This window comes from Apium graveolens, chromosome 6, assembly GCF_009905375.1.
Source record: "Apium graveolens cultivar Ventura chromosome 6, ASM990537v1, whole genome shotgun sequence".
NCBI lineage: Eukaryota > Viridiplantae > Streptophyta > Magnoliopsida > Apiales > Apiaceae > Apium > Apium graveolens.
In genome coordinates this window covers 252,685,884-252,757,972 of record NC_133652.1, presented here as the reverse complement: position 1 = coordinate 252,757,972, position 72,089 = coordinate 252,685,884, and the positions used below count along the sequence as shown (strand labels likewise).

The 72,089-nt window shown below is 34.6% G+C and overlaps 2 protein-coding genes across 6 annotated transcripts; both read right to left on the bottom strand.

Annotated features, from left to right (window-relative positions):
- Window positions 1-23,729: 23,729 nt before the first annotated feature.
- LOC141664081 (pectin acetylesterase 7-like) lies at window positions 23,730-55,061 on the bottom strand. Of its 5 annotated transcripts, none has more exons than XR_012551813.1 (12): window positions 54,795-55,061; window positions 54,627-54,709; window positions 54,373-54,505; window positions 54,174-54,247; window positions 53,959-54,045; window positions 53,659-53,783; window positions 53,512-53,572; window positions 53,362-53,418; window positions 53,137-53,214; window positions 24,549-24,654; window positions 24,321-24,459; window positions 23,730-23,970 (listed from the first exon to the last, which is right to left on the bottom strand). XR_012551813.1 is itself a non-coding variant. In XM_074469941.1 (12 exons), exons 1-12 carry the CDS (start codon window positions 54,937-54,939, stop codon window positions 23,863-23,865), a joined length of 1,203 nt encoding a protein of 400 aa, XP_074326042.1. In that variant the 5' UTR covers window positions 54,940-55,060; the 3' UTR covers window positions 23,730-23,862. The 5 variants fall into 5 exon arrangements, 4 of the variants coding, with proteins under 4 accessions (XP_074326042.1, XP_074326044.1, XP_074326043.1 ...); XM_074469941.1 differs by having other exon boundaries at window positions 24,321-24,466; window positions 54,795-55,060; XM_074469943.1 differs by lacking the exons at window positions 23,730-23,970; window positions 24,321-24,459; window positions 24,549-24,654 and adding an exon at window positions 49,647-49,794 and having other exon boundaries at window positions 54,795-55,060.
- A 2,731-nt stretch (window positions 55,062-57,792) lies between these two features.
- Window positions 57,793-58,476, bottom strand: LOC141665899 (protein CHLOROPLAST VESICULATION). Its single transcript, XM_074471883.1, has 2 exons — window positions 58,388-58,476; window positions 57,793-58,135 (listed from the first exon to the last, which is right to left on the bottom strand). The coding sequence occupies exons 1-2, from the start codon at window positions 58,474-58,476 to the stop codon at window positions 57,793-57,795; spliced, it is 432 nt and encodes a 143-aa protein (XP_074327984.1).
- Window positions 58,477-72,089: the final 13,613 nt, after the last annotated feature.

The window sequence follows — 72,089 nt, the reverse complement described above, 5'->3', positions numbered from 1 at the left end:
AGAGAGCCAATGACTGGAGAAGAGATCAATACCGAGAAAGATGATAAGGGAATAATGAGGTATTCCTATAGAAATTGGGTTTCAATGTTCAAGAGCTTAAAGATGAGACCTTAGATGAAATCCATAGTTTGATGAATAAGATTTAGGGCAAACCCTGAATGTGAAAGTTAGGGAGGTCGCCATCAAGAAAGAAGGAACCTATAACATAATAAAGTGGAAATCAAGGATTTTAATGTATAAAATAACCACGATTATGGGAGAAAGATTAAACATTTCATAATGAGAAAATAGAAGTCGAGCAAGATAGGAAGAACCAGGATGGTACTACTATTGGGCAATCCATGGACCTGCCTAAACAAAACTTATACTTTTATCCCCCAACCACCACCTTGAGGAAATAATACAGTGGGAAATTCTTTCAGGACCTTTAAGTCGCTAAGTTCTCAGAGTTCCAAGGCACAAATTGACCCAGTCGAGGCAAGATCCTGGCTAAAGGAAATAGAGGAGTCATTTAAGATTTTAAATGATTGACGAAGTGCAAAAGACTGTTTTTGCCACTTACCTTCCTAAGAGAGAGGCCACCCGCTGGTGGAAGGCTAAGGAAGATAGAGAGATAGTGTAGAAGTTTTAAAACCAGGCCAGAGGCGGACAAGTATGATGAATCATGAATCTAGGTTGTGAAAGTCGTCAAGGTTCGTCTGAAGGACACGAATCCAGAATGACGGGATGTTTGAAACTAATGCTTATGTTGTGTTGGTTCATGAAATGGTTGTAATAAAAAAAAGACTGAAAGGGGAAGGAGTATAAAGGGATATAAAGGACATAGAGTTAAGAAGCGATAAGGGAGTTAGGTATGTGAAACCCTAAGAAACCCTAGCAATAAATATATAGAGAAGTGTGTCATCATCAACGTGATGATGACTGATCATGAGATAAAGTCAAGGTTTAAAGGCGTAAGCGATACATATAATTAATCTCTTAAAGTTGATAGTATTCGATGAAACTTTGAGATAGACCGATGGATTAATAAGGAAACACGGATGGATTGAGAAGACATGATAACAAGAATTTAAGAAAATGGGATGAAGGAAGTAACCTTCAAGAATATGAAGTATATGTAAGATATGTGACTTGATGCCCAAAAGGGAGACACCAAGTATAGAAGATATCTCAATATTGAGATGACTGTTGAGATTAACAACAAAAGTAAATGAGGATTTAGTAAAAAGAAGTTCACGTTGAACATGACCAATATCTTCCAGAACATCCATGTCATCATTACCAAATTAGGCAAAAAAAAGTGTGGATAACCGTTGTTATCTTTTGGAGGCCATATGGATTGACCGCAGTTTGAATAAGGATACTATTGTGAAATTAGGTATAGACTATCGAGGTGGGAATGATTGAATAAGATACTCTTATCAGGGATATATGCCTTGATTTATCCATGGAAGGATTTAAGTACCTTTTTAAAGGTGGAATTAAGGATAGAACCTCGATAAATTGAGATGAACCATTGGGGAAATACATAAAGGTTGGCATTTCACCCTTAATGGGGACATTATGAGTTTGGGTGGTACGGAATGAAGGTCTAAGGCAACAACAACCTTTAAAGATCAGTGGAGAAAGTTTTCAGAACAATATAGACAATGGTTCTAGTATTAGTAAATGGTATCTTGATATGCCATGTACCTAGGGAGTACAGGATGAAGGATTTAAGGATAACCTTAGAGGTTTTACAAGGAGAAAGGTAATATTCAAAGTTCTCAAGAATATAAATTTTGATGAAGGAAATATGACGCAATAATAATAATGCCAAGTGGGGCACATGTTAAACATGAGAAAGTATAGATTGAACCAATGAAGGTCAAGATTGGTAAAAACAAGAAGGACCCAAGATAAGAGACGTCCTAAGTATGATCGAGAGTCAATCGTGACAATGTTCACATCTAAAGACTAAGGCAATGACATATGGAAAAATGGTGATATTTTTTTTTATCACCAGGACTTAAGAAAAGCATTCTCACATAAGCAGTGATTTGAAATGAGGTAGAAAATTTAGTTGAAGGTGGTTAAAATGACATTGATTTTAAGGAAATATTACTATCAGGAAAGGCCAAAGAGGTGGCCGACACTTTAAGTATAAGAGGACAATTATAGGCGCTCGTGCCAGAGGAATACAGTGATGATGGTTAAATCCATGAAGGTTATATTATGGTGTGAAAGATTGGCATTCCTTCTGATGATTGTGCGTTACTCAACCATAATAGTAGTTTGGTAAAGATTTAATTCATGTTATCGCCGTGAGCGGGCTACCTATCTTAGAAGGTCCTATCTTGAGATAAGCCAGAGCCATGTTACAAAAGGACTAAATGAACCTTTAAGCTTCATGTCTCCTAATAAAGACATATGGTTAATAATGGTATTAACCTGTTGTCGTTGCTTTATTGAAACTTTTCTGCAATTTTATTTGCTTCATGTTATATGTATGTCAAGTTCAGGAGTGTTCTCCATGAATCATGAATGGTGATTATGTTTCCTCTCTAGAAGATTTTGATACGGCAGGTATGCACTCTGTATGATTAGCAATTAAGATTCCAAGGAAAATGAATGACTACAGTAGGTCAGTGGTGGACCATAGTAATGCAGCAATGATTCTGCGAGTAATGAGCCGATTACAACCGTGAGATTTGTATTGGAATGGATGTTGAGATTGAGTACAACTAATCGGGTCGTTGTGATGTATAAGTTATTAATGATAGACCAACTAAGCCGAACATTTACCTATCATATATTTATTCCTCTTTATCGATAAAGAGTAGTATTACTATATGAAGAAGGTTGTGGTGCAAGCATAGAATTCTAGTAACGATGATATCTAGAATGAAATCCCAGATTCGATTTTCGATGTCGAGGGGGTTTCAAAGGTGATTCTGTATAAGCTCAAGCAAGAGCATGGGTTCATAGAATGATGGACGGAATAGTAAATATTTAGGCACGTGAATTACGATGTGATAATACTTGATGTTGACATATATACATATATAGGTTTATTCTCCTGTGATAAACCTCTATAGTTCAGAGGTAGACTCCAAGCCAGATGTTTTGTGGCAATATTTTTGTATAATTCTCTTAAATTCTTTCTTCTCTCTTCTTTTCATTTTCGTGTAAACAGAGAAGAACAACCCTTCCAGAAGGGGGTATTGCCGAATGACTATCTATCTGTGTGATAGAAGCCTAGTAGGATACCACATGTTGTTTAATTGCTTATCAAGTACTGAAGGCTGGCCACCTTCTATACTAACTATACAACAGAACAAGTGTTCATGATCATAGTGATCTCTCAATAAATTCCTTTACTTCTATATGATTGATCAAGCTTTCAAAGATAGAAGCATCTAGAAAAGGAGTACTGTAAGTGCGTTGTCTTCGAAATTGAAATGTGTTCCTGGTACTAAGGTCGACGAAATAAATAGAAGGATTTAGAATGCTAGAGAGTAACAGTATAGCCAGAATGGTATTATGAATGAAAGATAGTAACGCTTACGAACAAGAAAAGAAGGAGTATTGAGAAGCAAAAGCTATAGTGCTAGAAGCTATGATGAGAGTCTGTGCAATAGACTTGAAAGAATTTGGAATGATCATTTATCGCGGATTGAGTTTTCTTACGACGATAAATCATATGTCAGTATCGAGATGTCGTCTTATGAGATCCTTGAGGGAAGACAATGTCGATCTCCCTTATGTTAGGATGAAGTTGCAGAGCGCAAGATGCTCGGACCAGCAGTAGTCCAAAGGACCAAGGATATAATAGATCTAATCAGAGGACGGCTAGTAGTAGCCCAAGATGGACATAAGAAGTATGCTTATTTGATAACAAAAGGACAAGAAGTATGAAGTAGGGGACCTAGTATTGTGAAAGGTATCCCCTTGGAAAGCCTTGGAAAGGATTGATGAGGTTCGGAAAGAAAGGAAAGCTAAGTCCACGATTTATTGGACCCTTGGAGATATTAAGACGTATTGGGAAGTTAGCATATGAGCTAGCCCTACCCCCGAACCTGTAGCAAGTTCATAACGTGTTCCACATATCAATGTTAAGGATGTGTGATCCGGATGCCAGACAAATAGGGGCATATGAGTGCATAGACATGAAACTAGACATAACCTATATGGAGCAACCAGGAAGGGTTATAGATCGAAAAGGAACAAGTGCTTAGGAGAAGGGTTATCAAACTAGTCAGAGTTTGGTAGTAGAACCACAATGTGGGAAAATTTACTTGAGAGTTAGAAAGTACAATGCTAAGTGAGTATCCCTATTCATTTTCTATCTGATTCTGGGACGAATCCTTTTAAGGAGGGAAGACTGTAATAACCCCAATTTTTGGAATTTTTGAAACACTGATGAATAGTAACTTTTTGCTGATGATGTTGATTAAGGAAAATTATCAGACCACGCTATATAGGAATACTGTTATGGAAATTCTAAGATCGTATTAGTATTTCATAAAGTTAATGAGTGTATGTAAAGATCGTCAGAATCAAAATTCGAACACTTTGATTTTTCCCGAAAATTCACCAGATACCGAAAGAATTGAGTATAAGGTAACATGATTAAAAGGATTTAAATTCAAGGATTATAAGAGAGGATCATAAAAGAAATATAAAATATTGAGAAAGGTTTAGGGGAACCCAAGTAATAAGATCCCGGATATGATCCCTCAAACGACGAACGAGAACGAAAGTTACGCGAACCGTAAAACAACTATGCAACCAAAAGATAAGCTTGTACAAGAATCCAAGGTATTATGACATCATCAAACCACAAGATAAAGACATGTGGCAAATAGATGACACAAGCAGGATGACATAAGCATGACAAGGGGTTTTGTTTTGTTAGTTGATTTTGGGCCGTGTAAAATTTACCATGGTAAAAAGCTAAAACATTTGCCAAGACAAAAAGGAGAAGCAACCAAGCAAATATCATAAAACACAAAAATTAGAAGTTGACTTTTGCTTCAAAGAACAAAACCTCTCGGCCAAAACAATACCAGCAACTTCAAACTGCCATATCTCCTTCAATACTCACTCAAATGTTGTGTTCTATAGCTCATTGGAAAGCTATTGAGATGGCCTACAACTCTTGTTCACAAATCTCGTCCAAATAAGTATGGTAAGATCCTCATTTTTACAGTTCTTTCAATCGGACTTTTAGAAACTTCAAAACCTAACTTTGTGTTCTTGATTTCTTTGGAAAGATCAAGCTTGTAGGAGGTTAGATTAAGGCTCCCTAAGGCTTCCTAGCAACTTAACACCTACCAAGGAAGGTATAAACTTCAAACCCTAGCCTTTACTTTATTTGTTAGTAAGTTTAATGGTTTGTTTTGTGAAATGAGAAGCATGGATTGTGATTATTAGTAGTTTGGTTTGATTTGGAAGTGTTTTGATAATTGAAGCTTGATTATAGTTCATAGGTCTTGATTGTGGTTGTTTGAGTTGAAAAACTTGGAGGTAATGGACTGATGTGGTATGGTTTAGGTGAAGTTTTGTTGTATTGATGGTTATGAGTTAGTTGGTGGTTAATTGGAGTAGTTTAAACATTGGTAATCGCGTAAACATAGCCGTCGTAATGCCCGTTTTTATTCAACTGCTTATTCTTAGTGTTCAGGACATAAAAATCAAAGACCAATCTGTAACATTTCCATGTTTAGCTAGATCATGTCGTAAGCTTCATTTTGATATGTGGATCACTTGGTTCCGATATACGTTTTAGGAGAAACGACCGTTTTAAGTAACGACGTTTCACGAACGAACCTTTACCCCTCGCTTTACTTTGTGACCTTATTTAAAGCCCTTAAAAGACTAATTGGATTATGAAACAATTATGTAAGGTGGGCTAGGCAGTTGGTAGAGTATTCACGAAAGAATCGTCTTAAAATTTGTAACGGTTAATTTATTAAAATTGGTGGAGCCGAGGGTACGCAAGCGATTAACGCAAATCGTTAAGCGTGTGAGCGACAGTAAGCGACCGTTAGGGTATGAGTGAGTTTTGACTAGTTTCTTAAGCGGCGGTGATCTAATTCCGGATTATGTTGTTGTTCATAGGTTACCGGACCCACTCTAAGGTTAAGTCTATCCCGGAACACTCAGGCAAGTTTTCTACCCGTATAACTGTTGTTGTGATGTGTGTATATATATATGCATTATCTTGTAATAAGTGCATGATTATTATTAGGAAAGTCTTGCGATATATTAGAGCATGTTGATATGATATATATATATATATATGCATGCCTGTTTCGTAATCTTGATATCTTGTTATCGATTCAATTGTTTATAAACTGCATAATACCTATGCTAGAGATAAGCAGTACTTGCGTATATCCTTAGTATATGGGACCCAGAGTTGAACATTTTCCTAAACCGGGAGGCGATGTTCCCGAGTATATTATATATATATATATATATAGTTTTCAAAACTATTAAACGAATAATTTTTATTTGATAGTTTTATATTATAAATGAATATTATTTTGAATATTCATTCGAGGACTTATGACTCCGCTTATTTTATTTAATGAATTTTTTTTAGAATATTCATTCGAGGACTTATGACTTCGCTTATTTATTTAATGAAGATTATTTTGAATATTCATTCGAGGACTTATGACTCCGCTTATTTTATTAAATAATATTCTTTATTTTATTAAAGAATAATATTTCGATATTTGCCAAGTATTCGGAAAATATTTGATACTATCAAATCATTCTTACTTTAAATATTTCCAGAGATTATTTTCAAACTTTATCAAAACTATTTTTGGAAGGTTAGAGCGGATCCCAAAACTCGTTTTCAAATTTAAGATCTTCCTTTCGAAGGGGATTTAAATACTTGCTCAAAATTCTGAGGGATCCGGCTCCGTGATGTATTTTTATATTCGCAACAAGGTTGCTATTTTGATAAAAGAGTTTTTGATTACTTACCCTACACTCGGGAAGTAAAATTCTTGGAATAAATTAATCCATTAACAGGCATCGCCTGGGAAATATCGGTGAGTTTTCCTTTCCAACTAGATACGACTTCTTGGTGGAGCCGTATCAACAAGTTTCTACTTGGGGAAAGGGGGGACGAGCTTTATGTTTTAGAGTCATGGATTTCATCTGAACTAGGAGTGGCGTAAGTGGTCGAGTGGCGCCGGCCCAGCCTTATTATTTTGGCCCAAATAGCCCGGAAGTTTCACTAAGACGGTCCATTCCTTAGGAGTCCAGTGTTCGGTTGACAAGTAAATCCGACTATTCTCCTCTATATGTAGAAAATGGTGGGGTTGCACTACTGCGACTGATCATCGTGAGTGGTCTTCCTGGCGCGGCAAACTACCGTAATGAGTTCATCATCCAGTTGGATATTTCTGCAACACTACCCAGAGCACTTCGATTGAAAGGCTACGGTTGGGCGATTGTTCAGTGTTGGCTGGGTCGAGTTTTCAAAATGATGTTTTCATCAAATGAAGTATCTCGTAACTTCATTTCATTTTGATGATATTTCAGAGATTGACTATTCATCTGTGGGATGAACAATTTATACCTTGAACGGTGGTAGTTCAAGTAGTATTCGAAAAAGATATAAGTATATTGGAGTATCTTGTAACTTCATCTTTTCAACTTATATCTAGTAAATGATTATCTTATGCATGACAAAGATTTTTAGAAAAATGTTGAGACAAGGTTAGATATATGAGATCACCTTGCAACGATATCTTTATACAGTTATAAATTGGAACTCTGTGTTTATTATACATGTCAGAGGATTTCAAAGATTTTGAGAAGTATATATGTATATATATACTGAATATTTTGCGACTTAGTCGCATTAAGATATTAAGCTTGGTTCATTTCTGCTTGACCAAGACTTTCATTAGTACTATGAAGATGCTCATATATTGTTAATTATTATACGTATTATCTCGGTGGGCTTGTTGCTCACCCTTGCTTTCTTCTTTCATCACACAAGAACAGATACACAAGATGAATATGACCAAGCTCCCAATTCGCGAGCGGATAGGAAACGTTTTGCAGTTTTCTGTAGACGTTGATGCCGCTGTAGCCGAGGTAGGAACTACCAATAGGCTAGGCTTTCAGCTGTTGATGTACCAGACTTATGTATATTATGAATTGTAATAATGTAAAAGAATATGTAAATTTATTCAGAAACCCTTTTGAGGTGTAATGACTTATAATTGTGGATTAAAATGACTTGTGTTATTTTTGGTATTCATCTCTAAGACTATGACGTGTGGTGGGTGTGTGTATATTGTGGTGTCACAGTACGCAGTAGTTGGCTGTTTATTAAGATTAAGTGTTATTAAGGGAAATGGAACTCGTGACAACCCGGATCCCCGACCCCGATTTTGGGGGTGTTACACTTTTGCTCCTATGGAAAGGATTGAAGAATATACAGATGGAGACATGGTCATCCAAGCTCATTATGGTCCTAAAGATCCTTTAAAATACATAGAAATTGAGAAAAAAAGTGTATCTCTTGACACTGGGATACAACTAATTCTGATAGAGTCACTTGACAATGTTATGTACAACAATATTGTCAACTATGACACAGCCAAGAAAATCTGGGAGAAGATTGAGATACTGTGTGAAGGTACAGAGGAAGTTAGGTCAAACCAAAGAAGAATACTGGTGTCTTACTATGAGGGTTTTATGGAAAAACCAAAGAAGAGTGTTACTGATGTATTTGAAAGATTCAATAAGCTGATTAATGACTTGCAGCTTCATGACAAGTACTATTAAGCTGAGGAGGTTAACTTGAAATTTTTTCTCACCCTTGCTTACCATCTTCAACAGAAAATATCAACCATAAGAGAAGGAAGAGACTTGACCAGGATAGCACTAGAGGTGTTATATGGGGTTTGAAAACATATGAACTGGAAATGATTCAAAGAAAATCCTTAAGAACTGGTCAAGGGCACATTGTTGATGGAACAAGTGCACTAGTTGTTGATGACAACAATTCATCTGATGATAAATTAGAGATCCAGACCCTAGTTGTCTCAAGCATTGAGCAAAAGAACAAGAAACCAATGAAGCAAGTCATTCTAGAACTTGAAGAAGATGAGTTCTATCCATTAGATGAACTGAATGAGTTAGATCAATCCATGGCTTATCTAGCTAGGAAATTCTCTAATATTTGAGTGAAAAGTCCAAAGTTCTTCAAGAGTAAAGGATAGACATTTAACAAGGACAACGGTTGGAAAGGAAAGAGACAGTACACTTATGGTGGCAAAAGTGGCTACAAGCCTGGATTTATTGACAGATCAAAAATAAGTTGTTTCAATTATGATAAATTGGGTCATTTTGCTACTGAATGCAGGAAGCCTAAAAATGTGAAGAAAGATAAAGCCTATCTTGAGTTGGAGGTAATATATGAAGCTCTCTTGAAGAAGCAACAGGGTAAAGCTTACATTACAGAAGGAAATAGTTAGGATGATTTTGATAATGATGAAGATGAGGAGGTTGGAAATTATGCACCCATGGCCTTGGAGCAAGGAAAATCATCCTCATCAAAAACAGAGGTACCAACTCTTACTGCTATTGATTTAAATACAAGTCAATATAAAGAGACTATTGAAAAGATGAGCATAGAGATGTTCCACATCCACATTAGCATGGTGGCAGCTACTGAGGAGGTTAGTAGGCTGTCAAAAACTAATGAAAAGCTTGAGGTTGAGAAGCAAAATTTAGAACTACAGCTTGTTGATCTTGAGACTATCAAGCAAGAAAATGACTATCTAAAGAACAAGATTAAGTGTGCTAGTGAGATAAAAGCTGTGTTGAGGGAAAAGATAGAGAAGAATGAAGTAGAGTTGAAGTCCTTCAGAAATGCTTCTCAGTTAGTTGGTCAGTACCATGCGAAGAACAAGTCATGTGCTACTATAGATATTGGTCTTAACTATGATGCCTTAAACAACAACAAAAAGAATGAAGGTAACAAGGGCAAAGCAACTTTAAATGAAAATGTCCCAGCTATGCTGAGAAAGGTTGATTCACCTTTGTTCAAGGCATGTGAAATCAATTTTAGTGAAGATGAGTTGGTGATAAAGCAAGAACTTGCTGATGAGGACAATGAGAAGAAATGCACGGAAACAACTCCGACTCCTAAAACTGAGAAGAAGCCTATGGTGGATCAAACCCCCAAAAAGCCAATCAAGAAGGTTAAGACTGAGAATGCATGAAAGAAGAATAAAAATAAAAATGGAAAGATTGGGATAAACAAAAGCAATAACTTTGTATTTATTGTAGATGCTCCTTGTAAACAGTGTCATAAATGTGGCTCTACAAATCATCTAACTCACCTTTATAAAAAGGCTTTTAGTGAGTCAAGATTGGGAGCATGCAAATATAATGAGGCAAAGACTAAAGATCCTTATTCCTTTTGTGATAAGTTTAATTGTATTCCTTGTAACATGAAAGTGATGACAAGTTACTACAAGCTGAGAGTAGACCTCAAAGAAGTCAATATTGGGTCTGCAGCTAAAAGGGAACATGCAAATCAATCAATGAACATCATTCTTTCTGAATCAACTCATTCTAATTCTGTAAATTCTGTTAACAAGAAGAAAGTACCCAACACTGCTTGGGAAGCTAAATACATTTAATCCCCATTGTGTGTAGGGAAAAATGAAGAAAGTTATATTGATCATAGACAGTGGATGCTCAAGACATATGACAGGTGATAAGACCCTTCTATCACAGTTTGAGGAGATGGTTGTCCCATTAGTGACTTTTGGAGACAACAACAATGGTTTCACAATGGGATATGGCAAGTTAATTTCTGGAAATATTGTCATTGAGGATGTATCACTAGTTGCTGGTTTGGAAATGAATCTCCTAAGTTTTAGTCAATTCACAGATAGAGAATTCAATGTTGTATTTGACAAAGAAGAATGCTTAATCATCAGTAAAAAGACTAGTGAAGTTGCTCTGAAAGGAGTAAGAAAGGGAAGCCTGTTTGTTGTAGATCTACACTCAGCAAATAAGGAAGGAATTTGTTGCTTCTACACCAAGGCATCTGTAGAGCAAAGCAATCTATGGCACAAAAAGCTCTCTCACCTTAATTACAAGGCAATAAACACCCTGGTGAAAAAGGAGTTAGTGAGAGACATGCCAAATCTGGAGTTTTCTCAAAATGAAGTTTGCGAGACTTGTCAAAAAGGAAAAATGAAGAAGTCAAGTTACAAGAGTAAAACTGTAAATTCCATAAGTGCACCTTTACAACTTATTCACATGGACTTATTTGGACCAGTTAATGTCTTGTCAATTTCAAGGAAGAAATCTGCACTTGTGATGGTGGATGACTACTCTAGGTACACATGGGTAGAATTTATGCATGCTAAGGATAAGACTCCACACATCATAATTGAACATATCAAGAAGATTGAGAAGCAGGCTGAAGATCAGAATAGTGTGAAGAGATTGAGGAGTGACAATGGCACATAATTCATAAATTCAACCTTAACTGAATTCTGCAAAGACAAGGGCATTGTTCTAGAATTCACAGCTGCTAGAATAACTCAGCAAAATGGGGTAGTTGAGAGAAAGAATAGAAAACTAGTAGAGCCTTCTAGAACAATGCTGCAGGATGCCAAACTGCCAACAAGTTTTTGGGAAGAAGCTATCAACACTAAATGCTATACTCAAAACAGATATCTCATTAATAAGAATCTTGTAAAATCACCTTACTCAATCTTATCTAAAAGAAAGCCAACTGTGAAGCATATTCATATGTTTGGAAGAAAGTGCTATATTTTGAAAAACAACTCTGAATATGTGGGAAAATTTGACTCTAAGGTTTTTGAAGCAATTTTTCATGGATATTCATTGGAGAGAACTGCCTACAAAGTCTATGTGCTTGAACAAAAGAAAATTATGGAAAGTACAGATGTGAATTTTGATGATGACAAGTGTCCAATCTTGGAATGCCTTGATGAAAATGAAGTTGAGACCCTTAAGTTTGAAAATCTCAACAGTGATAGTGATTCTGAAGATGAAGCTGAAGTCAATAGAAGTAACAGAATAGATGAAAAGATAACTGAACAAGTGAATCATGAGAATGTAAGCTCATTTCAAACACCTGAATTTGATAGCACAAACTCAAGGGGAGAAAGAGGAGAAATTTCTGCAAGTCATGCCAATGATGAAGAAAATGCAGAAAATTTAAGTCAACAAACTCACACCAGAAAATGGGAAAGGAGTCACATAAGAGAAGCAATGATTGGTGATCCAAATGTTGGAGTGAGGACTAGAAGTGCAACTGCTAATGAATGTCTACATGCATGCTTTCTTTCACAAATTGAGCCTAAGAAAACTGAGGAAGCTCTACTCGATCTTGATCGGAAATATGCTATGTATGAAGAGCTAAATCAGTTTGAAAGAAATAAAGTTTGGGAGTTGGTTCCTGCACCAAAGAATAGAAGTGTAATTGGAACAAAGTGGGTGTTCAGGAACAAAATGGATGAAAATGGAATTGTCACTAGGAACAAAGTAAGGTTAATTGCAAAAGGCTACTCACAGGAGGAAGAAATTGATGATGATGATGAAACTTCTGCTCCAGTTGCAAGACTTGAATTAATAAGAATCTTTCTTGCATTTGCTACACACTCAAATTTTAAGGTGTATCAGATGGATGTAAAGAGTGCATTCCTTAATGGTGAGTTGGAAGAAGAAGTTTATATGCAATAGCCACCTGGCTTTGAAGATCCAGAATTTCCAAACTTTGTGTACAAACTACTTAAGGCACTAAATGGACTAAAACAAGCACCTAGAGCATGGTACGACACACGTTCCGAATTTTTGCCTAAATATGGATTCAGTAGAGGAACTATTGATGAGACTCTTTTTTACATGTAACATGGTGGTGATATGATCCTAATTCAGATATATGTGGATGATATCATTTTTGGATCTACTAATGAAAAGCTATCTCAAAGATTCTCAAAACTCATGCAGAGTGAATATTAAATGAGTATGATGGGAGAGTTAAGTTACTTTCTTGGACTTCAAGTCAGTCAAAGAAGTGATGGAATTTTCATCTGTCAACCAAGTATGTTAAAGATCTATTGAAAAAGTTTGGTATGGTTGATTGTTCACCTACATCTATACCGATGTCTACAACTACTAAGTTTGATGAAGATAAGAAAGGAAAAAGTGTAGACACTTCAGGTTACAGAGGAGTGATTGGATCTTTGTTATATTTGACTGCTAATAGACCATACATTATATTTGTAACATGTCTGTGTGCAAGATTTCAAGCTAATCCAAAAGAATCACATTTGATGGCTGTGAAGAGAATTTTCAGATACTTAAAGGGGACTCCAAACTTGGGATTATGGTATCCTAAGGGTACTGGATTTGAAGCTGTTGGATACACAGATGCAAATTTTGCTGGATGCGGGGTTGACAGAAAGAGCACTAGTGGAAGCTGTCAATTTCTTGGACAAAGACTTGTATCCTAGTATAGCAAAAAAACAACAATATGTGTCAACTTCCACAAATGAGACTGAATACATAGTTGCTGGAAGTTGTTGTGCTCAAGTACTTTGGATTAGAAATTAGCTAATGGATTATGGCCTAGTGTTACACAAAATTCCAGTTATGTGTGACAATACTAGTGCTATATCTATTATGACTAATCCAGTAAATCATTCTAGAACAAAGCACATTAATGTAAGGTACCATTTTATTAGAGAACATGCAGTAAATGGTACCATTGAGCTCATTTTTATTCCAACATAAAAACAGTTAGCTGGCATTTTTACCAAACCTTTGAATGAAGCAACTTTCACTAGACTTGTAGGTAAAATTGGAATGCTAAATTCTTCATCCTAAAGGCAAGAACTCAACTAATATTTTACAGTAGATCAATTTCTAATAAATCAAAATTAATTTGATTTAATTAAAAATTAACTGGAATATGAGGTATAAATAATTCAAAAATCTCTGTATATTTATTTTTCAAAATTCAAAATTTAGCTTGGCATTTTTCAATTCTTAGAAAATAGTCTAAATGTTAATTTACATTTTTAATATGTGAAATTAGCACAAGATAGAATCAAAAAGAACAAAAGTATATAGATAACTGAGTTCTCGATAAGTCTAATTGACTTCTCAACAAGTCATTTTTAGACTTCTCGAGTGAGTTCTAGATAAGTCATTTTTCTGACTTCTCGAAAGACTTCTCGACAAGATTTATTATGACTTATCGATAAGTCATTGTAGAGATCTCTATTAGTGTTACCTCACAGAGTTATCTACAAGTATAAATCTTAGACTTATCAACAACTTAAAACTGAGATAACTTATTTTAATAAATTATTTTAGTAAAATACTTTTGATAAATTCATTCTGATTTTATTTTGATTTATTCAAATAAAAATTGGAAAAACTCAGTCCATTAAGGACAAACTAGGTATTTATTTGACATCTCCATAAATAATTTTTTAGTTCTTGATAAGAGTCAGAAAAATGATATATCGATATGTATCAATTCTCTCAATATGAATTCTCGATAAGAAAATCCCAAACGTTTATTTTGAGTTCTCGATAAGTCATTTACCTTTTACTATAAATACCCAGACATCCCGACGTACACCTCTTTACGCCTTGGAGATCGCTAAGTGACCTAATTTCTTCAAATCCAAACCATTTTCTCTCATTTCAAACTCTTTCTCTCTAATTTTTCTTACCCACTCAAATTCAAACACTTATAATGGCATCAAAATAGTTATACATTTCATTCCAAAAGAGGGCACCAACTATCTTGCTTTTATAAATGCAAATTAACTCAATTGTGAGAGCTTTCACATGTAGGAAAATAGGGTAAGATAACATTTCAAGTGTGGTCCAGAAGCTGGTATTCTCCATGGCCTACAACAGACACATCAATGTGGGGATGCTAATTCTGCAGAAACTAAACACAAGGCTCACTATGCCTTTTTCTACAAGAGGTAAGGAAACTTTCTTTCCTAGATTTATAATGTCTACTCTAAACCATAAAGTTCAAGACATTCACTTACTCAATGGTATAGATATAACACAAATAGGCAAATGTAAGCAAGTGTCCAAAATTTTATTTGGTTCAGTTACTACAAAGAATCAGGTAACTGTAAGTCTCGGAATCACTCCATTTATGTTGGAGAGATTCAGGACTTACCCTTACCCTATGCCTGAAATGAGGTCTACAATCACAACTAGTTCAGTAATGGCTCCTGTACCTGTGGAAGAACAAACACAGGAACACCAATAGGGGCCTTCCCAAACTGAGACCCTTTCTTCTTTACCAATAGAATCTAGGAAACCAACCACTTTATCCTCTCAAAAGGGTGAAGTGAGTAAAAAGAAGAGAAAGCAGGCACCTTTGACTGTGATAAATGAGAGTGGTGAGGATCAAATAGAACCAGAGTAAATCTTAGTCAAGAAACTAAAGAAGGCAAAGCAAACTGAGTTGACCACTCAAGCTACCTCTGCATCTTTTCAAAAGAATGTTGTTGCAAAAGAGGACATAAAACAGACTCTAGGGGCATCCTCTCAACAGGGTATCTCCATTGAAAAGAGCACTCTCCCTAGTGCACCCTGTAAAGAGTCTTCACAAATACTTGAACACATTCAAGTGTATGAAAGAAGGAATAATGATGGCACACACACAGAGAGCATAACTTTTGAAGCTCCCTCATCTATTCAGGGGGAGCTTCCAACACTCAACTCTGAAATTCAAAATCTAATCTCTAAAATTTCTTCTCCATTCAATCAAACACTTAAATCTGATTCTCAAGTGTTTCCAACATCATGTGACATGGTTCAAGAGACCGTGCTCATCACCCAGGACCCAAACTTAGTTGGTGAAAGGCTACACTCTGGGGTAGACCTTGATGACACCAACATAGCCACAGGGGTTTCATCAGTTTTTACTGAAGACCCCGTGGTGGTTCAAATGTACCTTCATATGCAAATAAATCTTCACATGTTGTAAGGTTTGAGGGTAGTGCTTCTGAGGGGAAGCTATCTAAATCCTCTCCAATTCAATTGGAGGTTCCTCTTAAAGGAACAACTTCCCTCAAAACCCTAACTGAAATTGCACTCACAATTGAAGCTAGGATTTCAATTGCTAATGATCCTGCTATGGGGGAGGAAAGTACATTACATTCAAGTTACAGTACATTGAAAGAAGTACAAGGATTTGAGGCCAAGGTACATGACAGTAACTGGTCAACTCTCCTCCAATTCCAATGGAGGTTCCCACAATAAGTGGAGAATAACAAACTGTCATCATCATAGTTCAACCTGTGAGTCAAACTGTGGCATCTCTCACAGGTGGTTTTATTAATTTTTAACCCTCCACCTCAAATCTAACTCTCCAACCATCCACCTCTAACCCTACTCAACCACAACCTCATTTTCTCTCGCAGTGGCTACAGGAAGCAGAAGCTCAAGCAATAAGAATGAATGATCTATTGGTTGATCAGCTGTCTGGACTTGCCCAAATTTCTCAACAGCTTCTTACATCAGATATGTCTAACCAAGATTATCAAGCTATCATACTTTTCTATCAGATAAATGTTCAAGAATAGCAAACAAAGATTGTAAATAAAGCTGGATAGGATGGTAATTGTGATGCCTGGTTGGATAAAGACTTCAATCTTGAGATGGATGAGATTTTAGCTGGATTTAGAGAAGAGTACATCACCATCCTTGGGAGTAATGCCAAAACACTTAGTACACAAGAAGTTTATGATGCAGTCACAGATGTCTATAAAGCTCAACTTAAAGTCTTTCACCTCATTGATAAAGCTCTAAAATTGACTCTGATTGGTCATCAAGACAAAATAAGCAAACTGGTTAAGGACAAGTTAGATGAGATCATCTTTTCTCAATTGGACATCAAGCAAAAATTCTCTAGATTTATAGATGAAATGGCCAAGTTTTATTTTTCATCTGTGGACAAGAGCATCAAAAATCTGAGGGAATCATTTATAGCCTTACATAAAGTTGTCCAGCAACAAATCACTAGTAATAATGACATCAGGGTCAAATTGGATCAACTGCATCAGGCTAGGTATACACATTTAGCTCTGTTAATGGAAGGTTGCTGAGTCGAATTTATGTCACTTTATAATGCTCCGTAAAGCTTTGAATTGGTGTTTTGTACTCAAGTTATTGGTAATTTTGACGTGTTTTGTAGTGTGTTTGCATATCAGTCATTTAACAGGAATTCAGGTGAATTGGCATTGTTTTGATGTTAATTTGGTGTTAGGATGGTGTCAAGAAGATTGCTCGTGAAAAGACCAACTCAAACCAGCAAGAAAATAAAAACATAAATTTTTCAGAGAGTCAGCGCGCCTGCGCTGTAGTAGCGCGCGGCCGCGTCAGGAGTACAGCGATGCAGTGCGGGCCGGGTCAAATTTAAAGAATCCTGTTTCTACTCCGATTTTGATCTGGAGGACTTCTAATCTGCATGGGATGCTATATAAACATAACTTATGTTCGTTTTTCATAACAAGACGTACCAGAGCTTAAGGAGAAGGCGTAAAAAGACCATAGAGCATAATGCAACCAAGGCGAAGAGGTTCTAGTTTATTCTTGTGATTCTTTGTTTTAAGTTGTAACTTTGGATGCTAGTTTTCTTGCTTGTGAACCTATACTCTTGTTTCGTACTTGGTTTAATTATTTATTCAGTATAAAGACTACGTTTATTATACCATGCTTTCATCGGAACCCACGTTGATGATGAGTCCGATTATGGGCAAATCGTTATCATGGGGTTCTAGAGAATTTATTTATGGATTTCTTTATTTAATTTGTTTCGATGTCTTAGTGTGTGGTGATTGTATGATAACCTAGTATTGGTTGTGCTTATTCGTCGTATGAGCGTCGCGAACTTATAAGATAGCGTGTTAATCTTTAATGAAGTGAAAGTGTTTAAGGGTTTAGAACTTGCCATGCTAGCACAGGTTCATGTATTTGATATACATGATTCGTAGGTAATTTTAACCATCTTACTTTCCCTATGTAATCATGATAGATAACTTGTGCATTAAACTGTTATGTTGTCAAATTCTATAGACATATAGGGTCTCAATATAATTGGTGTCTATTCAACTTCTATCTCTTTTGTGGATATCTGGTAGTATGGTATTCGTACAACGAAAGTTGGCGTATATCAGTTCGTGTTATATGATTAGTGTCATCACTATTGCATGCTAAGGTTAAGAAGGAAAAGGCTATTGAATGAAGTATTTAATGAAGTTAGAATCCCATGTTTGTGTCATATAGTATTCAACCCTCTTTAATCTCTTAGTTAATATTCTTTAGTATAATCCCTTAGTTAATTGTAGTTAAAACAACCTCAAATTGTTATTCGTCTTAGCATTGGATAATTACACCATGTGAAATAGCTACCAACTGATTTCACCACACTCAGATCATTATCTTTCAAACAAGCCTCAAATCCTTAACTTCATTTTAAGATATTACATTACCTTTCCTCAAGTAGCAAAACTGAATTAAAATCATTTGAAAAAAAACAAAGGACCTTTAATTTGATCCACTGCTTCTCTAATAAACTCCCAAAGCTGCTTCCTCATTTCAATTGTATTGAACCCATAGACTGCAGTAAAATGATTAACAATTCCCATCTCCAAATCAGTTACTCTACAATATATGCCTTCAACACATTCACTCACTACAACAACATCTAACTTCCTATATTTCCAACTTATCCCTATCCTACCATTCACAACATCTTTATAATTATGCACCACTGGCCAATATTTAAAAATCTATTTACTAATATTTTTAAATTTATTTTATTTCACTTTAGTTTCTAATAATGCACAAATATCAATTTTATTTTTCTTAAGAAAAAGTTTTACCTCTTTCTTTTGGAAGGATTTGTTATAGCCCCTCACAGTCCTTCGTATTGTTAAGTTGCTTCTATTAATAATTTAAGTAACCGTTGTTTGAGCACAATCACACGTTGGCTCGATAGACGATGAAAAATTTAGGTGGCAAACAACGGTGCAAAACCGTGGTGTAAGCCTGTGTTTCTTAACATGACATTTTCTTATCTTTCTATTGCTATGTAATAATTGTATTAACAAAATAAAGGAAACATGACACTAAACTACTAGGGTATCACCCCGGGGATGAAAAGTAGAGGTGCGACCACTCGACGAACTGCACACCCAATATGTTCAGTTGCGGGGGTGCGTGAGGGTGCGGCCCAAAATGCTCTGTATTCGCCAAGTGGAATTTCATTGTATTTTCCTACTACAATTCGTGGATGATGCAGGAAGCTGGTGTCTCCAGTCATTTTCTTTTCTGTTTTTCGACGATCAATTATTACATTTTCCTTCCACTGTTATTAGTTGTATAACTAAACTTCTCTTCGTCACCTTCATCACCGATCTGTGTGTATAGGTTATTCATTAATATAAGATGTATAATATGTGTATATATATGTATGTATAGGTGGGTTCTATGAGTCAGGCTTATGTATATGTGTGCTTGTAAACAAGGAAAAAAGTTTGACTATTTGAGTATAGATACGTGTTTTATTTTGCAATATAAATGGAAGTTTTTTTAATGAATAAGCATATAAATTAGACTTTATAAAAAAGCATCTAAATTGGACATTATTTATTCTACAAATTAGATATTTTATTATATATAATGGATACGTATGTCTATTACCACTTTTTAACTAATCATTTTTTGGATTATCTAATTAAAATATAAATTATATATAAAATATTTTACAAATATAGTAATATCTGTCATATTTCCCCAGCACCTGAATCCTATTTTTTCATCTTTTTACAGAATTCTATTATCCCTGTACTACGCATCCACGAACCCGCACCCACACACACTCTTGCTTCCCGGCCCTCGGGAAATAAATGAGAGTTGACCAAGTCAAATTTAAGTTAATATCAAACAGTTTTAAAAGTTAAACAATAGTATAAAGATAATTTCTCACTAATAGAATAAGGGGGACGGTCCATGACAACGGTTTGCTAGGGACGTGTTAGGTAACAAATAGTTTTTATCTCGTTGGATCAACCATTCAGCGGCTGTGATTAAAAAAATACTATACAGACCATAGAAAATGTCCTCAGTACAGACTAATTACAACCCCCCTTCCCCCCATACACGGCTCGCAGATAATGTCAGCGAATGGGTCATGTTTCCTTATCTCCATCCACCCCGTTTTCTCCCTCACTTGTGCTCATTACAACCACATAAAGTACTCTCCCCAAGGCTCCCATTTTAGGCCAATTTTCTTCCAAATTTAAACAATTTTCACAAATTTAAGGTGTATTTATCCTCTTCAATTTTTATTTGTTATTGCGGATAATTTATTACTCGTATGTTTCGTCATAAATATAAAAATGATGAAAAAGAGAGTGTTGGTCATGTTTTAAATCTTGTTGATTTAAGTATGAGTGAAGAACCTATAACCCCTCAATTTGTTCAAAATGATGAGTTTGTAGATAATATTGGGAAAAATAAAGAGTTTCTTAATTTATATGAAGATTTTGTTGATGTTGAGGAAGTCAAAAAATTTAGAAATTGAAGATGAGCTTGAAAATGAAAATGACAATGTAGAGGGTGAGGATGAAGATGATAATGTAGATGGTGTAAATTTATATGAAAATATGGATGGTAATGAAATTCCTTATATGAATTAATTGTTTTATAATTTGGATGAAGCTGGTAATTTTTTTAGGGCTTATGCTTTAAAAATGGATTTTCCATGAAAATTCAAGCGACCCATAAGCGTAATCGAGATAAAGATATATATGGTCATCTATATGTTTGTATACTTTTGGGGGAAAAAAGGAAAGCACCCATCAAAAATTGGAAAATACAGCTTCGTATGTATAACTGTGACCAACATATTATTTTTCTCGGGCTTCTATTTACCATATATGTCAAACAGCCAAGATAACTTAATATTATTCTGATAGCGTCCACCACCTCATCATTTGTCAAACACTCAAACCAATTATTAACAAAATACACAGCTTTGTTATCCTGAACACGCAACCCTAAAATAAAGCCCATATCCTTCAATATAACAGTCATCTCCCTTACCTCATAAAGAAAGTGTTGGTCTCTGGTCTCTAATGCTATACCAAAGTGGATATCAACTTAGTATAACATGGGAATTTGCAAAATTCCCAAACCCGAGCATATGTAACAAATCCCTTGCGATCTTCTTAATTTCCAATCCCACAACGACTTATTACCACAATAAATCTCCAACTTCTCTCTCTCTCTGCACCATCCTAAACATCCTCACTAACATGATAATGGATATCCTAAATAATGTTGGGTGATTCGAACCTGGTAACATATCATGGAAATCGTCAAAATAATCCATCCATCAAAAAATTGTAAAGATAAATTCAGTTTCGATGTATTCAACATTACACAAAAATTATATAATAACCATTATTTCGAATTAAAACACCATTACTCAACACATCATATGTTTAACGACATTGTGTTTTTTAATTTGAATTACCGAAAATCGATTTATCGCAACTCCGCTATTGCCTCATTCATATATGTAATTACAACAAAAAAAAATATCATTTAACCTAATAAGCCCCAAATTCGAGACCATATTCAACAAAATCTTAAATCGTAATTTTTGAATAACAAACACTAATTCAATTCAATAGAAAGAAAAGTATATACATACACCAATATAATCGAACTAAGAGGGTGTTAATCGAACAAAACTGAGATTCAATCATAAAAATAACCATTAATTTTCGTAAATAAAACATTTCCAACAAAGGAAAAAGGGTTCAAATCGAATACATATCAGTAGTTGGGAATGAGCCCTTAAATCGATTGATAATATGCGTTCCTCGCCCTAAATTGCCTCTATCTTTGTGTATTTTGTATGTTCACTGTGTTTTTTGGTTTGTTATCCATTTGTTGTGACATAACTGTTGTGCTGACAACTCAAAATAACATGGCCCAACCACGGACATTGTCCGCAGGTGTTTACGGGAAAAAATTGTAATTCACCCATTCCGCGAACATTATCTACGGTTTGTGTAGGATTTTTTCAACCACGGCCGTTGGATAACCATCCAATCCAACGGTGTAGAAGTGGTTTTTTGTTTAACTCATCGCTAGCAAATGTTTGCTAGGGACCGAGCTCCATGCAATAAATAGATAATGCTTGCATATCTTAGAAAAATGATTATTTCTTTGTAAAATATCTATTTTGCTCCCACACATCAGTCTTATTCTATAATATTTTTTTCCTGATTACATGATGCACATTGCAGATTTCAGGTTGTTAACTGAGTTGAACAACTCAAATCATTGAGCGTGCGCCATGCCAGGAACTTTTTACGTAAACCACCAAAGTTTCTACTATGAGGTCCCTTCAGAAACGTGATTAAACGTATACTTTATTGAAGCGTACAGAGTTGCAGTGATATAAGACCATTCTTCACTTCTCCAATATATTCTCAAAATTTAGACTTCAATGATTTTTTTCTATATCTTTAACCATTGACCAAATTTGAATTATTGACTATTTGAAGAAAAAAATAGCTACACTTTTGATTGTGGATAACATAATGGAAAATTTTATGCTACGAGTATGCTTGTATAAATTTTCAGTTTCTGTTGGTTGATCGATATGTGTGTATGACTATGGTTGTTGCCTATATTGTGAAGAAAAAGAACATACAATGTGAATGCGTTTTTTTATTATAAGCATCTTTGAACTTTTATAGGCCAATACATAATAAACCGATCTTAATTTCTAAAAATAATACAACCATCCTTCAAAAATATTCAAATCCAAAACATAATCTATTATTCTAAAGATTTGGTCAACATAACCAATTATTAAAATATATTTATATTTAAATATTAAAGCATAAAATTCTAAAACTCCTCCTTATTTTGATATTTAATTTTCATCAAAACAAATTATAATCTTCATGCCTTTCATTTCTTGGATATCTTATCATTTTCTTGTATCCATTCATTTTCACGAATATGATTATAGGTTATATTTTTGTATCCATAATATGTTATGATTTTAGACTTCTCACTTGTGTGTTCTAGTGTGGGTTATGGTTATAGGTCATGGCATTTGTTATGGTTATATGTTGTGATTTTAGATTTCTCAATCACGGGAATGGGAATGTGTTGTGGTTGTAGGTTGTGTTATTGTGTGGGGATCAAGATGCCATCATAGTATTTTAGATGTGTGCATGATTAGGGTTATAGGTGTGTAGAGTGTGGACAAGAAAAAATATAACTTGAAGGTATCTTTCTATTAATCAATGACCTTTTTTAGACCAATACATAACAAAGCCATCTTATCTCCTAAGAATAATACAATCATAATTCAAAAATATTCAAATCTAAAACACATCTAAATATAATTTATTATCCTAAGGATTTGGTTAATATAACCAATTATTAAAATATATTTATATTTAAATATCAAAACATAAAATTCTGACGATCCCTGAATGTTATCAGTGTGGGGGCATAAAGAAGAGTCATTTATTCTTTGTAATTAACTGAAAAAAGATGTTAAAATGTGATATGAACCGAAGTAAGCGAGCTACTATATATAGTTCTTGATTATTTTTAAGAACAACATATACGAAAATAAATAATTTGAAGAAAATGAGCTAAAAATTGGTATATTATTCTTACATAACAGGATAAGTTTAACGTAAAATCAGTGCTGAAATTTATTCTAGGAAAGATTTATGCCACAAGCAATTACTGAGGCAATATTCAAACAATTTATAATAGAGTTGTTGAGCTTGAGCATACTTTCGGCACATCATTGTCATCAACTATCTGCCCTGAGCTTCTGCCGTAAAACCAATTCCCTAGAGCTTCTGCCATTGTCTGTACGTAGAGTAAATCATGAAAGCTAGTGTTGGATGTCGTTATGAACATGATGAATTAAAAAAAATGAAGAAATTAACAGTTATGGCTTAAGGAGCGCTTTTGGAAGTAATTTAAATTAATGTTCAAAATCTCAAAGTTGCCTTCCTTCTTCAGCAAAGTAATGATGCTTTGGATAAGATAGAAATTATAATCAACACTAGTTGATCGTAATCAAACTTTTCACGATGAGATTGAAGAGAAACATAGTTAATTATGTTAGTATTTTGCTAAGCTTGTTTGGATCATGACTGCTCATATCATTCACAAATTTTAGCATGCATTATTTGCACTCTACTATGTCTACATACCATGTTCTCGATCCTGAAACCAGGATCTGAATCCCAGTTTAGTTGAACTTGAGTTTGGCAGTGGGTTAGGCATGAACTGATAAACATTCCCCTGAACGAACCATTACCCAATTTTGGCAATGCATGTAAGAATTCTGATCTGAAACCTGCAATATATTAGAAGAAACAACGTAAAACTTGATATGTGTGTGTGCGCGTGTGTGCGCATGTCTCATGCTGTATATTGACCTTTCAAGATATCAATTTGATCCTGCGAGCATGTTGTTATGTCAAATTTGCATCTCTTCCAAGATTGAGGCAGATCATCTATGCTTGGCGCCAAAATTTTATTGATCTGGGGAAACATTATTCTGAGTAAATCTCTTCTATATATAATAGCACAACAAGGGGATAATATTTTGAGATTAAAAAGTCTCATTGAAAAGACTAAATTACCCCTGTTTTTAATATTTATATAAAAGTTGTTTTTTTGTGGGAATCGTACTCGGGTTGCTTCATTCTTCTATACAACCTCATACCACTACACCATATTGTCACATGTGCTTTTTATCATACACACAATATGTAAGTGTACTAAAAGAATATTTTATTTAACTTTAAAGATAGCTACTTGAATTCCGCAAAAAAAATGATAGTTACTTGAATATTTGTACAATTAATTTTAAAAAACTGAATTTCAGATATAAATTTAGGCATAGTACATAAATGGATTATTATTTTATTTATTGTTATTTTTAGTTTGAAAATATATCTCATATATTTTTAACATTTTTTTATTATAAAAAGTAATTAAAATGTATATATATATATATATATATATATTTTTAAAGAAAATATTGAAAATAGAATCGCCTATATATAAATAATCTAGATTGGTATTAAATATTTAGATAAGTTCGAATTATAATGAGCCAATAAATTTTAGTTTATTTTGAATTTGAAATCAGAATTTGGCCCATTGTTCAAAAAATACTCGAAATTTGACTACATGACTAGCCGAAAAACATCGTCACATTCTACGTTTAGTAAATTTAAATTACAAGTTCGACGAGAATATCTTACCAATAATGTGAATTTTTTTGATATCTTATATTAATATAAATTAATGTGTTTGAGTTATTTATAGGATCAATGTAATAACCCCAATTTTTGGGAAATTTTTGAAACCCTTATGAATAGTGTTTTTGCTGAATGAGAAAACTTTTCATGCCACACTATGTAGGGGTTCTGATATGGATATTCTGAGATTTTATTAGTACTTTATATGGGATATAAGTGTATGTAAAGATCGTCAGAATCCAAATCCAAACACTTTGATTTTTCCCGGAAATACACTAGATACGGAAAGATTTGAGAAAAAGGTAACAGGATAAAAAGGATTTAAATTAAAGGATTATAGGAGAGGATCATAAAAGGAATATAATATATTGAGAAAGGTTAAGGGAACCTAAGTAATAAGATCCCGGGTATGATCCTTCAAACGATAAACGAAAACGAAAGTTAAGCGAACCGTATAACAGATCAGCGGTCATTAGGCAAACAATTAGGAAGTTAATCAAAGGGATTAGAGAGGATGATGTCACCCAACCAATGAGAAGAGGACAAGGAGGGGAGGATGACATCATGAGGATGACACAAGCATGACATGGGAAGGAAGGAGATGTGGTGGCTTTTTAACCACACAAAATCAAGGGCAACTAGGTAATTTACTAAAACAAACACAAAAATCAAACCAACCAAGCCAAGCAAATCATTTTTCATCAAAATCAAAAAGAAACTAAGGCATTGTTCTTCATGCTCTCGGCCAAAACAGAACCAGAACACTAAAACTGCTGTATCTCCTTCATTTCTCACTCAAATATTGTGTTCTATAGCTCATTGGAAAGGTATTGAGATGGCCTACAACTCTTGTTCACAAGTCTCGTCCAAATAATCATGATAAGACCCTCATTTTTACAGTTCTTTAAATCGGACTTTTAGAAACTTCAAAGCCTAACTTTGTGTTCTTGATTTCTTTGGAAAGATCAAGCTTGTAGGAGGCTCCCTAAGGCTTCCTAGAAACTTAACACCTCCCAAGGAAGGTATAAACTTCAAACCCTATCCTTTACTTTATTTGTTAGTAAGTTTAATGGTTGGTGTTGTGAAATGAGAAGCATGGATTGTGATTATTAGTAGTTTGGTTTGATTTGGAAGTGTTTTTGGTAATTGAAGCTTGATTATAGTTCATAGGTCGTGATTGTGGTTGTTTGAGTTGAAAACCTTGGAGATTATGGACTGATGTGGTATGGTTTAGGTGAAGTTTTGTTGTATTGATGGTTATGAGTTGGTTGGTGGTTAATTGGAGTAGTTTAAACATTGGTAATCGCATAAACATAGCTGTCGTAACGTCCGATTTTCTTTGGACTGTTTTTGTGCATAACATTAGGACCCGAGAACCCCCTGCTAGATTATGACCTCTGCCATGTTTAGATAGCTCATGTTACGAGCTTCGTTTTGATATGTAGTTCGTTCGATTCCGATGCACGGTTTAGGAGAAACGACCGTTTCAAGTAACGGCGTTTCGCGAACGAAACTTTTCCCCTCGCCTTACTTTGAAACATAGGTTAAAGACCAAAAAGGGTTAATTAATGCATAAAACATTTATGGTAAGTGTGTTAGGCAGTTGGTAAGACACTCGCGAAGGAATCGCCTTAAAACTCGTAAAGGTTAAATTATTAAAAATGGTGGAGCCGAGGGTACTCGAGTGACTTAAGAGAATCAGTAAGCGCAAAACGAGCATTAGAGTCTGAGTTGGTTAGAGTATAGATTTACAAGTGACTTTGGTTTAATTCCAACTTACTTGTTGTTTATAGGTTACCAGACTCGTCCCGAGCCATTCGTAACCCCCAGCCGCTCAGGCAAGTTTTCTACCCGATATACTGTTATTGTGATGTAAATATATGTATATGCATTATCTTGTGATAGTGCATGATTGTTATTAGCAAATTTTGCGATATATTGGAGCATGCTGATATGGTATATATGCATGTCTGTTTCGTAATCTGGTTATCTATCTGTTGATTTTAATGCTTATAGTTGCATAATACCTATGCTAGAAATAAGCAAGTAGTTGCGTATACCCTTAGTATAGGGGATAAAAGGTGAACATATTTCTAAACCGGGAGTCGATGTTCCCGAGTATATTATATATATATATATTTATATATATATATGGATATAGTTTTTAAAACTATGGATCGAATAAGGTTTATTCGATACCTTTATTTTACTTAATTGAATATTAATTTGAGTATTCATTCGAGGGCTTATGACTCAGTTTATTTTATTATTTGAATATTATTTGAATATTCATTCGAGGGCTTATGACTCAGTTTATATTATTATTGAATATTACTTGGATATTCATTTGAGGATGTATGACTCCTTTATTTTATGAATATTATTTATAGTATTCATTCGAGGTATTATGACTCCGCTTATTACTTAATAATATTCTTTATTGTATTAAAGAATAAGGTGTCGATAATCAAACTTACTTTTGATTATTCAAATAAAGATATTACTTTCGTATAAGTATATCTTTGATTATTTGCTATTCATTTCAAGTATAAGTTTTAATACTTCTACTTCAATTATGTTATAAAGATTATTCTTTATGGGAATATTATTTAAATAATAATATTCAGACATTTTCTAAATATTCTAGGGACTGATTTACTTCATTAAATCAGTTTCACTCCAAACATTCTTAAAAATGTTTTGCGAGTCTTCAAAATGATTTTTTTAAAAGTTAGAGCGGATCCCAAAACTCATTTTTTTTAAGATCCTCCTTTCGAAGGGGATTTAAATACTCGCTCAAAACCTGAGGGATCCGGCTCTGTGGTGTGTTTTATATTCGCAACAAGGTTGTTGTTTTGATAAATGAATTGATTACTTACCCAACACTCGGGAAGTAAAATTCTTGGAACAAGTTAATCCATTAACAGGCATCGCCTGGGAAATATCGGTGAGTTCTCCTTTCCAAATAGATACGACTTCTTGGTGGAGCCGTATCAACAAGTTTTTACTTGGGGAAAGTGGGGACAAGCTTTACGTTTCAGAGTCATGGATTTCATCTGAACTAGGAGTGGCGTAAGTGGCCGAGTAGCGCCGGCCCAGCCTTATTATATTGGCCCAAATGGCCTGGAAGTTCCGCTAAGGCGGTCCATTCCTTAGGAGTTCAGTGTTCGGTTGACAAGTAAATCCGACAGGTTCTCCTCTACATGTAGAAAATGGTGGGGTTGTACTACTACGACTGATCATCGTAATGGTCTTCCTGGCGCGGCAAACTCCCGTAATGAGTTCATCATCCAATTGGATAATTTCTGCAACACTACCCAGAGCACTTCGATAGAAAGGCTACGGTTGGGCGATTGTTGAGTGTTGGCAGGGTCAAGTTTTCAAAATGATGTTTACATCAAATGAAATATCTCGTAACTTCATTTTATTTTGATAATATTTTAAAGATTTAATCTATTCAAATCTTGCCTTATAGTCTCATCTATGTGATGAACTTTTGAAGCTAATTATAACTTGAACGGTGGTAGTTCAAGTAGTATTTGGGAAAGATATAAGTATATTGGGGTATCTTGTAACTTCATCTTTTAAACTTATATCTAATTAATAATTGTCTTATGAATGACAAAGATTTTCAGAAGAACGTTGAGACAAGGTTATATATATGAGATCACCTTGCAACGATATTTTTTTTTATACAGTTATACACTGGGACTTTGTGTATATTGTGCATGGAAGAGGACTTCCAATATTTTGAAAAGTATATATGTATATATATACTGAATATTTTGCGACTTCATCTCATTAAGATATCAACTTGGTTCATTTCTTTTGACCAAGACTTTCATGAGTACTATGAGAAGGCTCATATATTGTTAATCATTATACATATTATTTTTGTGGGCTTGCTGCTCACCCTTGCTTTCTTCTTTCATCACATAACATCAGATAGACAAGATGAACCGAACCAAGCTCCCGATTCGCAAGAGGTTAGGAGACGTTCCGCAGTTTTCTAGAAGCACTGATGCCGCCATAGCTGAGGTAGGAACTACCAATAGGCTAGGCTTTCAACTTTTGATGTATCAGATTATGTATATTTATGAATTGTAATAATGGCAAAGAAATGTAAATTTATTCAGAAACCTGTTTAAGGTGTATTGGCATATAATTGTGGAATAAAACGACTTGTGATTATTTTTGGATATTCATCTCTGAGACTATAACTTGTGGTGTGTGTGTTTATTGTGGGGTCACAGTACAGAGTAGTTGATTATTTATTAAGATTGGGTGTTGTTAAGGGAAATGGAACTCGTGACAACCCGGATCCCCGACCCCGGATTTGGGGGTGTTACAGAAATGGTATCAGAGCCAAGCGTTATAAACCTCAGAGATGATGGGACGTTAAGATAATAAGTTCACTAAGATAATAAGAACTCTTGCCAAGTTCATAGTCGGACTACCTAACGTAGTACTGACAGTTAAAACCCTTATGGGAACCCTTATAAATGTAGCGATAGAAGCGTAGTTCGTTATCGTATATGGTAGCGGGACTCCGAACCCTGAAGTTGAGGAACATCAACGCGATGATGTTTTATTACTAATTGGAGATCAGATTGTGGATCCAATAGAGCGTCCTAACGCAGGACCGGATGATGTTGATATTGAGGATGTAGCGGTTGAGGATGTTGTCCTAGAAGGGATAGTTGCTGAGGAGGATCCCATGGAGGATCCTGACGAGATTGGATAAAGGACCACTGATGAATTGATGACCCTGGTTGGGTCGACTACCAGAGGTAGGATTGGCCGGTCACTACCAGAGGTTCGTTCAAATTTGTAAAGATAGTAGCCCCTTTAACGCGGCTTACTCGTAAGACTGAGAAGTTCGAATGGACAGAGAAATGCGAGAACAACTTTTAAGAACCGAAGCAAAGGTTGGTGACGTTCCCTATGTTGGCGTTGCCGGATGGAAAATGAGATTTTGTGATTTGTAAGTGACGCTTCGCATAAGGAATTAGGGTGCTTCTTATATAGCACAGCAAGATAATCACGTCTGCGTCAAGACAATTAAGGGAATTTAAAATTCGATATCCCCACCCATGAGCTTGGGCTCGTGGCAATAGTTTTGCCCTAAAGATTTGAGGCACTACTTGTATGGAGAGAAGTGTGAGATTCACAAACCATAGGAGCTCTAGTACATTCTTACGTAGAAAGAGCTCAACATACGCCAGAGGAGGCGGTTAGAGCTAATCAAGAATTATGATTGGGAGATTCTTTATCATTCGGGGAAAGCCAATATGGTGGCTGATGCCCTTAGTAAAAAGGAGAGACTCAAGATGATAATGTCTTTTGGAGAGTTTATAAGAGATTTTGAGAAAATGGAAATAGTAGTGAAGGTAACCGGAGCCGGTACCGAAAAGCTGTTTGAGATAGCAATACAGCCCGAAGTATTGGAAAAGAACATATTGTGCCAGTAAAAGTGATGAATGAAGGCAGAGAGCCAACAAATAGGTATGAGATTAATACCGAGAGTGATGATAAGGGAATAATGAGGTATTCCTATAGAATTTGGGTTCCAAAGGTTTAAGAGCTTAAAGATGAAATCTTAGATGAAAGCTAGTTTGAGGAATAAGAGTTAGAGCAAACCCTGAACGTGATAGTCAGGGAGGTTGCCACCAAGACAAAAGGAACCCATAACATGATGAAGTGGAAAATGAGGATTTAAATTATATAAGATGACCCCAATTATGGGGAGTAGGAAGAAATATTTAGACTGAGGAAACAAAAGTCGAGTAAGGATAGGAGACCCGAGATGGTACCCCTACACGGCAATTCATGGACCTGTCTAAAGAGAACTTAGACTATTATCCCCAACCACCACCCTGAGGAGACAGTGCGGTGGGAAATTCTTTCATGACCTTTAAGTCGCTAAGCTCTCAGAGTTCCAAGGAACAAGCTGACCCAGTCGAGGCAAGAGCCTGGCTAAAGGAAATAGATGAATCATTTGAGATTCTAAATGATTGACGAACCACAAAAGACTGTTTTGTCACTTACCCTCCTAAGAGAGAGACCACCCGCTGGTGAAAGGCCAAGGAAGGCACGGAGCAAGAGATTATAATAAACTGATTTAAGTTCAGTCAATTGTTTTCAGGAAAGTACTTCCCAAGGTTATGGAGATAGTGTAAAAGCTTAAGAGCCAGAACAAAGGCAGACGAGTATGATGAATTATGAATCTAAGTTGTAAAAGTTATCAAGATTCGTTCTGAAGACACGAATCCAGAATGACGGGATGTTTGAAATCAATTCTTATGTTGTGTTGGTTCATGAAATAACGATAAGAGAAAGGAATATAAAGGCAAGAGAGTTTGAGGAATGATAAGGGAGTTGGGTATGAGGAAACCCTAAAGACTCGTAGAAATAGAAATAGAAAAGTAGGTAATCGTCCGGATGAGAGTGATTCACCATGAATTAAATTGATGGTTGAAGGTATAAGAGATACATATATTTTATCCCCTGTAAGTTGGGAAGATTCGAGGAAACCTTGAGATAATTCGAAGGATAAATAATGAGACGCGGATAGACTGAGGAGACAAGAAAGTAAGAAATTAAGAAAATTGGGTGAAGGAAGTGACCTTCAAGAAGGTAAAGTGTAAGACCGGTGGCATGATACCCAGAAAGGGAGACGCCAGATATGAAAGATATCCCAACATTGAGATGACTGTTGAGATAAACAACAAAAGTAAATAAGGAATTATTAAGAAGAAGTTCACGTTGAACATGACCAATATCTTCCAGAACATCCATGTTATCATTACCAAATCAAGAAAGAAAAGTGGATGACCATTGTTATCTTTTGGAGGCCATATGGATTGACCTCAATTTGAATAAGGATGCTATTATGAAGTTAGGTATAGACTATCGAGGTGGGAATGATTGAATAAGACACCCTTATCAGGGATATATGACTTGATTTATCCATGGAAGGATGCAGGTACCTTTTAAAGGTGGAATTAAGGATAGAACATCGGTAACTTAAAATGAATCCTAGGGGAATGCATAAAGGCTGGAATTTCACCCTTAATAGGGACAGTATGAGTTTTGACATTATGATTTGGAAAGGGTTAATGTAGCAACAACCTTTAAGAATCAGTGGAGAAATTTTTCAGAAGTATATAGACAATGGTTCTAGTAATAGTAAATGGTATTTTAATATGCCCTGTATCTAGGGAATACAGGAGGAACGATTGAAGGATAACCTTAGAGGTTTTACAAGGAGAAAGGTAATATTCAAAATTTTCAAGAATAGAAATGTTGATAAAGGAAATATGACGTAATTATAATGTTGCCAAGTGGGGCACGTGTTAAACCACGAGAAAGTATGGATCGAACCAGTAATGGTCGAAATTATTCAGGGCAATTAGGACTTAAGATAAAAGATGTTCTAATTATGATTGAGAGTCAGTCATGACAGTGATTAACCTCTAAAGACTGAGGCAATAACTTATGGAAAAATGGTGATTTTTTTTTTACTCATCAGATTTTAAGGAAAGCATTTTCACATAAGCTGTGATTGAAATAAGGTAGAAAATTTATTTGGAGATGGTTAAAGTGACATTGACTGTAAGGAAATTTTACTATCAGGAAAGGCCAAAGAGGTGGCCGACACTTTAAAGGTAAGAGGATAATTATAGGCGCTTGTGCCAAAAGAATACAGTGATGATGGTTAAAACTGTGAAGGTTGTATTATGGTTTGGAAGATTGACATTCCTTCTGATGACTGTGCAATACCCAGCCGTAATAGTAGCTGGTAAAGGTTTAATTCGTGTAATCGCCATGAGCGGGCTATCTATCTTAGAAGGTACTATCTTGAGAATGAGCCTGGACCATGTTTCAAAAGGACTAAACGAACCTTTGAGATCAGGAGTGTTCTTCATGAATCAGAAATGGTGATTATGTTACCTCCTTAGAAGGATTTGATACGACATGTATGGACTCCGTATGGTTAGCTATTAAGATTTCATGGAAAGTGAATGATGACAGTGGGTCAGTGGTGGACCATAGTAAGGCAGCAATGATTCTGCAAGTAACGAGCTGATTACAACCGTGAGAGTTGTATTGGAATGGATGTTGAGATTGAGTACCACTAAACGGGTCGTGGTAGTGTATAAGTTATCATTGATAGACTAATTAAGTAGAGTATCTACCTATTGAATATTTATTCCCTCTTATGAAAAGAGAGTCGTATTACTATATGAGGAAGGTTGTGGTGCAAGCATAGAACTCTAGTAACGGTGATGTCTAAAATGAGATCCCAGGTTCGATTTTCGAAATCGAGGGAGTTTCAAAGGTGATTGTGTATAAGCTCGAAGAAGAGCATGGGTCCATAGAATGATGGACGGAATAGAAATATTTAGGCATGGGAAATACGATGCTATAATACTTGATGCTGATATAAATGCATATATGTTTTGTTCTCCTATGACAAACCTCTATAGTTCAGAGGTAGGTTCCAAGCCAGATATTTTGTGGCAGTATATTTTTTTTATATATACAATTCTCTTCAGTTCGTTCTTTTCTCTTCTTTTCATTTCATGTAAGTTGAGAAGAACAACCCTTCCAGAAGGGGAGGTATTGCTGAATGATTGTCTATCTGTGTGATAGAAGCCTAGTAGGATACCAACTATTGTTTAATTGCTTGTCAAGTACTAAAAGCTGGCCACCTTCTGTACTAACTATGCGAGATAACAAGTGTTCATGATCATAGTGATCTCTCAATAAATTCTTTTACTTCTATATGAAGGATTAAGCTTTCGAAAATAGAAACAGCTGAAAAAGGAGTAGTAAAGTTATGGTGGTATTCAGAATGAGAACACATTCGTAATACTAAGGTTGACGTGGTTATTAAAAGGTTATAGAACGCTAACGAGCAAAAGTATAACCAGTATAATATTAGAAACGGAAGGTAGTAGCGATTACGAACTCGAAAAGAATGGGTATTGAGAAGCAAAAGCTCTAATGCTAAACGCTATAATGAGAGTCTGTGCAATAGACTTGAAAAAATTTGGAATGATCACTTAACGCGGATTTAGTTATATCACGACAATAGATCATATGTCATTATCGAGGTGTCACCTTATGAGATCCTTGAGGGAAGATAATGTCGATCTCCCTTATGTTAGGATGAAGTTGTAGAGCGCAAGATGCTCGGACCCGCAGTAGTCCAAAGGACCAGGGATATAATAGATCTAATCAGAGGACGGCTGGTAGTAACCCAAGATGGACATAAGAGGTATGCTGATTTGACTCAAAAAGGACAAAGAGTATGAAATAGGGGGCCTAGTAATGTTATAGGTATCCCCTTGGAAACCCTTGAAAAAGGATTGATGAGGTTCGGAAAGAAAGGAAAGCTAAGTCTACAATTTGTTGGACCCTTGGATATATTAAGACGTTTGGGAAGTTAGCATATGAGCTAGCCCTACCCCCGAACCTGTAGCAAGTTCATAACGTGTTCCACATATCAATGTTAAGGAAGTGTAATTCGGATGCCAGACAAATAGGGGCATATGAGCGCATAGACATGCAACCAGACGTAACCTATATGGAGCAACCATGAAGGGTATAGAGTAAAAAGGAACGAGTGCTTAGGAGAAGGGTTATCAAACTAGTAAGAGTTTGATGGTAGAACCACAATGTGGGAAAATTTACTCGAGAGTTAGAAAGTGCAATGCTAAGAGAGTATCCCTATTCATTTTCTATCTGATTCCGGGATGGAATCCTTTTAAGGAGGGGAGACTGTAATAACCCCAATTTTTGGGAAATTTTTGAAACCCTTATGAATAGTGTTTTTGCTGAATGAGAAAACTTTTCATGCCACACTATGTAGGGGTTCTGATATGGATATTCTGAGATTTTATTAGTACTTTATATGGGATATAAGTGTATGTAAAGATCGTCAGAATCCAAATCCGAACACTTTGATTTTTCCCGGAAATACACTAGATACGGAAAGATTTGAGAAAAAGGTAACAGGATAAAAAGGATTTAAATTAAAGGATTATAGGAGAGGATCATAAAAGGAATATAATATATTGAGAAAGGTTAAGGGAACCTAAGTAATAAGATCCCGGGTATGATCCTTCAAACGATAAACGAAAACGAAAGTTAAGCGAACCGTATAACAGATCAGCGGTCATTAGGCAAACAATTAGGAAGTTAATCAAAGGGATTAGAGAGGATGATGTCACCCAGCCAATAAGAAGAGGACAAGGAGGGGAGGATGACATCATGAGGATGACACAAGCATGACATGGGAAGGAAGGAGATGTGGTGGCTTTTTAACCACACAAAATCAAGGGCAACTAGGTAATTTACTAAAACAAACACAAAAATCAAACCAACCAAGCCAAGCAAATCATTTTTCATCAAAATCAAAAAGAAACTAAGGCATTGTTCTTCATGCTCTCGGCCAAAACAGAACCAGAACACTAAAACTGCTGTATCTCCTTCATTTCTCACTCAAATATTGTGTTCTATAGCTCATTGGAAAGGTATTGAGATGGCCTACAACTCTTGTTCACAAGTCTCGTCCAAATAATCATGATAAGACCCTCATTTTTACATTTCTTTAAATTGGACTTTTAGAAACTTCAAAGCCTAACTTTGTGTTCTTGATTTCTTTGGAAAGATCAAGCTTGTAGGAGGCTCCCTAAGGCTTCCTAGCAACTTAACACCTCCCAAGGAAGGTATAAACTTCAAACCCTAGCCTTTACTTTATTTGTTAGTAAGTTTAATGGTTGGTGTTGTGAAATGAGAAGCATGGATTGTGATTATTAGTAGTTTGGTTTGATTTGGAAGTGTTTTTGGTAATTGAAGCTTGATTATAGTTCATAGGTCATGATTGTGGTTGTTTGAGTTGAAAACCTTGGAGATTATGGACTGATGTGGTATGGTTTAGGTGAAGTTTTGTTGTATTGATGGTTATGAGTTGGTTGGTGGTTAATTGGAGTAGTTTAAACATTGGTAATCGCATAAACATAGCCGTCGTAACGTCCGATTTTCTTTGGACTGTTTTTGTGCATAACATTAGGACCCGAGAACCCCCTTCTAGATTATGACCACTGCCATGTTTAGATAGCTCATGTTACGAGCTTCGTTTTGATATGTAGTTCGTTCGATTCCGATGCACGGTTTAGGAGAAACGACCATTTCAAGTAACGGCGTTTCGCGAACGAAACTTTTCCCCTCGCCTTACTTTGAAACATAGGTTAAAGACCAAAAAGGGTTAATTAATGCATGAAACATTTATGGTAAGTGTGTTAGGCAGTTGGTAAGACACTCGCGAAGGAATCGCCTTAAAACTCGTAAAGGTTAAATTATTAAAAATGGTGGAGCCGAGGGTACTCGAGTGACTTAAGAGAATCAGTAAGCGCAAAACGAGCGTTAGAGTCTGAGTTGGTTAGAGTATAGATTAACAAGTGACTTTGGTTTAATTCCAACTTACTTGTTGTTTATAGGTTACCAGACTCGTCCCGAGCCATTCGTAACCCCCAGTCGCTCAGGCAAGTTTTCTACCCGATATACTGTTGTTGTGATGTAAATATATGTATATGCATTATCTTGTGATAGTGCATGATTGTTATTAGCAAATTTTGCGATATATTGGAGCATGCTGATATGGTATATATGCATGTCTGTTTCGTAATCTGGTTATCTATCTGTTGATTTCAATGCTTATAGTTGCATAATACCTATGCTAGAAATAAGCAAGTAGTTGCGTATACCCTTAGTATAGGGGATAAAAGGTGAACATATTTCTAAACCGGGAGTCGATGTTCCCGAGTATATTATATATATATATATATATATATATATATATATATGGATATAGTTTTTAAAACTATGGATCGAATAAGGTTTATTCGATACCTTTATTTTACTTAATTGAATATTAATTTGAGTATTCATTCGAGGGCTTATGACTCAGTTTATTTTATTATTTAAATATTATTTGAATATTCATTCGAGGGCTTATGACTCAGTTTATATTATTATTGAATATTACTTGGATATTCATTTGAGGATGTATGACTCCTTTATTTTATGAATATTATTTATAGTATTCATTCGAGGTATTATGACTCCGCTTATTACTTAATAATATTCTTTATTGTATTAAAGAATAAGGTGTCGATAATCAAACTTACTTTTGATTATTCAAATAAAGATATTACTTTCGTATAAGTATATCTTTGATTATTTGCTATTCATTTCAAGTATAAGTTTTAATACTTCTACTTCAATTATTTTATAAAGATTATTCTTTATGGGAATATTATTTAAATAATAATATTCAGACATTTTCTAAATATTCTGGGGACTGATTTACTTCATTAAATCAGCTTCACTCCAAACATTCTTAAAAATGTTTTGCGAGTCTTCAAAATGATTTTTTTAAAAGTTAGAGCGGATCCCAAAACTCATTTTTTTAAGATCCTCCTTTCGAAGGGGATTTAAATACTCGCTCAAAACCTGAGGGATCCGGATCTGTGGTGTGTTTTATATTCGCAACAAGGTTGCTGTTTTGATAAATGAATTGATTACTTACCCAACACTCGGGAAGTAAAATTCTTGGAACAAGTTAATCCATTAACAGGCATCGCCTGGGAAATATCGGTGAGTTCTCCTTTCCAAATAGATACGACTTCTTGGTGGAGCCGTATCAACAAGTTTTTACTTGGGGAAAGTGGGGACAAGCTTTACGTTTCAGAGTCATGGATTTCATCTGAACTAGGAGTGGCGTAAGTGGCCGAGTAGCGCCGGCCCAGCCTTATTATATTGGCCCAAATGGCCTGGAAGTTCCGCTAAGGCGGTCCATTCCTTAGGAGTTCAGTGTTCGGTTGACAAGTAAATCCGACAGGTTTTCCTCTACATGTAGAAAATGGTGGAGTTGTACTACTACGACTGATCATCGTAAGTGGTCTTCCTGGCGCGGCAAACTCCCGTAATGAGTGTTAGGAATATATGTGCATTAGTTTGATGATATGTTTAACAAAACACTTAAGTAGAAATTTAGTGTCTGTAGCCTCAACGGATAAGACCACTTTGGCTATCCGTTGATGGTGTAGCTTTACTTAGAAATAAGTCTAGTATTGTAGCATATTTCAGTCTCTGTATTTAAAATGTAATTCTTAGAAGTTGAGAGAAACTATGAGTCATGTTGACTACTAGATGATATGCAGATAGGAAGGCCAATTGTAAATATTTCATGCCTTGTAATTTTGTATAAATGAAGTGGTATCAACGGATGACTTAAAGACCTTCAATGGATGAGAAGCTAAGCTTCAACGGATGTCTCTAAAAGCTTCAACGGATAACATCCTTCAATGGATGAGAGCATCAACGGATGAAAGCTTCAACGGATAACATCCTTCAACGGATGAAGTCATCAACGGATGAAAGCTTCAACGGATGTTCTGCTAATTAGCCGTTGATAAGTGGTAGTTGTACCTACAAACAGAGGCACATGGGTTGACAGAGAAAACTGAGATGTGGTAGCCGTATTTCAGGATCAACAGAAAAAGCAGCCGTTCTTCTTTAGTACAAAGATGCAATAGTCAACAAAGTACTTGATTGAACAGGAAAAGAAGCAAGTGAAGAACTTATTTTACTATTGTAATTTTATATTGTTTTTCACTTGTACACTTGGTAATATATAAACCAAGAAGAAGCTAGTAATTAGAGAGAGATTTTCCAGAGCTGTTAAGAAATATCTTGAGAGAAAATTCATCTAGTTTGTACTAGGATGCAGCTGTGATCAACATTGTTGAACACAGATTTTCTAATATACCATCTCTGGTGGAACAACAAATCCACCAGAAAAGTTTTTAAAGTTTGTTGTGTTCCTTACATTTTGTGTTTGAATATATATCTGTCTGCATTTGCTCAAAGCAATTCATACACTTGTTCATCTAGAACACACTGCTTTAATAAACTTCTCAAAACCTGAAAAAGTTTTGAGATTTACATTCAACTCCCCCTTCTGTAAATCTCATTGTTAGTCCTCTAGGAATAACAATTGGTATCAGAGCCTGCTCTTGACACACAAAGAGTTTAAAGATCTTGGAATCTAACAAAGATGAGTAAGAAGGATATTGGAGTAAAGATCCCAGTTCTTGACAAAGACAGTTATCACCACTGGAAGGTGAAAATGCACCTTCATCTACTCTCCCAAGATGAAGGTTATGTAAACTGCATTGAGAATGGTCCTCACATTCCCCACAAAGTAGCCACAGTTGCTACGGCCACAATTGCTGTTGGTCAATCCATTCCAAAACCTAGAGCAGAATGGACAATGGAAGACACAGAAGAAGTCCACAAGGATAAGAAGGCTATGAACATTTTATTTAATGGTCTTGACAAGGATATGTTTGATAATGTGATAAATTGTTCAACTGCCAAAGAGGTTTGGGACACAGTTCAGCTGTTGTGTGAAGGTACAGAACAAGTAAAAGAGAACAAAATGCAGCTTCTCATTCAACAGTATGAGTACTTTCATTTTGAAGAGAATGAATCTTTAAATGACACATTCAATAGATTCCAAAAGCTGTTGAATGGACTGAAGCTGTATGGTAGAGTGTACCAGGTGAAGGATTCAAATCTTAAATTTTTGAGATCCTTACCAAAGGAATGGAAACCCATGACTGTTTCCTTAAGAAACTCTCAGGATTATAAGGACTTTACTCTTGAAAGATTATATGGAATCTTGAAGACTTATGAACTAGAGTTGGAACAGGATGAGGTATTGGAGAGGGGGAGAAAGAAAGGAGGTTCAGTTGCATTGGTAGCTGAAAATGAGAAAGCATGCAGAAAAGAAACTGTGAGATCTACATCAAGCTCCAAAGATGGTGTAAGAAATCCAGAATCAGACAAGGGTAAAGAGCAAGTTGCTGAAAATGAAGACAACTCCAGTCAAGATGACTCTGATGGTATTGATGAGCATCTTGCATTTCTGTCCAGGAGATTTGCAAAGATGAAGTTCAGGAAAAACACTAGAGCCACTAAACCCTATAAGAACATGGTGGACAAATCCAAGTTCAAGTGTTTTAATTGTGGTATAAGTGGACACTTTGCAAGTGAGTGCAGAAAGCCAACCTCTGAAAAGAAGAAATTTGAACAAGTAGATTACAAAAAGAAATATTTTGATCTGCTCAAACAGAAGGAAAGGGCTTTCATTACTCAAGAAAAGGACTGGGCAGCTGATGGAGATGAAGAGGATGAAGATGTGGATTATGTCAACCTTGCTCTCATGGCTGATTCTGAAGAAAACGAAGTTAGTTCATCAAGCAATCAGGAAAATAGAAGAAATCTATGGTACTTGGACAGTGGCTGTTCAAGACACATGACTGGAGATTTCTCCCTGCTCACAGAGTTTAAAGAGAGAGCTGGCCCCAGCATAACCTTTGGAGATGACAGCAAAGGGTTTACTATGGGATATGGCTTGATTTCAACAAGGAATGTCATCATTGAAGAAGTTGCATTAGTTGATGGTCTCAAGCACAACTTACTGAGCATCAGTCAACTATGTGATAGAGGGAATACAGTTTCCTTCAATTCTGAAGCCTGTGTTGTCACTAGTAAGAAAGACAACAAAGTGGTTCTAACTGGAGTTAGAAAAGGAAATGTGTACTTAGCTGACTTCAACTCTACAGATGCAGAATCTATTACTTGTCTCTTCAGCAAAGCAAGTTCAGTTGAGAGTTGGCTATGGCACAAGAAGCTATCCCATTTGAATTTCAAGACAATGAATGATCTAGTCAAAAAGGACTTAGTAAGAGGAATTCCTCTTGTTGAATTCTCAAGGGATGGTCTGTGTGATGCTTGTCAGAAAGGCAAACAAAGGAAAGCATCATTTCAGAAGAAGCTTGAAACAACAATTGATGAACCATTACAGCTGCTACATATGGATTTGTTTGGACCAGTCAATGTATTGTCAATAGCAAGAAAAAGATATTGCTTAGTGATTGTAGATGATTTCTCAAAGTTCTCATGGGTCTATTTTCTTGGATCAAAGGCTGAAGCAAGTGAAATCATTATCAATCACATCAGGCAAGTCAATAATCATCCTGACTTGAAGGTAAGAAACATCAGGAGTGACAATGGAACTGAGTTCAAGAATTTGACATTAAGGCTGTTCTGTGAAGAAAATGGAATCATGCATGAGTTCTCAGCTCCAAGAACACCTCAGCAAAATGGGGTAGTTGAAAGAAAGAACAGATCTTTAATTGAGGCTGCCAGAACAATGCTTGAAGAATCAAAGTTACCAACATATTTTTGGGCTGAAGCTGTTAATTGTGCCTGTTTCACTCAAAATATTTCTTTGATCAATCAAGCTAAAGGCATGACTCCTTATCAGTTGTTCAAGAAAAGAAAACCAACTCTAAACTTTCTTCATGTCTTTGGATGTAAATGTTTTATACTGAGGAATCAATCTGACCATAAAGGGAAGTTTGATGCAAAGGCTGATGAAGGAATATTTGTTGGTTATTCAGCTGGAAAATCTTATAGGGTCTACAATCTAAGAACCAACATTGTTATGGAATCTGTGCATGTTGTGTTTGATGATAAAAAGATTGATGGACTAACAGATGAGGAACATTATGAGAGACTCAAATTTGACAATATTGAAATATATTGTGATGATAGTGAAGAAGAGATTGATGGAGACGACACTTCAAAAGGAATACAAAATTTGCCCCTGAATAATGCACAAAATTCAGCATCCGTTGAAAGACATTGTGCATCATCCGTTGAAGTACTTAATGAAGCATCCGTTGATCATAGCTCATCAACTGATAATCAATTTACATCATTAATTGATGGAACTCCAAGTTCCCTGCAAAGGACCAACAACTCAGGGGGAGTTTCAACAAATCAAAACGCTGTCTCACATCATGACAATACTGAGATCACCTCATCTAGAGCTCATCTTCCACCTCAAAGGAAATGGACCAAGAATCATCCCTTTGAACTGATCATTGGTGATGCATCATCTAAAGTGCAAACAAGAAGAGCTACTCAAGATGAATGTCTGTATAGTAGTTTTCTATCTCAGGAGGAACCTAAGAAAGTGGAAGAAGCCTTATTGGATCCAGATTGGATATTAGCTATGCAGGAAGAGCTAAACCAATTTGAGAAAAACCAAGTTTGGAAGCTGGTACCCAAACCAAAGAACAAGAGTCCTATTGATACAAAATGGGTATTCAGAAATAAGATGGATGAAAATGGCATTATCATAAGGAATAAAGCCAGATTGGTTGCTAAAGGCTATTCTCAGCAAGAGGGAATAGATTTTGATGAGACATATGCTCCTGTTGCAAGACTTGAAGCTATCAGAATCTTTCTAGCCTATGCAGCCCATGCCAATTTCAAAGTCTATCAAATGGATGTCAAGAGTGCATTTCTAAATGGAAAATTAGAGGAAGAAGTCTATGTAAGTCAACCTCCAGGATTTGAAGATCCAAATTTTCCAGACTATGTGTATTATCTGTTGAAAGCACTCTATGGACTGAAGCAAGCACCTAGAGCCTGGTATGAAACATTATCAAAATTTCTTTTGGAGAATCACTTCACTAGAGGTACTGTTGATAAAACTCTCTTCTTTAGAAATGTTAATGGCTCTAGTATACTTGTTCAAATTTATGTAGATGACATAATATTTGGTTCTAAAGATAATAAACTTTGTAAAAAGTTTGCTAAGCTAATGCAAAGTAATTATGAAATGAGCCTAATGGGAGAACTAACCTATTTTCTTGGTTTACAAATTAAACAAGTTAGTAATGGAATTTTCATTAGTCAAACTAAATATATTCATGATCTTTTAAAGAAGTTTGACTTAATGGAATGTTCATCTGCAAAAACTCCCATGGCCACTGCCACCAAACTTGAATTAAATAAGACTGAAAGGTCTGTGGACATTACAAGTTATAGAGGCATGGTTGGTTCACTTTTATATTTAACTGCTAGCAGACCAGATATAATGTTTGCTACATGTCTGTGTGCTAGATTTCAAGCTGATCCTAGGGAGTCTCACTTAATTGCTATCAAGAGAATTTTCAGATATCTCAAGGGTACACCAAATTTAGGAATTTGGTATCCTAGAGAATCTGGCTTTGATCTAATTGGTTATTCAGATGCAGACTATGCAGGTTGCAAAATAGACAGGAAAAGTACAACAGGCTCCTGCCAATTCCTGGGAAACAAGCTTGTATCATGGTTTAGCAAAAAGCAAAATTCAGTCTCTACTTCTACAGCTGAGGCTGAATACATTGCTGCTGGAAGTTGCTGTTCTCAAATGTTATGGATGAGGAATCAACTCCTTGATTATGGACTTCATGTTGATAGAATACCTATCTTTTGTGACAACACAAGTGCCATAGCCATAACAGAGAATCCTGTGCAGCACTCAAGGACCAAGCACATTGATATTAAGTACCACTTCATCAGGGAGCATGTCATGAATGGTACAGTGGAACTACATTTTGTTCCAAGTGAACAACAAATTGCTGACATATTTACCAAGCCACTTGATGAATCAACATTCACAAGATTGGTAAATGAGCTAGGTATGCTTAATTACTCTTAAAATTCATGTCTTCTTTGCAATTTGAAGTGAAGCCTGAAGTATATTAGTTGCTAGAACAAATTTGACTTTTAACAAAGTTTATTCCATCAACGGATGTTCCCTATCCGTTGAAAGTCAAAATTGCTCTATCAACGGATATTCATTATCCGTTGAAAGACAAGTATATTTCTGGAACTTTTATCCGTCAACGAATAAAACTGAAGTACCTTTCAACGGATGACAATTTACATTATCCGTTGAAATGTCACATCAGACGTTTGAGGTGTCTCACAGCCGTTGATTCTATTTTCTTAACCGTTGATACCATACATACATCTGTATGTATTGGTTTTAAAGGTAGTTATTAGAATACTTACAGTTTATTCTTAAACGGCTGAAATTCACTAACACCTATTTACTGATTAATCCCTTATTTATTTCTTTTTCTTTGAAAGAATATAAGCCCTTCTGATTGTTCATTATTACTTTACACTTTCTTAGAATTTCAAGCATTTACCATTTTCTCTCTGCAAAACCTTCAAGTTATTCTCTGCAATTTCTACTCACAACAATGGCACCAGTCGTGAAGATTATGTCTCAATCTGGGTTCATCTACGAGAAGAACAATTTCATAGCTCTGGTAGAAAAGAATGAAGCCCACTCAGATTATAACAAAATGATGGACTTCATCAAAAACTGTAAACTTAGCTATGCAATGCTGGAAGCCCCAACGATTTTCTGTGAAGTAGTTGAGGAGATTTGGACAACTGCTGAGTTCAACTCCATGGATATGACTATCTCCTTCACTCTCAAAGGTAAAAATCACTGTATTAACTGTGATGACTTACAAGCATGTTTTAAATTACCTGAGAACAATGCCATGACACCACACACTGATAGTGATGTATCCAGCATGTTAGATTCCATAGGTTACTCTCTTAACTCTGCTAATTTAGGGGGTATTAGACGAAAAGGCCTTAGGAAAGAATGGAGTTTTCTTGGGGATGCCTTCATAAAGGTTTTCTCTGGGAAAATTAGTAATTTTGATGCCATAACTTCATCTCTTGTTAATATGTTCTATATGCTTGTTTCTGATAGGTACTTTAACTTTAGCAACTATGTGATGCTAGAATTAGGTACTAGATTAGGTAACAAAGCTAATAGACCTAATAACATCTATTATGCTAGATTCTTTATGTTATTGGCTAACCATGTTGCTGAAAATTTAGTCATTATCAATGAGAATAATAAACTCAAGTGCTGGGCACAAGAGAAAAGAGTTCTTGCAGACTTATTGAGAATGGATCTCAACAGCAGTGTGCAATTGGTATATTTACCAATCATGAATGCACCCCAGGTAGGTGAGGTAATTGCTTCTACAACTCCTACTTCTTCCAACCCCTCTATTTCTTTATCTTCTAGTGTGGCCATGAAATCTGTGTCAATGCCCCAACAGATTTCTACCAAGGTCACCAAATCTAAACTTTCAAAATCCAAGACAAAGAAAACCACCTCTGTTGTTTCTCAAAAGACAACAGTTGTAACAACAACCATTAACCCTGAGGGAAGTGAACAGGGTGTGAGTGGTGAGGGGAGGGGTGAACATCAAAGAAACCCCCAGGATAAGGAAGGAGAGTTGAGTGCTTCCCAAGCTAGCCAAGCCCCAGTTTCTCAAAAAGCTGTGGTGGTTGAAAAGGTTTCTAGCACATCCCTAGTAGCATCCTCCCAAAAGGATGTTACTATTGAAAAGAGTTCCCAACCAGGAACACAGAACAAAAGAGGGAGGGACACTAAAGCCAAACACTCACCTACAAAAGCTTTTATTAGAAGAAAGAAGGCTAGAACCCAATCTTCTATACAGGGTGCACACACTGCACAGATACATCCATCTGTCTCTGTGCCTTCTCAAACTAAGTTTGATGTGACTCCAATAAATGTGGAGTCACAGCCCCATTCTCTCACAATAACTACACATCAATCACCAAATACTTCTTCACCATCTCTGGATGTGGATATGTAATTCCCATCAATTCCGGATTCTCCCTCTTTACAACTCAGGGAGGAGCCCCACTCAAATACAGGTGATCATCATCTTTTAGATGATTTGTTGGATCACCCGCAAATTCTTTCAGATATAATTGAAGGATCTGTATCAACACATATCAAATCAATCTATACAGATTCAACAGTTATATCACTTTCAATTTCATCTTCTTTTCCTTCTTCAACGGATATCACTCATCCGTTGACAAGTGGTTGCTCTTCAACGGATAAGCTTAACAGCAGTTATCCGTTGATAACAACAGTTTCACCTTCAACGGATATTCCACATCCGTTGATAGTCTCTACACAAATAACTGAAATGATTCCAAGTGTAGAAGACATGAATACTGTGCAATCACTTTTAGGATTGAGGGCAGGGACTGAAAATTTGAGTGAGAGGCTGGGTTGCTCCCAGGCAAAAGGAGAGATTGAGAGCACAAAAATGCATGCTATTTCTTCCAGCATGGCAAAAGTCAGTGAGTGGAGTACCACCTTAGAAGGTGAAGGTGAGGGAGTGAGATGTGTGAGCCAGGGGGAGCCCCTGATGCAAGAACATAGAGAAAAAGAGAGAAAAGCAGGTACAGTTGATACAAGGGTGGAACCAGCCATTGCTCATGAGTCAATGATTGTGGATGATGCTGAAAAGGAAAGACAATTTCAGCAACATTACAAAGCTGTAATTGATAACATTTCCTTGGATGCTGACACTTTTACTCATCCTGTGACAGCCTATCAAATGTTGGCTGCTCAGGGCAATGAGGAGGCAGAAAGGACACTACATCTAGTGCACTCAACAGAATCTCTTCAAAGGGATAAAGCTGCTATTAACAGGATGCCTTCTACAGCTGGTGAGCCATCTGAGGAATTTGGAGTAAATTCTGATGATGATGACTCTATTTCTTCTGATGGAAGCATGAACATAGGGGGAGATGAAGACCCTAGTTCCATTCCTAATCTACCTGAATGGGCCTTGACTAAGGAGCATAGAACAGGTGAATTCAATGTCCACTTGGTCAAACAAATCATCTCTATTCAAAAGGCCATTCAGAACACTTCAAATGCAAATATCAAGGCTATCCTCCAAGCTCACCTGGACTCACTGCATCTCATAAAGTTGCAGCAAGTAAAGCAAAATATGAGTCTGGATGATCTCAGGAAAGATATTGCTGACTTGAAATCCTTCACTTCAGAAAAATTGGATTCAGTCATGCCCTATGGTACTTTGCAGGACTTGGTTTCGAGATTGAAAAAGGAATCAGTTACTGAACAAAGGCTGGCCAAGTTGGAAGACAGAGTTCAAGGAATTGAAGATTCTGTGGCCACCCTTCTTCTCAACCAACAATCTCAAACCAATCTCCTAATGCAGCTGGCAAAAGCACAAGGCTTGACCCCTCTCCTTGATGATAACAAAAAGGGGGAGAATAAAAGGGAAGGGGAAGGAGAGCCCTCTATAAAGATTCAGATATCTAAAGTGCTAGTTCCTGCCATCACTACCTCTCCAATCATTCAAATCAAGGGAAAACCTGATGGAATTGATTTGATTCAGCTAGCAGCAGCTGAAATACAAATGAAAGAACAATGGAGGAGAATTGATGAAAGGTTGCAATTGGTGTTTGGTTCTACACAAAATAAATCAACATCTGTGAAATTTAGCACAAAGATTGAACCAATCAACATGGAGCTCAAGCCAGTAGGGAGAAATAAGGTTGGAGAGACTTCTTTCAAGAATTTAAAACCTATGGTTCTAAAGCCTAACACTAGATCCAGTATGGACTCCACAAAGAATCCCCTAGACTTTGCTCAGATGCAGGAAGTAGACTTTCCTCTTCCAAAACCTGATGGAGACAAAGTTCTAAGTGCAAGCATCATAAAGAAGAAGGAGACCAAGGACAAGGGTGAGAGAATGAACATGGCCTTTATCTATAGAGAGGGAAAGAGTATCTGTGTGATGCAAGGACATCCCAAATTTCTAAAGGCTAAAAGGGAAGAAACCAGAAGGTTGAAGAAAGAAGCTGTAAAACTCAAGGCTGACAAAAGAGCACAAGCAAAGCTTGAAAAACAGCTAAAGTCAAGCCAAGTTGAAGAAATGAAAGGAATTGAAGTCAGGGGTGAAGAAAAGATTGCTAACTTAGATGAGGTTCTTGGGAGCATATTTGGTGAAAATATGGAAGAAAGAGAGGAATGGCAGAAGGGAAACAGAAGAAAGGCCAAGGCACACAGAAGGAGTGAAGATAACCCTGAAGATACCAAATCTATATCTAAACCACTACCTTCCATACCTGAACCTTTTGTTGCTGATCCCTCAATAAATATCCATGGTGAACCAATCATTCCAAAAGAGGAACCTATTGATTGGGACAACATCACATTGCCTACCTTTTTAACCACTCTACCACTACCAAAGAAACAGAAAAGAAAATCTAAATCTACACCTCCCCTAACCTCTAAGAAATTCACTCAAAAACAAAAACCTAACCCTAAGCCACCCATTTCTAAAGATGATTATGTTCACATCTGTGACATAAAAGAAGCTTCAGACATTAATCTCTATCTGGATGAGCTGGAGGAAGTAAGGGGAATAGCTGCCTACAGACAGCTACCAGAGAGATTGGTGTTCAGATATAAGGGAGCTGGGGAAAGAACATGGCCTCTCTACAGGATTCTAAATGAAGGCTACTCTACCTTGATCAGAGTCTTTTCAGCCATCAAAAAGGATTCTGGCTTTACCAGAACAGCCAAGACTGAAATTCTCAACAAGATTGCCAACATAAGGAAGACTTGGAGGGAACCAAATGCTTTGCCCAGAACCTTACTCATACAAGAAAGGGGAACTAAAATTCACAAATCACCTCATTGGTTGATGGAATTTAGAGATGACAAAGGAGTCAGAAGATTTTTCAGACTTGAAGACCAACTCAAGATTGCCAGCAATGGAACTCTCAAGGAAATGCAATCTAAGTTGGATATCAGTGATGAAGATGAAGCTGAATTCTTCAGACAACTCCAACTCCAAATTGAGGAAAATGACAAAGGGCTAGGAAAGAAAACCAGGGAACAAAGAAGAAAATGATGATTTGCTCAGGCTAGAGGAGCACCCTTGGAAATACTGTAAATCTTCAATTACCTCCTAGTACATACACTTTTGCAGCACTTTTATATTTCTACTTAGTTTCAATTCAAATATTTGTTAAGTGTTTTGTTATCATCAAGTTAACCCTGAATTTATGCCTACAATTCTTATAGACATAAATAGGGGGAGATTGTTAGGAATATATGTGCATTAGTTTGATGATATGTTTAACAAAACACTTAAGTAGAAATTTAGTGTCTGTAGCCTCAACGGATAAGACCACTTTGGCTATCCGTTGATGGTGTAGCTTTACTTAGAAATAAGTCTAGTATTGTAGCATATTTCAGTCTCTGTATTTAAAATGTAATTCTTAGAAGTTGAGAGAAACTATGAGTCATGTTGACTACTAGATGATATGCAGATAGGAAGGCCAATTGTAAATATTTCATGCCTTGTAATTTTGTATAAATGAAGTGGTATCAACGGATGACTTAAAGACCTTCAATGGATGAGAAGCTAAGCTTCAACGGATGTCTCTAAAAGCTTCAACGGATAACATCCTTCAACGGATGAGAGCATCAACGGATGAAAGCTTCAACGGATAACATCCTTCAACGGATGAAGTCATCAACGGATGAAAGCTTCAACGGATGTTCTGCTAATTAGCCGTTGATAAGTGGTAGTTGTACCTACAAACAGAGGCACATGGGTTGACAGAGAAAACTGAGATGTGGTAGCCGTATTTCAGGATCAACAGAAAAAGCAGCCGTTCTTCTTTAGTACAAAGATGCAATAGTCAACAAAGTACTTGATTGAACAGGAAAAGAAGCAAGTGAAGAACTTATTTTACTATTGTAATTTTATATTGTTTTTCACTTGTACACTTGGTAATATATAAACCAAGAAGAAGCTAGTAATTAGAGAGAGATTTTCCAGAGCTGTTAAGAAATATCTTGAGAGAAAATTCATCTAGTTTGTACTAGGATGCAGCTGTGATCAACATTGTTGAACACAGATTTTCTAATATACCATCTCTGGTGGAACAATAAATCCACCAGAAAAGTTTTTAAAGTTTGTTGTGTTCCTTACATTTTGTGTTTGAATATATATCTGTCTGCATTAGCTCAAAGCAATTCATACACTTGTTCATCTAGAACACACTGCTTTAATAAACTTCTCAAAACCTGAAAAAGTTTTGAGATTTACATTCAACCCCCCCCCCCTTCTGTAAATCTCATTGTTAGTCCTCTAGGAATAACAATGAGTTCATCATCCAATTGGATAATTTCTGCAACACTACCCAGAGCACTTCGATAGAAAGGCTATGGTTGGGCGATTGTTGAGTGTTGGCAGGGTCAAGTTTTCAAAATGATGTTTACATCAAATGAAATATCTCGTAACTTCATTTTATTTTGATAATATTTTTAAGATTTAATCTATTCAAATCTTGCCTTATAGTATCATCTATGTGATGAACTTTTGAAGCTAATTATAACTTGAACGGTGGTAGTTCAAGTAGTATTTGGGAAAGATATAAGTATATTGGGGTATCTTGTAACTTCATCTTTTAAACTTATATCTAATTAATAATTGTCTTATGAATGACAAAGATTTTCAGAAGAACGTTGAGACAAGGTTAGATATATGAGATCACCTTGCAACGATATTTTTTTTATACAGTTATACACTGGGACTTTGTGTATATTGTGCATGGAAGAGGACTTCCAATATTTTGAAAAGTATATATGTATATATATATATACTGAATATTTTGCGACTTCATCGCATTAAGATATCAACTTGGTTCATTTCTTTTGACCAAGACTTTCATGAGTACTATGAGAAGGCTCATATATTGTTAATAATTATACATATTATTTTTGTGGGCTTGCGGCTCACCCTTGCTTTCTTCTTTCATCACACAACATCAGATAGACAAGATGAACCGGACCAAGCTCCCGATTCGCAAGAGGTTAGGAGACGTTCCGCAGTTTTCTAGAAGCACTGATGCCGCCATAGCTGAGGTAGGAACTACCAATAGGCTAGGCTTTCAACTTTTGATGTATCAGATTATGTATATTTATGAATTGTAATAATGGCAAAGAAATGTAAATTTATTCAGAAACCTGTTTAAGGTGTATTGGCATATAATTGTGGAATAAAACGACTTGTGATTATTTTTGGATATTCATCTCTGAGACTATAACTTGTGGTGTGTGTGTTTATTGTGGGGTCACAGTACAGAGTAGTTGATTATTTATTAAGATTGGGTGTTGTTAAGGGAAATGGAACTCGTGACAACCCGGATCCCCGACCCCGGATTTGGGGGTGTTACAATCAAGTTAATTGATTATTTGTATTAAAATTACTAACTTCACTGGTAGCGCAATAGTGTTTTGGGACTTGTCCCGATTTTAAAAATATTTGAAATTTGATGTGAGATTTCACGGGATTTGTTAAAACTACGTTGATATATTAAATCGATTTATTTTTCATTTTTCACTTTAAAAAAACTAGCATTTTAAAAAGAATTCTTTTAGATAAACAATATTTATTGATCAAGATAATATTGTACAAATATTTTGAATTATTTTAATATTTTGAATTATTTTAATATTTTGAATTATTCAAATAAAAGTTATATCTATACTATATTGTAGCATTTGATTCAATACATTTAATACTATTTAAAAAAATATTGTTCAATAATTTGAAGGAACTAACCAGTTCAACTAATATTTATAAAACTTTATCGAATTGAAAAATATTTAATTTTACAAAAATAGAATACAATATTATCAAATTATTATATGAAGAAATATTAGAGTTGTAATGAAAGAAACTTAAAAATAGTTTAAATAACAATATAATTACAATTTTTCCTTCAAATTCTTGAAAAAAATCATGAACATCAACAATAAGTCTTACAATATATAATTTATTTTTATGTTACATGATTGATACTCGGTCGCGAAAAAAACAGATATAGATTGTTTGTTAGTGATAATGTGAATACCATATATAAATTATTGTAATTTATTTATTACATAATTTTAATTTTTGAATAATTATAAATACATGTTATTTAAGTAATCAATTGCCACACTAGATATTAATAATGATTATACATGTACATAAATCAGATATTTAGCATATAAATAATTGAAACCATCGTAATTTTCTAAGAAATGTAATATACGATAATTCACATGCTAACATAGACACATATAACTTAATCTTATTTTGTTAAGAGTAGTGTAAAAAACTAACATTTTTCCAAACATACATACGTTAAATTTTAAAAACTAACATATTTTACTAAAATCGACTTTTATATTAACAGTAGTGTAAATTTTATATTATTTCATATTATGATTGCAAGTTATTCTGAATTCAGTTATACATTTTTTATCTTTTTAAATTGAGTAAGTTAACTGTAAATTAGTAGAGAACTCAGTAATAATATAGACCAGTTATATAGTTTATTTAAATGAAATTCAAAATTTTTGGTCAAATCTGTATTCAACATATATGTTAATTTTTAACTTTTTCTTTGTAAATATACCAACGACATTCTACATATTAAGTTTATTTATTTCATTTTAAACGTACACTGATTACCTGTTTATATTCATTCATTAAATACAATTATACAACACAAACAAGAATACATATATTTTTCTTAATGAACTATATTGGAAACGTTGTGTAATTTAGTAATGTTTTGTATGAAAATGATACACAGATAAATACGTTATTATAATTACATGCATAAAAAAACTCTAGAAAATAAAGTGTGTCTTGCACAGATTATTATGCTACTAGTTAGAGTAATTACAGATTAAGCATAAGCATTAAGCATACCCAGTCTATCCGCTTGTAGAACAGAGTATGGACTTACAGTACACAGACCTTGGCTCTATTCCCGTTTAAAAAATATTTACAAAATTTGTTAACGTGTACAATGTCAAATACAAGTTACCAGATTTGAGAATAAGACTACAGGAGACAAAAACAAGCAAAAAGCTAACCTGATTTCCATCATACGCAGAGTTTATAAGAAACAGAGGCGTTTCAATATGTGGCACAATGTTTTGTGGAAAGAGACACTGGAAAAAAAACAAGAAACGCATAGATGTCAAAATTTTAATACTGCTCATAATAGATTCTTTCATTGAAGAAACTCGATTTGGATCATCATTTGTTAGTTAGATCCAGTAAAGAAGTCTAATCAGTAGCAAGCCTAGTTTTCTTACCAAACTTCTAGGCCTCATTGTTGAAGTGCAAGCTTTGGGTAAATTCTTAATTGATCCCTACAATAAAGAAGCATACTTCACTCATGATTTTGAAAATGCAGATTGGAGAGTATATGTTTGACAGAGCAAGTGCTAGAGAGATTACTGTACATGTAAGTTAACAATTCTATTGTAGAAATTTGCATAGTGGTATTCTCCAAAGATATCCTTCCTGCAATTAAAACAAACATGATCTGCACTATGAACATACATACATCATGACATCACGAAAAGCACAACTGGCAAGTAAAAGCTCACGTATGTAGGAAGTAGCCGGCGTCGGAAGCACATTTCACATTGGTGTGTTCGGTTAGGAAAGATCGAAATCTATCGCAATTAAGTATTGCTGCTAATCCACCGGCTGAGCATCCCATAAATAGAGCCTGTCACAAAATATATACGACAGATTCTGATATCACTCATCACTAATATATAGATTTTTAACCTCACATCCAGAATTATGATAAAATCAGATTAGCACTAATTAATATGCTTATGAGTTGTAACCTCATAAACGATATGTATAACTCACAAGGTGTTAAATGAAAGATGCCTTACATTTGTTGCATTTCTCATCCCTTTTCCTAGCAGATCCTCTACAATGGCATTGAATACGTTTGCTCCTTTGTAATAAAGTTTGTTGACCTGACACAACAATTCACTTAATAGAGTACAAGTATAAGAAAACTTACAACTGATATCTTAATCACCATTGCTGGAGTTAATAAACCCTTAAACGACTTAATGATGACAAATTAAGAATAATGACTCACCGGATCAAAACTGTTACCAGTAAATGATGCACCATCACAATATCGGACGAAAACTCTATTCCAGATGTAGAAATCTGGATATATAAATAATGTGAGAAAATTATCTTGTCTGAAAATTTACAGAAGTGCAGTACTATATATAGACTGTACAATGAATGACTGAATACTACGGAAATTCAATGTAATGTTCACACATTACCAGGATTGAGTTTTTGGTCATGGCCTAGAATTCCTGTGAAATTCTTGGCTTGCATGATTTTAGAAGAACCCAAGCCCTCTTTATCTTTAGTTCGATCAAGGCAATTTTCAGTTGTATCACACCATCCACCTCCCTAGAATAATAACAATAGTTTTTACACTGTCTTACAGTATAACTTTAAGATTTAAATCTGTAAACTATTTGATTGTCACGACCATCACGGACAGTACGACCTTTTAATTAGACAAACTGACCTCAAGAAAAACGAGCCAGTTATTTGCACCATCACCGACTCCCCTGTCAATGTGGTATGCAGGAGGGCTTCCGTCCAAGCATACTGCATATTGATGAGTTGTCAAACAGCAATGCGAGCATCATTAAGAATTGAATAAAAAAGAAAGCTAGGATTAAATATTGCAGACCTGCACCATTTTTGACAGCACTCGGGATCAAAGTAAGTGCAACAGTTTTGAAGTGAGTAATATCAACCGCTAAGCCTACTGGTGTAAGTAGAATCAAAATAGGTACAATCGTATACAGCCTTCCATACATTCTTGCTCCCACCATTGTTCTAGACACAATTCAATCAAATGTGTGTGTGCATAGGGAAGTGCTAAAGTTTATTTTCTCTAATTAAGCTTGTAATTGTGTATGACTATATGCAAATTTATATTTATGTAAGCTGAAGTACATTGTATATTTATATGCAAAGTTCCAAGTGAATATATTGTTTATAATACATAATGTTCTAACAAATTTCATTTCATTTGCATGTTCCTTGGATGCTGCATTTCAGTTACCAATACAAAGACAGATATGATACGTGTTTGTTAATTGACATGCTTATGTTGTGCATTACTCTGTGTCATATTTTTTGCTGATTGGTATAAAGTACTCCCCTTGTGTTGATATGGATGGGGGCAGGAATCCCCTGCTAATAATATGAGGATATGACTCCCATCCTATTTATATGGGGGCGTGAGCGTGACTCCCCTTGTTGACATATTCTCTTTGTGTCATCCAGTAAATTTTTTGTCAACGCAGCGATATACGCTCCTGATCAATATATTGTTACCAGAATTTCATTATATTTTTGGACCCATTTATTTCTTCCCAATTTTTGTAACGGGTTCTTTAAAGTTGATGATAATTTTGGGGTATAGCAACTTCATTTCATTTATTTGCATGTTCCTTAAATGCTGCATTACAGTTACCAATGCAAAGACAAATATGATAGGTCTGTGTTTATTGACATGCTTTGTTTATTTCTTATAGCGAAAATCCCTGTTTCGAGAATGCTGCTTCTTTTTCTCTAGTTTCCACCTTTGGGAGTGATTAATGTTCTAACTCTACTTAATCTCCAGGACCTGACTATATGTACAGGACTGTGGCATTCACTTAACTGCTCCCTGGAGTAACTAGCCACGAACCTCAGAAGCCTAGGGACGCATATCACAAGCTCCCACAAGAATAGACCGCCGTTGTGACTAAACTTGAGTCGGAGGATCCCAGAAGATATCACAAGCTCCATCTATTGCCAAACTCATGAAATCTCTCTTGGATCTAGATTACTACTTATTCCATTCCTAGGGTGATAGTGTGTGCGAAATTATGAAAATCCTGCTACAATATGCATCTTACGGCACTCTTTTGGCAAAACATTTCTTTGAATCATCGAATCATTCACAATTTACATCTTTATTTTGTTCTTCACTTCTCAACAATTATTTTCCTTCAACTTCATGCCTGTTTCTCATCTGCATAAGACTGAATCCAGCACTTAATCATATATAGAGGATTAGCCAATAAGAAAGCAGGAGTATCACCTGTAGCCGTGCCGAAACAAATTTCGTTAGCATTTAATCATTCTAAAAGCGGCACAGCACATTCAGAACTTGGTCAATTTTAAAGGCTAGCATATCTATTCTCTTTGTTAATAAAAATATTTTTAAACAAAACATAATGGTATCAAACTATCAAAACTAGGAAATTTTGGTACTTAGCCTTAATTAGCTTATCTTACTCAAATTCGGGTTCGATTTTCTACAATGTACAAAATATTTATAATATTAGCCTTATTTAAATTTGTCATGACTGTACTATTATATAATTTATTTGTAATGTAACTTCCCTAATTTAGCTTAAATTTAACAAACTTGACATAATTTTATATTCCTATTTTAATTTAATCCGTAATTCGTACGGGTTAAGAATTAGTTTAAATGATTCAAAAATATGTTACATTTTTTATACAAATTTTCGTAATTTATGTATGTGATGAACAATGGACACAGAATTCCGTTAAACGTGCTTGTTATTCTGTTTTATTTCGTCCTAAATTAACAAATCTGATGGTACAGTAGGGCCAACAAAATGCCATTTCAAGTATATCTTCCCAGAGGTGTACGCGGTTCGGATCGGATCGGTTTTGGGGTAAAAGTCGAACCAAATCGCGAAAAGTGGTTTTAAAAAATTGTCATCCGCAACCGCATTTGCGGTTGCGGTTAACCGCGTCATTTGCGGTTGCGAATTTGCGGTTATTGCAAATCGGTTTGCGGTTCAACCACTTATTTTAAAATAATTAATAATTTGTAAAAAAATAAATTCGGATTATTAATAAATTGAAGTTTAAGTTACGTGATAAATTATATTCAAAAATAAAATATAAACTAATACTCCGTGTATAGTAAGGATATTAAAAACATATAAAAATGTGGAGGCGAGAAAAAAGAAAAAAGAAAAGGATTAAAAAAATTACAGGTTGATTATATTTTTCATTTGTTTGATTATATCTCTTATAATAATTGTGAATCTTATGAACGAAATCTTAACATTAACCTAAGATTAGTTGATAAATGTATATACTTATTAATTTATATGATATCAACTACATTTTTGAAAATATATTTTATTATAAATATATGTTGCGGTTGCGGTTGCGATTTTGCGATTTTCAAGAATTTAAAACCGTATCCAAACCGCGAATGAACGGTTTTTAAAATTTAAATCCACAACCAACCCGCGTTTCGCGATTATCCGCAAATGCGATTCGGTTGCGTGCGGTTAAGCGGTTGGATGCGGTTGAACGGTTCGTCTGTACACCCCTACATCTTCCTAACAACAAATATAATGTTCAAAGACTACATTCTACTTGTACTGCATGTACTACCTCCAATACAAACCACAAAACGCCATTTATTCGTTGTACTACACTACACTCTTCTTCCTCAAATATCTATTCAATTATGATTTTAATTACTTGTTCTAAATTTATATTAGCCAATTCTAAAACTTCAAACGAAATTCAATCTAAAGCGTTAGCGAGATAACCCATATACAATACCTATGAATCTTCAGGTTGATGTACAGATCATTACAAATTTATAATATCTACAAACAACAATGAGTAAAACTGGGAATTTACATGGTAAAACACTTGTTGTCAATATTTGCCAACATTTTAACAGCCGGAGCAGCGGTGTCTGATTCAGAATGATTAACTTTCTCCCATTTACGATGAGCCGATGGCCTTGGAAGGTTCTCTGGCACGATGGTTTCGAGTGAATTGATCCGCCATGGCTGGCATTTTCGCTGATTGCTCCATTGCAGACTACCTTTCTTAGATTCTACCACATACTCTGCATTCGCAACATTCCATCGTTCGTTGATAGGCCCCACATTAATCTCCCCATTTTGTAAGGTTATCATCATGCATGCCATTCCTAGCACCATATGTCTTCTCCAGGATCCTTCCTTTATTGCCCTAAAATCCGAAAATTAATGTCAGAAATTAGCAACAAGTACTTCTTCTTTTTTTGTGTGTGTCTGTGTGATAACGATCAATTGCAATTGAAATATTTCTAGCACGCATGTCTCTACTGAGTCTCCAGCATAGAAATAATCGGGCATCCAAATTCAGTAGAATTATATTACCAAAAAGTTTAATGATACTAAAATGAAAAAACAGAGTACATCTGTTATAGACATGCTAAAACAAGAAGAATAGTTGACTCACCCTGTAATATGAGTTGACTTCCGGAGAGAAGATGAAGATGAAGATGGAGGCTTGAGACTCATGCAGCACCTGCTTGATACACTAGCCATCATCTCTCCCAACTCTTGTTGCTTAATTAATAGTATTTATATGCGTATATATATATATACATGAACTCAAAAAAATATCTAAACCATTGAAATTGTATTCGGTACCTACAAACAAAAAGGTAGTCGATGCGTATACTTGTTGATTACTTGCCCAGATGTGATTGGGCCACTTGGCATTAGACAGGGATGTTCAAATAAATCAACTGGGCGGCTCACGTTATTATGGAGTATCACTAACTTGCACGTTTTGCACTGTTGGGATTAATCTTCCTGTACTATTTCTCTTTATTCTTGTTCAAAAAATTATGAGTTTTGCCCTTGTTTTTAACGGAAAAATTGGTGGGAGGGAATTCTTGTTAACTACCATAAGACTCGTGTGTGAGTCATTGATCATTTCCACCATTATTCCTAAACTAGCATAATTACATTATCAATAGCATTATGCAGTAAGTGTCGTACCTTAGCATTCCTAGCAATTGATGCTATATCTTCAGCAGTATAATCACTCTTTTCCTTTGGTACAGTCTTTGCTGCTTCACCTGCAACTGCAACAGCAAGCTTGGTTGGTTTGTGAGGCCCTTCCTTGATTCTATCAAGGTATTCTGGATCTGTTGCTTCCAGGAACATGGTCATTCTCACCTTCCATATGGGATATTCAGATGGTCTCAGTATGGGAACTCTGATGGTCTCATACTGACTCTGAATTTGTGTCTTTGGTGGTTCCTCAGTTTTGGTAGGCTTAGTTGGAGTTTCTATGTCAGACATGATTGTGTTTGGATCTTTAACTGTATGTGTGTTAACAGATAGGCTCTGATACCACTTGTTAGGTCACACACACTGTAGAGGGGGTGAATACAGTGTATAATACAATCAAATCGAACTTTAAAATCTTAAGTAACAGAAAACAAACTTTATTGAAATAATAAACTCTGTTACAGTATGGAACTGTTACCTCTCAGTGATGAACAAATATCACGAGAGCTGCTAGGGTTACAATGAATAATCTTCTCGAATATGATAACACTTATAGTGTAAACCCTATGTCTGTGTTTATATACTACATAGTTACAAGATAATCGCTAATTGATATGGAATATAATTCTGCTTCCTAAAATATATCAATCAGATATCTTTTCTTCCAAGTATTCCATTCTTCACGGAAATCCTTCTTCATGCATATCTCTTCTTATGTTTATCTTGATCTTCTTTCCTTTAATCAGCTACTGTCCTTATCTGATCGTCCTTCAGCACTTAAGTTCTGATATCTAACTTCGGATGATTATCTCCTGATAATATAAGTACTGATATCCTTAAGTCCTGACTTCCAGTATAAGTACTGATCAACGGTTAAGTATTGATTTGTCCTGTTAAGTAAGATCTGAAATGTAAACATAAATTATATTAGCCATGACATTATCAAATATATCTAACAACATGTGTGTGTATGTAAATAATTATTTATTATATTTTTGAGTAAATTATGTTGGTATCATTTATGTGGCGCCCTCCAAACCCGGGTCAGAAGTTTGGGGTCCACACACACACACCTTATTTATAATCTGCTTATAACAATGATTAAGATAATAATAATAATATGCAGTGACCCTACTTACCAACTACCACGAACCGCAACAGGTTAAAGTATGTATACAAGCCACACACACACACACTTATATTACAAACGCCCAAATCCCAACTATTCAAACTTACAACTGAATATTAAATATTATTACAAACTTCATAAACTTAAACTATTCCAAAAGCTGTCAGCTAGCTTAACTCGATTAACCTGGACCCCTAGCTCTCGCACTGGATTGGGGATCCTCGCTACCAACAGGTTCCTTCTTAACTAGAAAAGAACATAAACAACATCGCACAAATGAGCTAACTAGCTCAGCAAGTCACATTGACAAGACTGAGAATAATGATCGTCAAGTGAAAAGAGTTAAGGTATCAAGTGAACAATGAATAATGATTTAGAATTGGATATTATATTTTTATTTTAAAAATTAAGGTTAGGCTGCTGATCAGTCACACACTAACCCCGAGTAAGGCACACAGCTCTACTCTAATTACTGGATCCAAGGCACACATTGGCCTAACTTGACCACCAATCTGGTCTGACCACCAATCTGGTCCACAATTTTATAAAATAATCCAATTCTAACATAATAACAGAATAAACAATGCAAGGCAATAAACAAAATCATAAGCAATATTGGATGTCCAATAATAAGATGGTTTCAATCTTCACAAATGAAATATGGCCATCAAATGGTGAAAAAAATGGATAACAAAATAATCAAAGTTTCAAGGTTATAAGGATTTGGTCTTTCACAACGTAAGGTACAATGGTTTGAATATGTAAGCAATCTGATTCAGTGTTTGGTATTTAGTTTGCATGTATTTGTGGAGTACTATCGTATATATGTGGTTCGTGTTCGGGGATTTAACAATCAATGGTTCAAAAAAATAAGGTTTACAGCTCAAAGATCAATAGATGGAATCAAGGTTTAGGGTTCAGTGCTTCAAAGCACTTGCAATATAAAACAGAACTATCAATTATCTACAATATATCTCGAGAAAGTTCAGAACACTTGCCTGGTACTAGCTTGCTATACTTTACCAATTTCCAATCACAATCTCCTACTCCTCGACTATCTGTTTCCCTTTCCTACACCTTGTCTCTTCTGCTCACATACCATAAGTATCTATCAATACTCAACTCATATGATTCTATTCAGTATACACTTCTATCTACCCTTCGTTTTACCCAAATCCAACTAACGAATTGAAAGTCATGCTAAAAACAAGTAAACAATGAACATATAGACCGACAGTCAAACAAACAAGTCACATATAGCACATAGCACGTCAAACAATCAATGAAATTTCATTTATAAGGAAGTCTCGGGTCATAAACAGTCTTTCGGGTATTTAATATGATTATTAAAACATTTTTCGGAGTCAAAACGGGTTGTTGGGTAAATTTTAAAGCAATAGACAGGGTTCGGTTGGCCAAATCTGGCTTCAAAATAGTTTTCTAATAATTATCGAACCTTGAAAATAATTTAAAATAATATTTTAAAGCTCAAAACTATTTTTCAGAATTTTTAAATTATTTAAAAATAATTAAATCAAATTAAATAATTAATTGAAATCAAGTAATAATTAATTAAATCAATTAATCAATTAATTTTTGAAATAATTGACCAATTAACCAATTAATTATTAACTAAAATTAATTAACTAATTAATTAAGATTTATTTTTTAATTTAAAATAATTTTTGGAACTAAAATAATAATTTTTGGAATTTTTAATAATTAAAGACGAATTTTTATAATTAAAATAAATAGGAAATATGATTTTAAAATAATTTATAAATAGGAATCCTATTTTTGCAAAGTTTACAAACTACAGGGACTGAACTTCATCGTTTTCAAAACAACAGGGACTAAAGTGCAATTTTGCACCCCCCGTCGCCGGAAAACGCCCTGTCTCGCCGGAGACAGCGTTCCCGGAATCCTAACACCTCCATAAGCTCCAGATTTAATCTACACAACACCAGGAACACAACCATGCAATCAAATCATTCTAATAACCCCTGAGTTGGCCGAAAATTGGCCGAGAAGTTCGCCGGTTTCCGGCGAGCTCGATGTAAACTTCAAATGACAACTCCCTTCAAACCAGGGATCGTTTGTTAACGAGCTATACACCAATCGATTGCAAATTTCAAGGGGAACAAAACCCACCCATCTAGAACATCTAATAACCCCTGGAACAAAAAGCCCTAAATTTCAATTAAGAACATTCATATTCAGCCCGCAAGGGTTGGCTCAGTTGGTTAAAGAGAGGAAAACTAACCTCTTGGTCACAGGTTCGAATCCCACGGGAGGAGAATTTATGATTATGCCTCCTGAGCCAGAGCCTGTCGCTTAAATGCGGTTTACCTTGGCTCACGTGGTTTGTAGGCTATTACGTGAACCCTTAGGGTTTACCCAGTGCGCACCCGAAGGGTAGCGGCTGCGGGTTACCTACGAAAAAAAAACATTCATATTCATACGGGTTATAAACCCTAATTTCAAAATTCGAAAATTAAACTCAATTTTGAACATGTTATTGAACTCCAAATCAGTCATATGACATATCAAAATCATCAGGAAAACAAGCTCTACAACATGCAAGCATCAAATCATTCAAACAATTATCCATACAAAAATTTATATTTTTAATCAAAATAATTCGAAATTAATAAAAATTATAGAAAAATAACCTTTGATTCTACAGTTCTGACACCTGTATAATCTGATAGTACTCTTCAAACCCTTCGATTTAGTTACTCAAGCTTTCCAAACAAAGATCAATAACACCTCTGATTTGCAGTTTGATTCTTGAAAGGTTATATGAATATATGTATTTTCTCTGTAAAATTATATAATTACTGTTTGCAAATGATTTTCCAGTACGAAATAAAATACGGTAAAGGCTATTTATAATTACGGAAAAATAGTATCCCGTTGGATCATTCCGGATATAAAATAGTACGTTTATTTATAGTAAAGGCTATTTATTGATTTACCGAAACGAATTTTGTATCAAAAATATTACGCCGGGACCCGCACAGGACAAATCGTACACCGGATCAAAAAAGTCGAAACATGGAAAGTGCTCAGAATATTGCAATTAGGTTAGGAAGGAGTTCTCGGAAGAGTTTCGGGTTATAAAAACGTAAAAAGGGGTAAAGCCGGCTGGTTCCCGATTATATAAAATAGTTTATGATTACTCGGAATTTTTTTTTATAAAATCCACAAATTTCCTATAACATCATAAATCAACATAAAAAAAATAGGAAGATATGACAATTATCTCTATTTTATTTTGGACATATAAAAATTAAAATACTCAATTTATATTATTTTTAAACATCCAAACACATATACCACTTAACAAATAATTCACAGAATAAATATTGAACATGCATAATATTTATTTATTAGCAAAAATATATACACGTTATATCCCAGATATTACAGTTTATTTATATGCTAGATATCTTGGTCATGTATATATCTAATTGTTATTTAGTAAATTATTTAAATAACATGTATTTATGATTATTAAAAAATTATAATTATCTAATAAATAAATTACAATTATTTATATATCGTAGTTGTAGTAGCACTGACAATCAAACAATATCTATTTTTACTCAACAGAGCATGAGTCATGGATGTGACATAAAAGTTGTTCATATATCGTAAAGATTAACTACTGATATTCAGAAGTTTTTTTTTCAAGAATCTGAAAATAAATTTGTACTAATATCATCATTCAAATAATTTTGAAGTTTCTTTCATATATGATTCTAATATTTCTTTTTATAGTAACTTGATAACATTGTATATTACTTTTCTAAAATTAAATATTTTCAATTTGATGAATTTTTTTAAATATTAGTTTAACTTGTTAATTCTATCAAAATATCGACTGCTAGTAATTTTTTTTATTTAGATAGCATAACATGGATTAAATCAGATAGTACAATACATTATAGTCTTTTTTCCTTTTTTCAAATAATTTAAAATAGGTGTACAATATTTTCCAACACTAAACATTTTTTCTTTGTAAATTTATTATTGTTAATTTTAAATATATTTTTTTGAAAATATTGATTTCTATAATTTTTCAAGTTTCTTATATATATATATATAATTATGAGTTATGTTCTGTTGAGTCCTTATTTTTAGTTGAGTACGGGATTCCATATATGTTCTGCAAGTAAAATAGAATAGTTTTTTTATGAAACATATTATAATGTGAATCATGTTCTATAAATATCACTATATTAATAAATATCTTGCAAATCTCATACATTTGACAAGTTGTACATTGCGGAACATATGATTTTATAGAAGATGATCAGTTTGAAGAACATATGTATTCACATTGTAAAACACGTAAATATTCAACTTGCTGAACATTAATGATATAACATTATATTACATGTTTATATCATGTAGTTTATTATTTTAGTTTTTAAATTATTAGAAACATAAAACCTGAACCATTAGATTGGATTTTAATATAAATTTAGGATTTTGGACTCCAGAACTTCACAAAAAGGGACTTTATGTATATGATTATTTATAATAACCATATCAAATTGAATAATATAAAATTTAGGATTTGTCTCACAAATATTTGAATATAAATATATCTTTAATTAAATAATGCAATAAATAAACTATTTCATTATGAAGAAACATCAAATGTATTATAATTTTTCAAATAACATGTTAATGAAAATTATTAATTTTACTTTAGGGTTGTAGTTTAATTTTTTCTAAAGAGAACGAAAGAATAGGACTTTAGGAGCACCTCTTTATATGTTCACCATCATTGAATAATATTTTAAACCTAATTTTTTTAAAAAGAAATATTAATAAATAAATCGATAGTATATCTTCGTAATTTTAACGGAGCTTGTGACATCTCATGTCAAATTTTGAATATATTTAAATATTGGGTCAAGTTTCAGATGTAATAATATAAAACCATTCAGTTAGTAATTTTGATATATAATATCAATTGACTCGATTGTAAAAAAATCTCAAAAATATTAAATTTTATTAATATAAGATATTATGAAATTTATCCTTATTGGTAAGATATTCTCGTCGAGCTCATAATTTAAATTTATTAAACCTAGATAGTGATGATGTATTTTCGGCTCGGTCATGTAGTCAAATTTCGAGTATTTTTTTAAAATGGGTAAAATTTTGATTTTGAAACTAGTAATTTTGATACATATTATCAATTGACTTGATTTTATAAAGACCTCAAAGATATTAATTTTTAACAATAATTGATATCATAAAACTTTTCTTTGTTGGTAAGATTTTCTAGTCGAACTCATAATTTAAATTAAACCTAGGTAGTGACGTATTATTTAGAGGCATGTCATTTAGTCAAATTTCGAGTATATTTTGGAAAATGGTTCAAGTTTTAATTTTGAATTCGAAATAAAACGAAATACGCTAATTATAACTTATCTAAATATGTAGTACACATATATAGTTTTTATATAAGTGTATCCCTTTTCAACATATAAAAAAATTAATTATATGTACAATCTATTTTTTTTAAAAAATATATATACTAAAAATGTATGAGACATACTTTTCAAATTAAAAATTGTTTAATAAATAAGGGAATGATCCATTTATGCACTATACTTAACTTTACATCTCAAATTAAATTGTTCAAAACTAACTCTACAAATATTTTAGGAATCATGTTTAAAAGTTAAATAAATTATCGTTATTTACGACACTCACATATTATGTGTATGATAAAAAACTTAAATAACAGTGTGGTGTAATGGTAAAGTGATGTGTTTATGAATGTAAAGACTTGAGTACAATTCCTCCCAACAACCTTTTTTATATAAATTTAAAGTACATGGGTAAATTAATCATTTCAATAAGACTTTTTATAATAGGTTGTTTTGCGCATATTATCACCCTGTTCTTTTATTATATATAGAAGAGATTTCTCTCCTTTTAAAATTGAGATGGAATAATTAACATATTTTCTTTCAAAAATAATTATATATGAGATAATATGCAAGTGAAAGTACAGGCAACGATAATGACATCATGTAAGAATGAAAAATTGGAGAGTTATCTAACGACTTACTACAATCAAGTTATCTAAAGAGTTAATACAATTGTTCTTGGACTACAAATCGCAATACATTGCGCCAGTTGTTATGTATATTTTCATTGGTTATACAACATCGTAAATGTTTAGTTATTAATATATACTAACTTAAATCTCGTGCGATGCACGAGTTTCCGTTAATATTTAAAAAATTTATTTATCCTGTCATATTATAATTTGAAATATTTATATAATTATATAATAATTATAAATTTATAACAAAAATAATAGGATAAACTGTGGTCGTAGTTTAGTAGGATAAGTACGGTATATTTAATAGTTTAAAAATTTAGTAGTTTAGCAGATATATAACACTATTTTTTTAATAATAGGATAAGCTGTGATTGTAGTTTAGGAGGTTAAGTAGACTATGTGTGTAGCGGTTTAATAATTTAGTAATTTAGCGGATATATAACACTATTTATTATATAAGTAGACTATATAATATTTGAATAAGTATTAAAATTCTATATAAGTATTAAAATACTAGATATTGATTATATAATTATAATGTTGTTGTGTATAATTTCAAATTAAGTACTTCAAATAGTATAATAGTATATAATTGATGAGATCTTATTCATAAATAATAATGTAAATGTTTGTTGTTGGTGACATTTTTATAAATAACTAACTCTATAGCCCGTGCAATGCACGGGCATGTTCTAGAATGCGCGTATTCATGTTGTTTAAGATGTAATTATTGACAGTATATTCATATTATTGCCTGGTGAATGAAGTCATATTTTTTTGTGAATATGAAAGGTGTGATGACATTGGTGTTTGTTGTGGATATGTTGTGAACTTGATGATTTCATTAACAAAATACCTTAGTAGATTTTACTTGGTGAAAAATGTAGCACTTGACTGATAAGGAATATAGTCCCGATGGATGACTCAATATAGTCCCGACGGATGATGATCAATTATCCATCGAGTGAGTAGCTTGTGTAATAATGAGTCTGTAGCACATTTCTGCATACACCTTGTTTAGATTCTGTAGTAGTACTCAAGTCATGTTGACTTTAATTAGATATACAGAATAGGTTGATTAATTGTACAAAGATGATGTCTTGTAATTCTGTATAAATGAAATGAAGTCAAGTGCCAGATAGCTACCCGACAGATAAACAACAATGCCACTTGATGGATGATCACTATTTATTATATAAGTAGACTATATAATATTTGAATAAGTATTAAAATTCTATATAAACTAGATATTGATTATATAATTATAATGTTGTTGTGTATAATTTCAAATTAAGTACTTCAAATAGTATAATAGTATATAATTGATGAGATCTTATTCATAAATAATAATGTAAATGTTTGTTGTTGGTGACATTTTTATAAATAACTAACTCTATAGCCCGTGCAATGCACGGGCATGTTCTAGAATGCGCGTATTCATGTTGTTTAAGATGTAATTATTGACAGTATATTCATATTATTGCCTGGTGAATGAAGTCATATTTTTTTGTGAATATGAAAGGTGTGATGACATTGGTGTTTGTTGTGGATATGTTGTGAACTTGATGATTTCATTAACAAAATACCTTAGTAGATTTTACTTGGTGAAAAATGTAGCACTTGACTGATAAGGAATATAGTCCCGACGGATGACTCAATATAGTCCCGACGGATGATGATCAATTATCCATCGAGTGAGTAGCTTGTGTAATAATGAGTCTGTAGCACATTTCTGCATACACCTTGTTTAGATTCTGTAGTAGTACTCAAGTCATGTTGACTTTAATTAGATATACAGAATAGGTTGATTAATTGTACAAAGATGATGTCTTGTAATTCTGTATAAATGAAATGAAGTCAAGTGCCAGATAGCTACCCGACAGATAAACAACAATGCCACTTGATGGATGATCAATAAGGCAACCCGACGGATGATCATGTACCCGACGGATATACAATTCAAACATCTGTTGACAGTGACAACACAGTCATATGCGTCGAGTGTATGCAAAAGGAATTTGGAAGCCTATTCAACTGGGTTTTAGATAACAAAGAAGCATTGCCATTTCCATGCTATTATGAAGATATTCAAAGATGCTGGAATAGAGTAATGAAGTAGTATAGTATTAGACTTGATAGGTTTTGTTTTATTATCTTGTCTTATTACTTTGCAACCTTGGTGATATATAAACCAAGAAGCAGCAAATAGAACACCAAGAACACTAAGCAAGAAAATTCTCAGAGAAACATTTGTAAGCTGTATTCTTAGCATTTCTCCGTAAACTTAGTTGTTCATATTTGTAAGCAGTTGTGAGCTAATTTTTCTACACAGAGTTCTTTTGATATAATATATAACTCTGGTGGATACATTCAAATCCACCAAAAAGTTTTTAAAGACTTGTGTTTTTAACTACTTGTGTTTTGATTTTACTAACTTCTTATTCCGCACTTTGCAAATCAAACACTTATATATTATTAAGATAGAACATTTTATATTTTGAAAAAGGTTCAAGAATTCCATTCAACCCCCCTTCTGTAATTCTTGTTGCATTGTTAGGGACTAACAATTGGTATCAGAGCAAGCTCTTGATAAACAAAGAGTTTAAAGATCACAACAAAACAGCAAGATGAACAAGAAGGATGTTGGAGTCAAGATTCCTTTTCTAGACAAAGACAATTACCATCACTGGAAGGTAAAGATGCATCTTCATTTAGTTTCTCAAGATGAGGCCTATGTAGACTGCATAAAGAGAGGCCCTCATGTACCAATGACAGCTGCAACTGGAAATGAACCATTTGTCCCCAAGCCAAGGCATAAATGGTCTGATCCTGATATTGAACAAGTTGGGAAGGATAAGAAGGCCATCAATATTCTGTTCAATGGAGATGATGGTGACATGTTTGACAACATCATCAATTGCAAAACTGCCAAGGAAGTTTGGGATACTATACAGATTATCTGTGATGGAACAGAACAAGTTAGAGAAAACAAGATGCAGCTGCTAATTCAGCAATATGAGCACTTTCATAGTGAAGATAGTGAGTCTCTCACTGACATTTTTAGTAGATTTCAAATACTACTAAATGCTCTGAAGTTGCATGGAAGGGTCTATCAGACAAAAGACTCCAATCTTAAGTTCCTTAGATCTCTTCCAAAGGAATGGAAACCTATGACAGTCTCATTGAGAAACTCTCAAGATTACAAGGAGTTTACTTTGGAGAGACTGTATGGCATCCTGAAAACTTATGAGCTTGAAATAGAGCAAGATGAGAGGATGAAGAGAGGAAAGAAGAAAGGAGGATCCATTGCACTACTTGCTGAGTTAGAGAAAGAGAAGGAGACGAAGATGGAAAATGTTGAATCAACTTCAAAGGTCTGTGTAAACAAGAGAAAGGGGCTGGTAGCAGAAAATGTAGATTCTTTGAGCCAAGATGATATGGAAGATATTGATGAACATCTAGCATTTCTTTTCAGAAGATTTGCCAAGCTCAAGTTCAAGAAGAACTTTGGAGCAGCTAAGCCAAATAGAAACATGGTGGATAAATCAAAATTCAAATGTTTCAAATGTGGCTTGGCAGGGCACTTTGCCAGTGAGTGTAGAAAGTCAGATTCCAGCAAGAAAAAAGTTTGAGCCTGTGGATTATAAACAGAAATATTTTGAGTTGCTCAAACAAAAGGAAAGGGCTTTCATTACACAAGAAAATGACTGGGCAGCAGATGGTCTGGATGAGGATGAGGATGTCAGCTATGTCAATCTAGCCCTAATGGCCAAGTCTGATGAAACAGAGGCAAGTTCTTCAAGTAATCAGGTAATCACCACTAACCTTACACGTTTATCTAAAGCTGAGTGTAATGATGCAATAAATCACATATCTACAGAATTATATCACTTGCGTGTTACACTTAAGTCTCTTACTAAGGAAAATGCTAAAATCAAAGAAAACAATTTATTTTTAAGTGAGAGGAATAATGTGCTAGAGTCTCAGTTCATTGAATTTGAAATTTAAGAATTGAGTGTAAAATTGCTAAGGATGAATTAACTGAGTCCTTGAAGAAAGAAGAGATCTTGAAGAAGCAGCTTGAACGAGAACAGGAGGTGATTAAGGCATGGAAAATATCTAGAGATGTTCATGCTCAAATCACCAAAGTTCAAGATATTGAGTCCCTTTGTGATGCAGCCTGGAAGAAGAATAAGGAGAAGCTGGAATCCAATTTGGTTGAAGGATTGCTAACAGATGTAGACTCCATGGATGATGAGGGTCATCCGTCGGATAACAAAAATGGTTATCCGTAGAGTGATATAAATCCTCATCCGTCGACTGTGAGCAAGCCTGTGAGTAAAGCCAAACTTGTCAAGTTAAATGAGAAATATGGATCAGTTTCCAAGAATTTTATTCCAGGAGAATCCAGTCAAGTGAAGAAGGAGAAAAAGGCTAATGTTGGTCATATGACTGTCAAGCAATTGAGTGATAGATTGGAAAAGATTGAGGTTAAAACATAGGCTAAAAGGAAAAATAATAGAAATGGTAAAGTAGGAATTAACAAGCATAACAACTACACTCCTAATAAATATGCTCCTAGAAAAATCTGTGTCAAGTGTGGTAGTGTAAATCATTTGTCTGTTAATTGCAAATCTTATATAATCATCATATGAATAAGTGTGAACAAATATTATATATAGGGGCATAATCATCATATGAATTAGATTGCTCATCAAATCCCCCTGTTGTTATACTATATATATAATAGATAATATAAATGTTTGTTATCGACGGGATTCGAACCTGAGAATTTATATGTATCTTTATAAATAATAATATAAATATTTGTTGTTGACGAGATTTGAACATGAGAACTTGTGGAATGTAGTTTTTTAGTATTTGGATCTAACAGCTCTAATTATTTGATGAACAGGATCCGACGGTCGAGATGAAAAGGGATAACTAAAATGAGGGGTTAATCAAATCATAAATTATACCTCATTCCGGTTATTTTAATATAAATTATAATGATATAGAAATTGATATAAAATAGAATTGAAATTGTTAAATCAATAGAGTAAGTTGACTTCCATATCAATTAGAATTAGAATTGATCGACCCAATAATTAGAATAATTAAGTGAGGGTAATTAAGTAATTTTAGCAAGTACCGACCGACCGACTACCAAACTTTTAATGTTTCATCTATTATAAATAGTATATAGTATAGATTATACATAGATTAATTTCAATCTTAGAAGTATTGGGTGTGTATTAAGTAATAACAACAATGTTTTTTGCGTATTATTTTCCACCGGTAGGGCCTTGAACTGATATGCCTTGTTCTTTCATAAGTTGATAACCATTTTTTCATTGCCATTGGAGCAAATGAAAGAAAATTAGAGTAGTCACATAGTATATGAAAAAAGAGATTGATGAAAAGAAGCATGGCTGAAAAACTTGGTTTAGGAACTGCATTTACAGACACAAATCTTTCAATTATACATTAAAATATAAACATTGTTAGTCCACAGTTTGTTATGGATATTATCCATGTACGGATAGTGTAGTACCTACAGATATATTTCAACCTATTGTTTCATATGACCCATTACCTGAATTATCGTAGAAGGGGGGGGGGTTGAATACGATAATCACTAAATTAAAAAATTCTTTCGAATCTTTTGCGGATATAAAATTTAGTACTCGGTTAGTAGTTTCGTATTCTTGAGAGGAATAGTGTTTGGAACGATAAAATGAGGAACACAAGATATTTGGGAAAATATATACATATATATATTCGTATATAAATCCGCGAGGGGTGTTGCTACACTCCGGTAAATAAATTAACCAGCTACAATCTAAGAACAACAAAGTTCCTAGCTTCTACAAAGATTTACAAATCAAATCTTATACAATAATCTAGCTTTTGTTT

Coding starts and splice junctions, on each gene's coding strand:
- LOC141664081 (XM_074469941.1), bottom strand. CDS start 54,939: ATGGTGGGAGCAAGAATGTATGGAAGGCTGTATACGATTGTACCTATT. Junction 24,655..53,136: donor CTGCGTATGATGGAAATCAG/GTTAGCTTTTTG, acceptor ATGTTTCCCCAG/ATCAATAAAATTTTGGCGCC. Junction 24,467..24,548: donor TCAAATTGATATCTTGAAAG/GTCAATATACAG, acceptor AATATATTGCAG/GTTTCAGATCAGAATTCTTA.
- LOC141665899 (XM_074471883.1), bottom strand. CDS start 58,476: ATGGCTAGTGTATCAAGCAGGTGCTGCATGAGTCTCAAGCCTCCATCT. Junction 58,136..58,387: donor AAGTCAACTCATATTACAGG/GTGAGTCAACTA, acceptor TTCGGATTTTAG/GGCAATAAAGGAAGGATCCT.